At 45.8% G+C, this 72,089-nt stretch overlaps 3 long non-coding RNA genes across 5 annotated transcripts; 1 reads left to right on the top strand and 2 right to left on the bottom strand.

Moving 5' to 3' along the window:
- The first annotated feature begins 18,144 nt into the window (after positions 1 to 18,144).
- Positions 18,145 to 39,621, top strand: LOC122202259. 3 transcript variants are annotated; one of them, XR_006194552.1, is made up of 4 exons: positions 18,145 to 18,176; positions 36,154 to 36,246; positions 37,295 to 37,540; positions 38,062 to 38,146. It is a non-coding gene; the product is annotated as an uncharacterized LOC122202259 (long non-coding RNA). The 3 variants fall into 3 exon arrangements; XR_006194553.1 differs by lacking the exons at positions 18,145 to 18,176; positions 38,062 to 38,146 and adding an exon at positions 38,770 to 39,621 and having other exon boundaries at positions 35,323 to 36,246; XR_006194551.1 differs by lacking the exon at positions 18,145 to 18,176 and having other exon boundaries at positions 35,323 to 36,246.
- Positions 35,315 to 40,980, bottom strand: LOC122202260. Its single transcript, XR_006194554.1, has 5 exons — positions 40,839 to 40,980; positions 40,696 to 40,731; positions 40,334 to 40,499; positions 38,033 to 38,128; positions 35,315 to 35,400 (listed from the first exon to the last, which is right to left on the bottom strand). It is a non-coding gene; the product is annotated as an uncharacterized LOC122202260 (long non-coding RNA).
- A 261-nt stretch (positions 40,981 to 41,241) lies between these two features.
- LOC122202261 lies at positions 41,242 to 71,822 on the bottom strand. The gene is made up of 4 exons (XR_006194555.1): positions 71,283 to 71,822; positions 44,121 to 44,259; positions 41,816 to 41,872; positions 41,242 to 41,382 (listed from the first exon to the last, which is right to left on the bottom strand). It is a non-coding gene; the product is annotated as an uncharacterized LOC122202261 (long non-coding RNA).
- Positions 71,823 to 72,089: the final 267 nt, after the last annotated feature.

The following is a 72,089-nucleotide window of genomic DNA, read 5'->3' as shown; positions in this document are numbered from 1 at the left end:
GCCAAGTTGGAAGCGACTCCAGTATCATGATGTCATTCGAGGGCTGAAGTGATGGCCCATGAGACAGTGTGGGTCAAGTATAGGGTTAGTGTTTGCTTGAGGGTTAGGGTTATGGTTACCTTAAGGGTTAGGTTTAGGTCCCAGGAGGCTCCAGGCGCTGAACCCACCGCAGTGCATTTGTTTCTCTGAAGTCCTGAGTGGAGTGCAAAAGGGAGGGTGCCATTCAGGTATAGTCTTTGGGTTCCAAGACCAGACAACTGTATGTGGCACTGATCAGGGAGGCCTCAGCAACCCTTTCAGGCAGCTACATCCAGGCTTTGGAAAGGACATAGTGAGGTTCCAGGTTCTATGCCGAGTGATCCTGCACCGCTTTTGGACCCCAGACATGTTGTGTTGTCAGACTTTTGTATTGGGTCCCCATGGGGAGAGAGCCTTAGCTAGGGTTAGGGTTCGGTAAGGGACATTGCAAGGGCCAAAGCAACTCCAGTCTCATGATCTCCCTCAAGGGCTAAAATGAGGGCCCATGCGACGGTGCGGGTCAAGTGTAGGGTTAGGGTTTGAGATGGGGTTAGGTTTCGGTTGAGGGTTCTCGTTAGAGTTAGGGTTAGGGTTCGGTCCCAGGAGGCTCCAGGTACTGAACCCACAGCAGTGAGGTTGTCTCTCTGAAGGGCTGAGTGCAGTGCACAAGGGAGGATGCCGGTCAGGATTAGACTTTGGTTTCCAAGGCCAGACTAGTGTATGTGCCACTGGGTTGGTAAGCCTCAGGAATCCTCTCACGCAAATGCATCCACGCCTTTGAAAGGGCATGGTGATCTTCCAGGTTCTATGCCGAGTGATCCTTCACCCCTTCTGGACCTCAGGAGCGTGTGTGGTCAGACTTTGGTGATCGGTCCCTATGGGGAGAGAGTTTGCAAGGATTAGTGTTTGTTCCTGGGCCATTTCCAAGCCTGAAGCGACTCCAGTCTCGAGATCTACCTGAAGGGCTGAAGTGAGGGCTCATGGGATGGTGCGGGAAAATATAGGGTAAGGGCCGAGACAGGTTAGGGGTTAGGTGTAGGGTTCTGGTTAGTGTTAAGGTTAGGTCCCAGGAGGCTCCAGGCACTGAACCCACAGCAGTGTAGCTATGTCCCCGAAGGGCTGAGTTGATGGCACAAGGGAGGGTGCTGATCAGGATCAGTCTATGGATTCCAAAGCCAGACAACTGTATGCACCACTGATCGGGTAGGCCTCAGGAATCCTCTCGGGCAGCTGTAGCCAGGCCTTCAAAAGGAAATGGTGATGTTCCAGGTTCTATGCTGAGTGATCCTGCACTGCTTAAGGACCACAGGCCCGTGTGTTGTTAGACTTTGCTGTTGGGTCCACATTGGGAAACAGTCTTAGCTAGGGTTAGGGTTTGGTCCAGGGACATCGCCAGGGACGAAGTGACTCCAGTCTCGTGATCTACCTCTAGGGTAGAAGTGACGGCCCATCCGACGGTGCGGGGCAAGTGTAGGGTTAGGATTTGAGAAATGGTTATGGTTTGGTTGAGGGTTCTGGTTACTGTTAGGTTTAGAGTTAGGTTTAGGGTTAGGTCCAAGGAGGCTCCAGGCGCTGTACCCACAGCAGTGCAGTTATCTCCCATAAAGACTGAGTTGAGGGCACAAAGGAGGGTGCTGGTCAGGATTAGTCTTTGGTTTCCAAGGGTAGACAACTTTATGGGCCACTGGTCGGGTAGGCCTCAGGAATCCTCTCCGGCCCTGTAGCCGGGACTTGGAAACGACATGGTGATGTTCCAGGTTCTATACCAAGTGATCCTGCACCGCTTTTGGACCCCAAGTGTGTGGTGTTGTCAGACTTTGGTATTGGTTCCTCATGGGGTGACATCCTTAGCTAGGGTTAGTGTTTAGTCCAGGGATGTTGCCAGTACCGAAGCGACTCCAGTCTCATGATCTCCCTCAAGGGCTTAAGTGAAGGCCCATGGGACGGTGCTGGTGAAGTGTAGGGTTCAGGTTCGAGATAGGGTTAGGGTTCGGGTGAGGGTTTTGATTAGGGGTATTTTTAGGGTTAGGGTCAGGTCCCAGGAGGCTCCAGTTGCAGAACTCACAACAGTGCCATTGTCTCCCTGAAGAGCTGAGTTGAGTGCACAAGGGAGGGTGCCGGTTAGGATTAGTGTTTGGGTCAAAGGCCAGACAACTCTATGGCCACTGGTCAGGTAGAAGTCAGGAATCGTCTCGGGCAGCTGCAGCTGGGTCTTGGAAATGACATGGTGATGTCCCAGGTTCTATGCTGTGTGGTCCTGCACTGCTGTGGACCCCATGTGAGTGTTGTGTCAGACTTTGGTATTGGGTCCTCATGGGGAGAGAGCCTTAGGTAGGGTTAGTTTTCAGACCAGGGACGTTGCCAGGCTGAACCGACTCCAGTCTAGTTTTCACCCTAGAGGTCTGAAGTGAGTACCCATGCGACGGTGCAAGTCAAGTGTAGGGTTAGGGTTTGAGATAGGGTTAGGTTTTGGTTGGAGGTTCTTTTTAGGGTTAGGGTTAGGGTTAGTGTTAGTATCCAGGAGTCCCCAGGCGCTGAACCCACAGCAGTGCAGTTATCTCCTGTAGGGGTGAGTTGAGGGCACACTGGGTGGTGCTTGGCAGGATTAGACTCTGGGTTCCAAGTCCAGACAAATGTATGGGACCCTGGTCTGGTAGTCCTCAGGAATCCTCTCAGGCAGCTGCAGCTGGGCCTTGGAAATGACATGGTGGTGTTTCAGGTTCTATGTGGAGTGCTCCTGCACCGCATCTGGGCCCAAGGCACGTGGTGTTTTCAGACTTTGGTATTGGGTTCCCAGGGGAGAGAGCTTTAGTTAGTTTAGGGTTTGGTCCAGGGACATCACCAGGGCCGAAGCGACTCCAGTCTGGTTATCTTGCTCGAAAGCTGATGTCTGGGCCCATGCGATGGTGCTGGTCAAGTGTAGGGTTCGGGTTCGTGATATGGTTAGGGTTCCGTTGAGGTTTCGGATTAGGGGTATAGTTAAGGTTAAGGTTATGTCCTAGGAAGCTCCAGGCGCTGAACCCACAGTAGTGCAGTTGTCTCACATCCTTAAGGGCCACTGTTCGAGTAGGCCTCAGTAATCCTCTGGTCAGCTGCAGCCGGGACTTTGAAACGACATGGTGATGTTCCAGGTTCTGTGCCGAATGATCCTGCACCGCTTCTGGACTCCAGGGGCATGGTGTTGTCAGACTTTCTTTTTGTGTCCCCATGGGGTGAGAGCTTTAGTTAGTTTAAGGTTCGGTCCTGGGATGTCGGCAGGGATGAAGCCACTCTAATCTGGTGATCTCCCTCGAAAGCTGAAGTTATGGTCCTTGCAATGTTGTGGGTCAATTGTAGAGTTAGGTTTCTGTGGAGGGTTCTGATTATTGGTGGTTGTAGGGTTAGGGTTACATTCCAGGAGGCTCCAGGCACTGACCCACAGTAGTGCAGTTGTCTCCCCAAAGGGCTGAGTTGAGTGCACAAGGGAGCGTGTCGGTCAGGAATAGTCTTTGGGTTCCATGCCAGGCAACCTTATGGTCCACTGGTCGAGTAAGCCTCAAATATCCTCTAGTGCAACTGTAGCTGGGACTTGGAAACGATATGGTGATGTTCCAGTTTCTAAGCCTATTGATCCCCACCGCTCCTGTATCCCAGGCACCTGGTGTTGTGAGACTTTCATATTGGGTCCCCTTTTCGAGAGAGCCCTAGCTAAGGTTAGGGACATACAGGAACGTCCAGGGACGTCGCCAGTGCCAAAGCGCCTCCAGTCTCGTGATCTCCCACAACAGCTGAAGTGAGGGCCAATGCAACAGTGCGGGTCAAGTGTAGGGTTAATTTTTGAGATAGGGTTAGGGTTCGGTTGAGGGTTCTTGTTACTGTTAGGGTTAGGGTTAGGGTTAGGGTTAGGGTTAGGGGTTAGGGTTAGGGGTTAGGGGTTGGGGTTAGGGTTAGGGTTAGGGTTAGGGGTTAGGGTTAGGGGTTAGGGTTGGGGTTAGGGTTAGGGTTAGGTTTAGGGATAGGGTTAGGTTTAGGGTTAGGTCCCAGGAGGCTCCAGGCGCCGAACCCACAGCAGGGCAGTGGTCTCCCCGAAGGGCTGAGTTGAGGGCACAAGGGACCGTGCCGGTCAGGATCCGTCTTTGGCTGCCAAGGCCACACACGTGATTGGGCCCCTGGTCGAGGAGGCCTCCGGAATCCTCTCGGCAGCTGCAGCCGGGCCTGGGAAACGACATGGTGAGCTTCCAGGTTCCATGCCGAGTCAGCCTGCACCTCTTCCGGACCCCAGGCGCGTGGTGTTGTCAGACGTTGGCATTGGGTCCACTTGGGGAGAGAGCCTTAGCTAGGGTTAGGGTTCGGTCCAGGGACCTGGCCAGGGCCGAAGCGACTCCGGTCTCGTGATCTCCCTCGAGGGCTGAAGTGAGGGCCCATGCAGCAAGGCGGCTCAAGTGCAGGGTTAGGGGTCGAGGCCGGCTTAGGTTGCAGTGGAGGGTCCCCGTTCGGTGTAGGGTTAGGGTTAGGGTTAGGTCCCAGGAGGCTCCAGGCACCGAACCCACAGCAGGGCAGTGGTCTCCCCGAAGGGCTGAGTTGAGGGCACAAGGGACGATGCCGGTCAGGATCCGTCTTTGGCTGCCAAGGCCACAGACGTCGATCGGCCCCTGTTTGAGGAGGCCTCCGGAATCCTCTCGGTCAGCTGCAGATGAGCCTGGGAAACGACTTGGTGAACCTGCAGGTTCCATGCCAAGTCAGCCTGCACCGCTTCTGGACCCCAGGCGGGTGGTGTTGTCACACGTTGTCATTGGGTCCCCATGGGGAGGGAGCCTTAGTTAGGGTTAGGGTTTGGTCCAGGGACGTCGCCAGGGTTGCATCGACTCCAGACTCGTGATCTCCCTCGAGGGCTGAAGTGAGGGCCCATGCCAGAAGGCGGCTCCATTGCAGGGTTAGGGTTCGAGGCAGGCTTAGGTTGCGGTGGAGGGTCCCGGTTCGGTGTAGGGTTAGGGTTAGGGTTAGGTCCCAGGAGGCTCCAGGAGCCGAACCCACAGCAGGGCAGTGGTCTCCCCGAAGGGCTGAGTTGAGGGCATAAGGGACGGTGCCGGTCAGGATCCGTCTTTGGCTGCCAAGGCCACACACGTGATTGCGCCCCTGGTCCAGGAGGCCTACGGAAGCCCTCGGGCCACTGCAGCCGGGCCTGGGAAATGACATGGTGAGCTTCCAGGTCCTATGCCGTGTCAGCCTGCACCGCTTCTTGCCCCCAGCCTCCTGGTGTTCTCAGACGTTGGAATTGGGTCCCCATGGGGAGGGATCCTTAGCTAGGGTTAGGTTTGGTCCAGGGACATCAGCAGGGCCGATGCGACTCCGGTCTCGTGATCCCCCTCGAGGGCTGAAGTGAGGGCCCATGCCAGAAGGCGGCCTAATTGCAGGGTTAGGGTTCGAGGCAGGCTTAGGTTGCGGTGGAGGGTCCCGGTTCGGGGTACGGTTAGGGTTAGCGTTAAGTCCCAGGAGGCTCCAGGCGCCGAACCCACAGCAGGGCAGTGGTCTCCCCAAAGGGCTGAGTTGAGGTCACAAGGGAGGCTGCCGGTCAGGACCCGTCTTTGGCTGCCAAGGCCACACACGTGATGGGCCCCTGGTCAAGGAGGCATCCGTAATCTTCTCGGGCCGCTGCAGTCTGGCCTGGGAAACGACATGGTGAGCTTCCAGGTTCCATGCCGAGTCAGCCTGCACCGCTTCTGGACACCAGGCACCTGGTGTTCTCTGAAGTTGCAATTGGCTCCCCATGGGGAGGGAGACTTAGCTAGGGTTACGGTTTTTTCCAGGGACGTCGCCAGGGCCGTAGCGACTCCGGTCGTGATCTCCCTCGTGGGCTGAAGTGAGGGCCAATGCCACAAGGCGGCGCAATTGAAGGGTTAGGTTTCGAGGTAGGCTTACGTTTCGGGAGTGGGTCCCGGTTCGGGGACGGTTAGGGTTAGGGTTAGTTCTCAGGAGGCTTCAGTCCCGAAACCACAGCAGGGCAGTGGTCTGCCCGAAGGGCTGAGTTGAGTGCACAAGGGAGGCTGCCGGTCAGGATCCGTTTTGGCAGCCAAGGCCACATACGTGATTGGGCCCCTGGTCCAGGAGGCCTCTGGAATCCTCTCGGGCAGCTACAACAGGGCCTGGGAAACGACATGGTGAGTTTCCAGGTCCTATGCCGTTTCAGCCTGCACCGCTTCTGGACCCCAGGCGCCTGGTGTTATCAGAGGTTGGATTGGGTCCTCATGGGGAGGGAGCCTTCGCTAGGGTTAGGGTTTTGTCCAGTGACATCGCCAGGGCTGTAGCGACTCCGGTCTCGTGATCTCCCTCGAGGATTGAAGTGAGGGCCCATGCCAGAAGGCGCGTCAATTGCAGGGTTAGGGTGCGAGGCAGGCTTAGGTTGTGGTGGAGGGTCCCGGTTCGGGGTACGGTTAGGGTTAAGGTTAGGTCCCAGGAGGTTCCAGGCGCCGAACCCACAACAAGGCAGTGGTCTCCCCGAAGGGCTGAGTTGAGGGCACAAGGGAGGGTGCCGGTCAGGATCCGTCTTTGGCTTCCAAGGCCACACAGGTGATTGGGCCCTTGGTCCAGGAGGCATCCAGAATTTTCTCAGGCTGCTGCAGCCGGGCCTGGGAAACGACATGGTGAGCTTCCAGGTTCCATGCTGAGTCAGCCTGCACCGCTTCTGGACCCCAGGCACGTGTTGTTGTCAGACGTTGGAATTGGATCCCCATGCTGAGAGAGCTTTAGCTAGGGTTAGGTTTCGGTCCAGGGACGTCGCCAGGGCCGAAGAGACTCCAGTCTCGTGATCTCCCTTGAGGGCTGAAGTGAGGGCCCATGCCAGAAGGCGGCTCAATTGCATGGTTAGGGTAGGAGGCAGGCTTAAGTTGAGGTGGAGGGTCCCGTTCGGGGTACATTTAGGGTTAGGGTTAGGTCCCAGGAGGCTCCAGGTGCCGAACCCACAGCAGGGCAGTTGTCTCCCGAAGGGCTGAGTTGTGGGCACAAGTGAGGCTGCTGGTCATGATCCGTCTTTGGCTGCCAAGGCCATACACGTGATTGGGCCCCTGGTCCAGGAGGCCTCCGGAATCCTCTGGGGAAGCTGCATCCGGGCCTGGGAAACGACATCGTGAGCTTCCAGGTTCCATGCCGAGTCAGCCTGCACTGCTCCTGGGCCCCTGGCGCGTTTTTTTGTCACACATTGGAATTGGGTCCTCTTGGGGAGAAAGCCCTAGCTAGGGTTCGGGTTCGGTCCAGGGACGTCGCCAGGGCCGAATTGACTCAGGTGTCATGATCTCCCTCGAGGGCTTAAGTGAGGGACCATGCAGCAAGGCGGCTCAAGTGCAGGGTAGGATACGAGGCAAGTTTAGGTTTCGGTGGAGGGTCCTGGTTTGGGGAACGTTTAGGGTAAGGTCCCAGGAGGCTCCAGCCGCCGAACCCACAGCAGGCAGTGGTCTCCCCGAAGTGCTGAGTTGAGGGCACAAGGGAGGCTGCCGGTCGGGATCCGTCTTTGGCAGCCAAGGCCACACATGTGTTTGGTCCCCTGTTCCAGGAGGCCTCCGGAATCCTATCGGGCAGCTGCAGCCATTCTTGGGAAACGACATGGTGAGCTTCCAGGTTCCATGCCGAGTCAGCCTGCACTGCTTCTGGACCCCAGGCGCCTGGTGTTGTCAGACGTTGGAATTGGGTCCCCAAGTGAAGGGAGCCTTAGCTAGGGTTAGGGTTTGGTCCAGGGACGTCGCCAGGGCCGCATCGACTCCGGTCGTGATCTGCCTCATGGGCTGAAGTGAGGGCCAATGCCAGAAGTCGGCGCAATTGCAGGATTAGGGTTCGAGGCAGGCTTAGGTTTCGGGAGTGGGTCCCGGTGCGGGGTACGGTTAGCGTTAGGGTTAGTTCTCAGGAGGCTCTAGGCGCGAAAACCACAGCAAGGCAGTGGTCTGCCCAAAGGGCTGAGTTGAGGGCATGAGGGAGGCTTCCGGTCAGGATCCGTTTTGGCAGCCAAGGCCACATACGTGATTGGGCCCCTGGTCCAGGAGGCCTCCGGAATCCTCTTGGACAGCTGCACCCGGGCCTGGGAAACGACATGTTGAGCTTGCAGGTTCCATGCCAAGTCAGCCTGCACCGCTTCTGGACCCCAGGCGCCAGGTGTTCTCAGATATTGGAATTGGGTCCCCATGGGGAGGGAGCCTTAGGTAGGGTTAGGGTTTGGTCCAGGGATGTCGCCAGAGCTGAAGCGACTCCGGTATCGGATATCCCTAGAGGGCTGAAGTGAGGGCCCATGCCAGAAGGCAGCACAATTGTAGGGTTAGGGTTCGAGGCAGGCTTAGGTTGTGGTGGAGGGTCCTGGTTCGTGGTATGGTTAGGGTTAGGGTTAGGTCCCAGGAGGCTCCAGGCGCCGAACCCACAGCAGGGCAGTGTTCTCCCCAAAGGGCTGAGTTGAGGGCACAAGGGAGGCTGCAGGTCAGTATCTGTCTTTGGCTGCCAAGGCCACACAGGTGATTGGGCACCTGGTCCAGGAGGCCTCCGGAATCCTCTCGGGCAGCTGCAGCCGGGCCTGTGAAAGGACATGGTGAGCTTCCAGGATCCATGCGGAGTCAGTCTGCACCGCTTCTGGACCCCAGGCGCCTGGTGTTCTCAGACGTTAGAATTGGGTCCCCATGGGGTGGGAGCTTTAGTAAGGGTTAGGGTTTGGTCCAGGGACGTCGCCAGGGCCAAAGCGATTCCGGTCCCGTGATCTTCCCCGAGGGCTGAAGTGAAGGCCCATGCAGCAAGTAGGCTCAATTGCAGGGTTAGGGTTCGAGGCAGGCTTAGGTTGCAGTGGAGGCTCCCTGTTCGTGGTCGGGTTAGGGTTAGGGTTAGGTCCCAGGAGGCTCCAGGCGCCGAACCCACAGCAGGGCAGTGGTGTCCCCGAAGGGCTGAGTTGAGGGCACAAGGGACGGTGCCTGTCAGCATCCGTCTTTGCCTGCCAAGGCTATACACGTCGATTGGCCCGTGTTCGAGGAGTCCTCCTGAATCCCCTCGGGCAACTGCAACCGGTCTTGGGAAACGACATGGTGAGCTTCCAGATTCCATGCTGAGTCAGCCTGCACCACTTCTGCACCCCAGGCGCCTGGTGTTCTCAGACGTTAGAATTGGGTCCCCATGGGAGGGAGCCTTAGCTAGGGTTAGGGTTCGGTCCAGGGACGTCGCCAGGGCCGAAGCGACTCTGGTCTCGTGATCTCCCTTGAGTGCTGAAGTGAGGGCCCATGTGACATTTCGGCTCATGTGCAGGGTTAGGGTTCGATGTAGGCTTAGGTTTCGGTGGAGGGTCCTGGTTAGTTGTAGGGCTAGGGTTAGGTCCCACGAGTCTCCAGGCCCCAAACCCACAGCAGGGCAGTGGTCTCCCCACAGGGCTGAATTGAGGGCACAAGGGACGGTGACTGTCATGGTCCATCTTTCGCTGTCAAGCCCACACACGTGAACGGGCCCCTGGTCGAGGACGCCTCCGAATCCTCTTGGTCACCTGCAGACCAGAATGGGAAACGACATCTTGAGCTTCCATGTTCCATGCCAAGTCAGCCTACACCGCCTCTGGACCCCAGGCATGTGGTGATGTAAGACGATGGATTTGGTTCCCCATGGGGAGAGAGCCTTAGCTAGCGTTAGGGTTCGGTCCAGGGACGTCGCCAGGACCAAAGCGACTCCGGTCTCGTGATCTCCCTCGAGGGATGAAGTGAGGGCCCATGCGACAAGGCGCCTCAAGGGCAGGGTTAGGGTTCGAGGCAGGCTTAAGTTTCGGTCGAGGGGCCCGGTTCAGGGTAGGGTTAGGTATAGGGTTAGGTCACTGGAGGATCCAGGCACCAAATCCACAGCAGGGCAGTGGTCTCCCCGCAGTCCTGAGTTGAGCACACAAGGGACGGTGACGGTCAAGATCAGTCTTTCGCTGCCAAGGCCACACACGTCGATGGGCCCTTGGTCAAGGAGGCCTCGGAATCCTCTCGGGCAGCTACAGCCTGGCCTCGGAAACGACATGATGAGCTTCCAGGTTCCATGACGAGTGAGCCTGCACCGCTTCTGGACCCCAGGCCCATGGTGTTGACAGATGTTGCAATTGGGTCCCAAGGGGGAAAGAGCCTTAGCTACGGTTAGGCTTTTGTCGAGGGATGTCGCCAGAGCCGAAGCGACTCTGGTCTCATGATCTCCCTCGAGGGCTGAAGTGAGCGCCCATGCCACAAGGTGGCTCAAGTGCAGGGTTACGTTCGAGACAGGCTTAGGTTTAGGTGTAGGGTCCCGGTTAGGGGTATGGTTAGGGTTAGGGTAGGTCCTAGAAGGCTCCAGGTGCCGAACCCTACCAGGGCAGTGGTCTCCCCGAAGGGCTAAGTTGAGGGTACAAGGGACGGTGCTGGTCAGGATCCGTCTTTGGCTGCCAAGGCCACACACGTCAAGGGCCCCTGGTCAAGGACGCCTCCGAATCCTCTTGGTCAGCTGCAGACCGGCCTGGGAAACGACATCTTGAGCTTCTAAGTTCCATGACAAGTGAGCCTGCACCGCATCTGGACCCTAGGTGCGTGGTGTTGTTCAGATGGTGGATTTGGTTCCCCATGGGGAGAGAGCCTTAGCTAGGGTTAGCGTTCGGTCCAGGGACATCGCCAGGGCCGAAGCGACTCCGGTCGTGATCTCCCTCGAGGGCTGAAGTGAGGGCCCATGCGACAAGGCAGCTCACGTGCAGGGTTAGGGTTCAAGGCAGGCTTAGGTTGCGGTGGAGGGTCCCGGTTAGGGGTATGGTTAGGGTTATGGTTAGGTCCCAGAGGGCTCCAGGCGCCGAACCCATACCAGGGCAGTGGTCTCCCCGAAGGGCTGAGTTGAGGACACAAGGGACGCTGACGGTCAGGATAAGTCTTTGGCTGCCAACGCCACACACGTCAATGGGTCCCTGGTCAAGGACGCCTCTGAATCCTCTGAGGCATCTGTAGCCCGGCCTGGGAAACGACATGCTGAGAACAGGTTCAATGCCTTGTGAGCCTGTACCGCATCTGGACCCCAGGCACGTGGTGTTGTCGGATGGTGGAATTGGGTCCCAATTTGCAGAGTGCCTTAGCTAGGTTTAGGTTTCGGTCCAGGCACGTCACCAGGGCCAAAGCAACTCCAGTCTCATGATCTCCCTCGATGGCTGAAGTGAGGGCCCATGCTACAAGGAGGCTCAAGTGCATGTTTATGGTTTGAGGCACGCTTAGGTTTCGGTGGAACTTCCCGGATAGGGGTGGGATTAGGGTAAGGTCCTAGGAGGCTCCAGGCGCCGAACACACAGCAGGGCAGTGGTCTCCCCGAAGGGCTGAGTTGAGGGCACAAGAGACCTTGACGGTAAGGATCAGCCTTTGGCTGCCAAGACCACACACGTCAATGAGCCCCTCGTTGAGGAGGTCTCCAGAAGCCTCTCGGGCAGTTGCAGCCCCGCCTGGCAAACGACATTCTGAGCTCCAGGTTCCATACTGAGTAAGCCTGCACCGCTTCTGGTACCCAGGCGTGTGCTGTTGTCAGTCAGTGGAATTGGGGCCCTATTGGGAGAGAGCCTTAGCTAGTGTTAGGTTTTGGTACAAGGACGTCACCAGGGCCGACGCGACCCCAGTCTCGTGATGTCCCTCAAGGGCTTAAGTGACGGCCCATGCGACAAGGCGACTCAAGTGCAGGGTGAGGTTTCGAGGCAGGCTTAGGTTTTGGTGGAGTTTCCCGGTTAGGGGTAGGGTAGGGTTAAGTTAGGACCCAGGATTCTCCAGGCGCCTAATTCACAGCGGGGCAGTGGTCTCCCCAAAGGGATGAGTTGAGGGCACAAGGGACGGTGATGATCAGGATCAGTCTTTGGCTGCCAAGGCCACACATGTCGATGGGCCCCTGGTCGAGGACGCGTCCGAATCCTCTCAGTCAGCTGCAGACCGGCCTGGGAAACGACATGTTGAGCTACCATATTCTATGCCGTGTGAGCCTGCAATGCTTCTGGACCCCAGGCGCATGCTGTTGACAGACGCTAGAATTGGGTCCCAAGGGGGAAGGAGCCTTAGCTACGGTTACACTTTGTTCCAGGGATGTCGCCAGGGCCTAAGCGTCTCTGGTCTCATGATCTCCCTCCAGGGCTGAGGTGAGCGCACATGAGACAAGGATGCTCAAGTGCAAGGTTATGGTTCGAGGCAGGCTTATGTTTCTGTCTAGTTTCCCGATTAGGGGTAGGGTTAGGGTAAAGGTTAGGTCCCAAGATTCTCCAAGCGCCGAATCCACAGCAGGGCAGTGGTCTCCCCGAAGGTCTGAGTTGAAGGCACAAGGCACGGTCAGGATCAGTGTTGGCTGCCAAGGCCACACAAGTCGATGGGACCCTGGTCGAGGACACCTCCGAATCCTTTCGGTCAGCTGCAGACCGGCCTGGGAAACGACATGTTGAGCTTCCATTTCTATGCTTAGTGAGCCTGCACCGCTTCTGGACCCTCGGCGCATGCTGCTGTTAGACGGTGGAATTGAGTCCCCTTGGGGAGAGAGCCTTAGCTAGGGTTAGGGTTCCGTCCAGGGACTTCGCCAGGGTCGAAGCAACTCCAGTCTCCTGATCTCCCTGGAGGGCTGAAGTGAGGGCCCATGCGACAAGGTAGCTCAAGTGCAGGGTCAGGTTTCGAGGCAGGATTAGGTTTTGTTGGAGGGACACAGATAAGTGTATGGTAGGGTTAGGGTTAGGTCCCAGGTGGCTCCCGGTGCCGAACCCACAGCAGGGCAGTGGTCTCCCTGCAGGGCTGAGTTGAGGGCACAAGGGACAATAACGGTCAGGATCAGTCTTTGGTTACCAAGGCCACAAAGTCGATGGCCCCTGGTTGAGAAGGCCTCTGGAATCCTCTGGGGCAAATGCAGCCCGTACCGGGAAATGACATTTTGAGCTTCCAGGTTCCAAGCTGACTGAGCCTGCACCGCTTCTGGACTCCAGGCATTTGGTGTTGTCAGAGATTGGAATTGGGTCTCCATGGGGAGAGAACCTTAGCTAAGGTTAGGGTTTTGTCCAGGGAGGTCGCCAGGACCGAAGTGAGTCCGGTCTCGTGATCTCCCTCGAGGGCGGAACTGAGGGCCCATGCGACAAGTCGGCTCAAGTCCAGGATTAGGTTTCGAGGCAGCCTTAAGTTTCGTGGAGGGTCCCGGTTTGGGCTAGGATTAGGGTTAGGTTTAGGACCTAGGTGGCTCCAGGCGCCGAACCCACATCAGGGCTGTGGTCTCCCCGAAGGGCTGAGATGAGGGCACAAGGGACATTGACGGCCAGGATCATTCTTTGGATGCCAAGGCCACACACATCGATGTGTCACTGGTCGAGAGGGTCTCTGGAATCCTCTCTGGCAGATGCAAACCGGCCTGGGAAACATGTTGAGCTTCCAGGTTCCATGCTGAGTGAGCTTGCACCGCTTCTTGCCCTGGCACGTGCTGTTGTCAGACGGTGGAATTGGGTCCCCATGGGGAGAGAGCCTTAGCTAAGGTTAGGGATCGTTCCAGGGACGTCCCCAGGGCCGAAGCAACTCCGGTCCCGTGATCTCCCGTGAGGGCTGAAGTGAGGGCCCATGCGACAAGTTGGCTCAAGTGCAGGTTTAGGGTTCGAGGCAGGCTTAGGTTTCGGTGGAAAGTCCCGGTTAGGGGTACGGTTAGGGTTAGGGTTAGGTCCCAGGAGGCTCTAGTTGCCGAACCCACAGCAAGGAAGTGGTCACCCCGAGGGAGTGAGGTGAGGACACAAGGGACAGTGACGTTCAGTATCAGTCTTTGGCTGCCAAGGCCACACACATCGATGGGTCCCTGTTCGAGAAGGCCTCCGGAATCCTATTGGGTAGATGTAGCCCTGCCTGGGTTGAGCTTCTACGTTTCATACCAAATGAGCCTGCACGGCTTCTGGAACCCAGGCGCGTGGTGTTGTCAGATGTTGCAATTGGGTCCCCAGGGGGAGAGAGCCTTTGGTAGGGTTAGGGTTTGGTCCAGGGAGGTCTCCAGGGCCTAGGCGACTCCAGTCTGGTGATCTCCCTCGAGGACTGAAGTGAGGGCCCATGCGTCAAGGTGGCTGAAGTGCAGGGTTAGGTTCGAGGCAGTCCTAGGTTTCCGTGGAGGGTCACGTTTAAGGGTATGGTTAGGGATAGGGTTAGGTCCCAGGAGGCTCCAGGCGCCGAACCCACAGCAGGGCAGTGGTCTCCCCGAAGGGCTGAGTTGAGGGCACAAGGGACGGTGACGGTCAGGATCAGTCTTTGGCTGCCAAGGCCACACAGGTCTATGGGTTCCTGGTGTAGGAGGCCTCCTGAATATTTCAGGCAGATGCCACCCGGCCTGGGAAACGACATGGTGAGCTTCCAGGTTCCATGCCGAGTGAGTCTGCACCGCTTGTGTACCCCAGGCACGTAGTGTTGTCAGACATTGGTATTGGGTCCCCAGGTGAGAGATCTTTAACTAGGGTTAGGGTTTGGTCTAGGGACATCGTCAGGGCCAAAGTGACAACGCTCTTGTTATGTCTCTCGAGGGCTGAAGTGAGGGCCCATGCGACGGGGCATCTCTAGTTTAGGGTTCGGTTATGAGGCTGGCTTAGTTTTCGGTGGAGGGAACTGGTTCAAGGTAAGATTAGGGTTAGGGTTAGTTTTCAGGAGGCTCCAGGCGCCGAACCCATAGCAGGCCAGTAGTCTCCCCGAAGGGCTGAGTTGGGGGTACAAGGGAGAGTGCCGGTCAGGATCAGTCTTTGGCTGCCAAGGCCACACATGTCGATGGGCCCCTTGTCGGTGAGGCCTCAGGAATCCTCTCGGGCAGCTGTAGCTGGGCCTGGGAAATGACATGGACAGCTTCCAGGTTCCATGCCGATTGAGCCTCCACCGTTTCTGGACCCCAGGCAAGTGGTTTGTCAGATTTTGGTATTGGGTCCCCATGGGGAGAGTGCCTTAGCTAGGGGTAGGTTTCTTTCCAGGACGTCGCCAGGGTCTAAACGACTCCAGTCTCGTATTCTCCCTCGAGGCCTGAAGTGAGGGCCCATGCAACGGGGCGGCTCAAGTGTAGGGTTACAGTTCGAGGCTGGCTTAGGTTTCGGAGGAGGGTCCTGGTTTTGGGTAGGGTTAGGTTTAGGTCCCAGGAGACTCCAGGAGCTGAACCCACAGTAGGACAGTGGTCTCCCCGAAGGGCTGAGTTGTGGGCACAAGGGAGCGTGCCGGTCAGTATCAGTCTTTGGTTGCCAAGGCGAGACACGTCCATGGGCCCCTGGTCGTGGATGCCACAGGAATCCTCTGTGGCCCGTGCAGCCGGACCTGGGAAACGACAGAGTGAGCTTCCAAGTTCCATGCCGAATGAGCCTGAACCGCTTGTGGATCACAGGCATGTGGTGTTGTCAGACTTTGGTTTTGGGTCCCTAAGGGGAGAGAGCCTTAGCTAGTGTTTGGATTCGGTCCAGGGACGCTGCCAGGGCCAAAGCGACTCTGGTGTCGTGATCTCCCTCGAGGGCTGAAGTGAGGGCCCATTACATGGGGCTGCTCAAGTGTAGGGTATGGTTCTAGGTCCCTTTTATTTTCGTTGGAGGGTCCCCTTTTGGAGTGGGGTTAGGGTTAGCGTTAGGTCCCTGGTGTCTCCAGGCGCCAAACCCTCAGAAGCCAGTTGTCTCCACGGAGGTCTGAGTTTAGGGCAGAAGGTTGGGTGCCGGTCAGGATCACTCTTTGGCTTCCAAGGCCACAACCTCTCTGTGCGATGTTCTGGGAGGCCTCAGGAATCCTCTCGGGCTGTTGTAGCTGGGTTGGGAAATGACATGTTGAGGTTCCAGTTTCCATGCCGAGTTAGCCTGCACCGCTTCTGGACCCTGGTTGCATGGTGTTGTCAGACTGTAGTATTGGGTCCCCATGGTGAGAGAGCGTTAGGTAGGTTTAGGTTTCATTCCAGGGACGTCACCAGGACCGATGCGACCCGAGACTCATGATCTCCCTCGAGGTCTGAAGTGAGGGCCTATGTGACGGTGGGTCTCAAGTATAGGGTCAGGGTTCGAGGTCGGCTTAGACTTCGGTGGAACTTTCCGTTTAGGGGTTGCATTAGGCTTAGGGTTAGGTCCCAGGATTCTCCAGGCGTTGAACCCACAGTTGTGCAGTGGTCTCCCCGAAGGTCTGAGTAGAGGGTACAGGGAGGGTGCCAATCAAGACCAGTCTTTGGCTTCCAATTTCACACAAATATATGGCCCCCTGTAGGTTAAGCCTCAGGAATCCTCTCGGGCAGCTGCAGCCGGGCCTGGGAAATGATATGGTGAGGTTCCACGTTCCATTCCGAGTGACCCTTTACTGCTTCTGAACCCCAGCCACGTGATGTTGTCAGAGGTTTATGGTTCGGTCCAGGAAAGTCGCCAGGGTCGAAGCAACATCAGTGTTTTGAATTCCATGGAAGGCTGAAATGAGGGAACATGTTCCGACATGGATCTGTTGTAAAGTTAGTGTGATATATAGGGTTAGGTGTAGGGTGAGTATTCTGGTTAGGGTTACCATTAGGTTTAGGGTTAGCTCCCTGGAGGCTCCGGGTTGTTACCCCAGAGCAGAGCAGGTGTATCCCCAAAGGGCTGAGTGGAGTCACAAGGGTGTGTGCCGGTCAAGATTATTCTATGGGTTCCAAGGCTAGACATATGTATGTGCCACCCTTACTGTAGGCTTCAGGAATCCTCTCGTGCAGCTGCCGTCTCGCTTTGGAAATGACATGGTGATATTCCACGTTCCATGTCGAGTATTTCTTCATCAATTCTGGAACCCATGTGCATGCTGTTATTAGAAAATGTACAAATGTATATTTTCTGGTGGAATGATATCTCCCTTGATGTCTTTGCAGTGTTAAAGTGCCCTTCTATGTATGTATGAGTATCAATTCTTTACTGTAGGTTTTCAGTGTTTTGTGTATTGGATTCTCTCAGGTTGAGCACATGTATGTTTACAATTGTTGTATCTTTCGTTGGATTATACCTTTTATCATTATAATTTCCTTCTTTCCCTCTTCTTAGAGTTTTATTTTTAAATGTAAAAGGATGTCAACTTTTCATTGAGATATTCTTCACACATTTGTTGTATTAGTTTTAGGCATACATTGTAGTCATTCCATATGTCTATAAATTATGTTGTCCTTCAGCACAAGTGTAGCTATCCTGTGAAAGCATGCAACAGTATTATTACAGGATTAACTCTATTCAATTGGCTATCTCTTGTATCCCTAGGACTCATTCGTTCCATAGCTGGAAGCAGTTCTCTCTCTCTCAAAGGTGTCAATTCTTTATCTAACCTAAATACTCTGGTGGTAAACACAATTACTTGCTCAGCATGTGTAAATTGGCCGTCTATTTTTCTGTGGACATTGCTTAAAACATTACAAATGATGTCATTATGTTAATAAATTCTGTTTCATTCTTCACTCAAAGACAAGGAGAAGGAAAAGGTTTCTTTGTGTCCCAGGCCCTGTCACTAAGACCCTTCCCATTGTGGAGAACAGGCGAAGTTGCCCAGAGCACCTTCAGTCCCTCAGCTGAGCGACCAAGGCCTTCAACTTTGCAGGAATTCCCATGGTAGCCAGCAGAGAGAGCTCAAGCACCACAGACCCGGAGGGGCGGCCTCCTCTGCCTAGGCAGTGATGGCCAGCAGAGGGCGCACCATCAGCTTTTCTGACCCAGGGCACTTCAGAGCAGGAAGGGCTGCTGCTGCTCCCAGAGGACACAGGGCCTCTACCACTGTCTCAGGACAGAGAGCAGAGCTGTGTTTCCAGCGGGTTCTGCCGCCCGCCCCAGGGGAGACCTTGGGAGCTTTGCAGCAACTTGGCATCTCCTGAGTCGCCAGAGAGAAGCTGCCTTGTTGTACTGAGTGCTGAGGAGGGGGCGCTGCGTGGCTTCCCTGGGCATGATGGTTGCAAAACAGCATAGGCCATTGCATTTTCTGGGTTGTTCCCGTGTTTCACTCCTCAACTTCCTGGACATTATTTGAACAAGTCGTATTTTACTAAAGGACTTGTGGATTGCAGGGTTCCACGACATCACCTCATAGATACAGTCGATGGTTTGTTCCAGATTCAGGCTTGTTTCCGGGAAGAAACCCTGACAGAAATTCAGAAGAACGGGAGCTGCATTCCATTAGGACATGAATACATGAAATGCTCGTCTTGGGAACTCCTAGAAGAATGAGCTGGGACCCACTTTCCGAGTCCTGCTGGAACCAGTGACCGAGGTAAGGGCACAAACTGTCCCCCACAACATACATGCTTTTTTAAAAAATTTATGGTTATTTTTCCAACCTAATGAAGTGATTGAAAACTACAGAAAACCCCGTAGGTAGGTGTCTTAACCTTCTGATATCTATTACTTTAAATTGCACTTAGTAAACATACAGTGTAATATTAGTTTCAGGTGTACAATGTAGAGCAACACTTCCATGCGTCACCTGGTGCTCATCCCAGGTGCACTTCGTAATCCCCAGAAGCTGTTTCATCCATTCCCCCACCTCATTGTGGAACTCCTCAGTTTCTTTTCTAGTTAAGAGTGTTTGTCACTGTCTCCTCCCCCCCCCCCCCACTTTGTTTTGTTTTATTTCCATGTGTTAGTGAAATCATCTGGTATTTGTGTTTCTCTGACAGGCTTATTTCACCCAGCATAACATTCTCTCCATCCACCTCGTGGAAAATGACAAGATTTCATGTTTTTATGGCTAAATAATATTACATTCCATATACTACATCTCAGTTTATTCATCAGTTGATGGATGCTTGGTCAGTTTCCGTAATTTGGCTTTTGTAGAAAATGCTGCTGTAAACTCATGGTGCATGTATCCCTTTGAAGAATTATTTTTGTATTCTTTCTGTAAATACCTCGTAGTGAAATTGCTGGATCGTAACATAGTTCTATTTCCTTTTTTTTTTTTTTGATGAATCTCCATGTTGTTTTCCAGAGTGGCTGCACCAGTTTGCATTCCTTCCCACAATGCAAGAGGGTTCCTCTTTCCCCACATCCTTGCCAACACCTGCTGTCTCATCATTCATTGATTTTAGTCATTTTCACAGATGTGACGTGTTATCTCATTGTACTTTTGAATTGTATTTCCCTGAAGACGAGTAATGCTGAGCATCTTTTCATGTGTCTCTTGGCTATGTTTATGTCACCTTGGGAAAATGTCCATTCATGTCATCTGCCCATTTTTAATTGGATTTCTCATTTTTTGGGTGCTGTATAACTTTATATATTTTGGACAGTAAACCTTTATCAGATGTCGTTTACAAATATTATTCTGTAGGTGTTTTAGTTTTGTTGATTATTTCCTTTGTGACAGAAGCTTTTTATTTTTATGAAGTCCCATTATTTTTGCTTGTGTTTCCCTTACCTCAGGAGATATATCTACAAAGATGTTTGTACAGCCAATGTCAAATAAGATACTGCCTGTGTTAGGTATCCTCTGGGATTTTTATGGTTTCAGGTTTCACACATAGTTCTTTATTCATGTTGGATTTATTTTTGTGTATGTTGTAAGAAAGTGGTCCGTTTGTGTTTTTGTTTTGTTTTGCAGGTTGCTGTCTAGTTTTTCCAAAACCACATGTTGAGGAGACTTTTTTTAAGTTTATGTATGTATTTTTGAGAGAGAGAGAGAGAGAGAGAGAGAGAGAGAACATGCAGAAGAGGGTCAGAGAGAAATGGAGAGAGAGAATCCCACACATGCTCTGCACTGCCCTGAGATCATGGTTGGAGCTGAATCCACAGTCACACGCTGTGGAGACACACATGTGTCCCAAGAGTATCTTTTTTTACCCATTGGATATCCTTTCCTGCTTTGTTGAGAATTAATTGACCATATATGTATGAGTTCATGCCTGGGTTTCCATTCTATTGGTCTCTGCGTCTATGTTTTTGTTGTTGTTGTTGGTTGCCAGTACCATACTGTTCTGTTCAGTACAGCTTTGTAATATAACCTAAAGTCTAGAAGCGTGATGTCTCCAGCTTTAGTTTTGGTCTTCAATTTCTTTTGGCTGTTTGGGGTCTTTGTCACTCCATACATATTTTGGGACTATTTGTTCTAGTTCTGTGACAAATGTTTTGTTTGTGTGATAGGGATTTCATTACATGTGTAGATTGTTTTGTGGAGTGTAGACCTTTTAACAGTATTTTGTTCTTCCTATCCATGAACATGAAATGTATTTCCTTTTCTTTGCGTCCTCTTCCATTTCTTTCATCAGTGTTTCAAAGCCTTTAGAGTACAGATCTTTTACCTCTTTGGTTAGGTTTATTCCAGGTATCTTGGGGTATTTGGTGCACCTGTCAATGGGATTGACCCCTTACTTTCTCTTTCTGTTAATTCATTATTTGTCTACAGAAATGCGATAGATTTATGTACATTGATTTCTGTATATTTTGATTTGTTGAATTCATGTATCAATTCTAACAATTTTGAGGGGAATCTTTCATGTTTTCTATAGAGAGCATCATGTCATTTCCAAATAGTGAAAGTTCTATTTCTTCCTTGCCAGTTTGGATGCTTCTTATTTCTTTTTGTTGTCTGATTGCTGTGGCTATAACTTACAGTACTATGTGGAATAACAGTGGTGAGAGGGATCATCCCTGTCTTGTCCCTGACCTTGGAAGAAAAATTTCAATTTTTCCCCATTGAGGATGAGATGAGCTGTGGGTTTTTCATAGATGGCCTTTATTGTGTGCAGGTAGGTTGAGTACCAATATACTTGCTAGGGGGTTTTATCGTGAATGGACGTGACATTTTGTCAAATCATTTTCCTGCATGTCTTGAAAGCATCATATTGTTCTTATCCTTTCTTCTATTACTGTGGTGCATCATGTTGATTGATCTGTGAATGTGGAACCACCCTTGCAGTCCGGGAATATATCCCACTTGATTATGGTAAATGATTCTATTAATGTATTATTGACTTTAATTTGAAGGTATCTTGATGTGAATTTATGCATACATATTCATCGGGATATTGGTCTGTAGTTTTATTTAAAATTTTTAAAACATATTTAAAGTATTCATTTACTTAGAGACATAGGGTACATAAAAGTGAGGGAGGGGCAGAGAGACAGGGAGAGGGAGAATCCTGGCCATGCTCCACACTGTCAGCACAGGGTCCAACGTGGGACTCGAATCCATGCGCTGCAAGATAATGTCCTAATCCAAAATTAAGATTTGGACACCAAACCCACCGAGGCACACAGGAGCCCCGGCAGTTTTCATTTTTAGTGGAGGCTTTAACTGGTTTTGGTATCAAGGTAATGATGGCCTCATAAGATGAATTTGTAAGTTTTCCTTCTTTTTTTATTTTTTGTAATAATTCGAGAAGAATACATATTATCTCTTCCTTAAATGGATGGTAGAATTCATTAGTGAAGCCATCTGGCCCTGAACTCTTGTGTTGGGGGGAAATTTTTTATTACTGATTTGATTTCTGTTTTCAGATTTTATGTATCTTTCCGTTTCAGTTTTGGTAGTTTGTGTGTTTCTAGGAATTGTTCCATTTTTCTCAGAGTGTCCAATTTGTTGCATATAGATTTTCATAATATTATCTTCTAACTGTATTTTTGTGGTGTTGACTGTTATTTCTCCTGTGTTATTTGTGATTTTATTTACTTGAGTCCTTTCCTTCTTCTTTGTGAAAACTCTGCCTAAGAGGTTTTCATGTTGATTACTGTTTTCAAGGAACCAGCCCCTGGTTTCATTGATTTGCTCTAGTGTCTTTTTGGTTTCTATATTCCTTATTTCTGCCTTAATCTCTATTATTTCCTTCCTTCGGCTGTTCTTCTCATTCCTTTAGTTATAAGTTAGGATTGTTTGGGATTTTTCTTGCTCTTTATGGTAGGCTTGTACTGCTATATACTTCCATCATAGACTGCTTCTGCCGCATTCCAAATACTTTTACCAGTGTATTTTCATTTTCATTAGTTTCGGTGTATTTTCTCATTGATTTCCTGTTTGACCCATTCATTTGGTAGCATGTTATTTAACCTCCCTTTAATTGTGGCCTTTCCCCCTTAGTGTGTGTGCGTGTGTGTGTGTGTGTGCGTGCGCACACGTGGTTAACTTCAAGTTTCTTAGCTTTGTGGTCAGAAAAAATGCTTGGTTTGATCTCTGTCTTTGGGTACCTGTTGAGGCCTGATTTGTGACCTAGAATGTGATAAATTATGGAGAATGCCCCATGTGCACTTGAAAAGAATGTGTACTCTGTCATTTTAGTATGGAGTGTTCTGAATATATCTGCTAAACCCATCTGGTCCAGTGTGTCATTCAAAGCCATTGTTTCCTTGTTGGTTTTCTGTTTACAGGTTCTGTCCATCGATGTGAGTTATGTGTTAAAGTCCTCTAATATCGTTATATTATTATAAATGAGTTCTTTTATTGTTGTTGTTAAATGTTTTATATACTTGGTGGTTGCATGTTGGGGGCATCAAAATTTACAATCATTGGATCTTCTTGTTTGGTTGTCCCCTTTAGTATGAGATAGTGTTCGTCTTCATCTCTTGTTACAGCTTTATTTATTTTTTAAATTTAAGTCTTAGTTGACATACAGTGCATTCTCAGATTCGTGAGTAGAGTTCAGTGATTCATCCCTTACATACAACACCCAGTGCTCATCACAACAAGTGCTCTTCTTAATACAGGTCCCCCATCTAGCCCAGAGCTGACCCATCTCCCTCCATGAATCTTCACTTTTTTTTCCTCTATCATTAAGAGACACATGTGGTTTGTTACCACTCTTCTCTTTTCCTGCCCCCTTCCCATGTTTTCATCTGTTTTGTTTCTTCAATTACACATGAGTGAAATGATATATTTGTCTTTCTCTGATTGACATATTTCACTTAGCATAACACATTCTAGATCCATCCACATCGTTGCAAATGACAGGATTTCATTCTTTTTGAAGCCGAGACATATTTGATTGTATATACGTATGTATGTATGTATGTATAAATATATACACGTACACACACACACACGCGCGCGCGCGCGCGTATACATGAATACACAGACACACACATACACAGACCCCACAACTTCTTTATACCTTCATCACTTGTTGGATACTTGGGCTTTCTCCATAATTTAGCTACTGTTGATAAAGCTGCTATAAATATTGGATGCATGCAATTTTACTACTAGGTATTGACCTAAAGGGTACCAAACTACAGTCTCAATTTTAAAGTTTTTTGCCCGATATAAGTATTGGTACTGGGTTTCTTTTGATATTATTGGCATGATAAATGTTTTTTCATTCCCTCAATTTAAATCTGCAGGTGACTTAAGTCCAAATAAGGCTTTGTAGGCAGCACCTAGATAGACCTTGTTTTTTTTTTGTTTGTTTGTTTGTTTCTTTTCTTTTTCTTTTTTTTTTTTTTTGTGTCCATTCTGTCTCCCTATCCAATGTCTTTTGATTGGAGCATTTATCGATTTACATTAGAGTAACTATTGATAGGTATATATTTAGTGCCCTACTAGTTGTTTTACCATTGTATCTTGATGTTTTCTCTGATCCTTTCTTGTCTGTAACAATTTTGGTCTTTCATTTCCACTAAAAGAGCCCGATTTATATATTCTTTACTTTTGACTGGTAGTATATTTCTTTACTCATTTTTAATATTTTTTTCTTTTTTAAAATTTAAGCCCAAGTTAGTTACCTTATAGTGGAATAGTTTCAGGATTAGAATTTAGTGATCCGTCAATTACAAAATATATCCAGTACTCATCCTAAGTGCTGTCTCTAATGCCCATCACCCATTTAGCCCATACCCCTATTCAGTAACCCTCCAGGAACCCTGAGCTTCTTCCCTCTATTTAACAGTGTCTTATCGTTTGACTCCATCTCTGTTTGTATCTTATTTTTGCTTTCCTTTCACTACGTTCTTCACTGTTATGAATTCTCTCATCTGTGGAATTTAATATGATGTGTGTCTTTCTCTGACATATTTTGCTTATCATAATAAAGTCCAGTTCACTAAACGTTGTTGAAAATAGCAAGATTTCACTCCTTTTGATCACCGTGTAATATTCCATTGTATGAATATACATCTTCTTTATCCATTCATCTGTCAATGGTCATTTGGCCTCTTTGCATAATGTAGCTATTGTTGATAATGCTGCTATAAACATTAGAGTGCATGTGCCACTTGGAGTCAGCATTAATGTATCCTTTGTGTAAAAACCTAGTAGTGCAATTGCTGGGTCCTAGTGCAGTTCTATTTTTGGTTTTTGTAGCGAATCTCCATACTATTTTCCAGAGTGGCTACACCATTTTGCATTCCCACCAGCATTGCAAAAGCTTTCCCTTTGCATCCTTGCCAACATCTGTCGTTTCCTGAGATGTTAATTTTAGCTATTCTGATCGGCGTGAGGGGATATCTCATTGTGGTTTTGATGTGTATTTCACTTATGAGGAATGAGGTTGAGCATCTTTTCACGTGTGACCAATCTGGATGTCCTGTTAAAGTGTCTCTTCATGTCTTTTGCCCATTTCTTCTCTGGATTATTTGGTTTTTGGGTGTTGAGTGTGATAAGTTCTTGATAGATTTTGGATACTAACCTTTTATCTGATATGTCACCTGTAAATATCTTCTCCCATTCCATTAAGTTTCCTTTTAGTTTTCCTGATTGTGTCCTCTGCTGTGCAGAAGCTTTTTATCTTGAGGTCCCAATAGTTTATTTTGGTTTTATTGCCCTTGCTTCTGGAGAAATGACAAGCAAGAAGTTGTTGCGGTCAGGATCAAAGAGGTAGGTTGCCTGTTTTCTCCTCTAGGATTTTGATGGTTTCCTGTCTTACATTTAGATGTTTCATCCATTTTGAGGTGTGTGTGTGTGTGTGTGTGTGTGTGTGTGTGAGAGAGAGAGAGAGAGAGAGAGAGAGAGAGAGAGAGAGAGAGAAGTTTAAGAACATAGTCCAGGTTCATACTTGTCACTGTCCAGGTTTCCCAGTACCATTTGCTGAAGAGACTCTTCTTTTTCCTTTGGATATTCTTTCCTGCTTTGTGAAAGATTATTCAGCCATATGTTTGAGGCTCCATTTCTGGGTTCCATATTCTGGTCCTTTGATCTATGTGTCTGTTCTTGTGCCCGTACCATACTGTCTTGATGATTGCGGATTTCTAATGCACCATGAAGTCCAGAGTTGTAATGTCTCCATCTTTGTTTTTCTTTTTCAACATTACTTTGGCTCTTTGGGATCTTTTCTGGTTCCATACAATTTTAGGATTGTTGTCTCTAGCTCTGTGAAAAATGCTGGTGTTATTTTGATAGGAATTACATTGAATTTGTCGATTGCTTTGGATAGTATTGACATTTTAACAATATTTGTTCTTCTAATCCATGTACATGGGATTTTTTTTCATTTCTTTGTGTCTTCTTCAACTTCTTTTATAGACGCTGTATGGTTTGTTCTTTTAATTTTTTAATGTTTATTTATATTTGAGAGAGTGAGCGAGCAAGTGAGAGCGCATGAGCGGTGGGGGGGGGGGGAGGGCAGAGAGAGAGAGGGAGACACAGACTCTGAGGCAGGCTCCAGGCTCTGAGCTGTCAGCACAGAGCCCGTCAAGGGACTCAATCCCACAAATGCAGGATCATGCCCAGAACCGAAGACGGCACTTAACCAACTGAGCCACCCAGGAGACCCTCTATTGTTTTAACTGTACTGATCTTTTCCCTCTTTGGTTGGGTTTATCCCTGGGTATTTTATGGTTTTCAGTGCAGTTGTAAATGACATCAATTCCTTGATTTCTCTGTTGATTCATTACTGGTGTATAGAAATGCAATCAACTTCTGCATATTGATTGTATATTCTGATACTTTCCTGAATTCCTGTATCAATCCTAGAAGTTTTTTGGTGGAGTCGTTCAGATTTTCCACGGAGAGTATCGTGTCTGTGAGCAGGGAAATATTGATTCCTCCTAGCCAACTTGGACACCTTGTATTCTTTTTGATGTCTAATTGCTGAGGCTAAGACTTCCAACAGTATGGTGAATAACAGTGCTGAGAGTGGACATCCCCGTCGTGTTCCTGACCTTAGGGGGAAAGCTCAGTTTTTCACCATTGAAGATGATATTAGCTGTGGGACTTTCATATCTGGATATTCTCATGTTGAGGAATGATACTTCTATCCCTCCTTTCATGAGGTTTTTTTTTTTTTTTTTTTTCACCAAGAAAGGATGCTGCTGCATTTTGTCAAACGTTTATTCTGCATCTATTGAGAGGATCATGTGGTTGTTATCCTTTCTTTTATCAATGTGATGTATCACATCAGTTGATTTGCAGATATTGAATCTATTGTGCATTCCAGGAATAAAATCCACCTCATTGTCCTGAATAATCCTTTTTATGTATTGTTGGATCCGGTTTGCTACTTTTTGTTGAGAATTTTCGCATCCAGGTTCATCAGGGAAATTGGTCTGTAGTTTTCCTTTCCGGTGGGGTCTTTGTCCAGTTTGGACTCAAGGCCATGCCGGCCTCATAGAATGAGTTTGGAAATGTTCCTTCCATGTCTCTGGCCATGACCTTATCTTGTTCTTTCATTTGGGATGCATTCCTCTTGGCATTTTGGTTGAGTATTTGCCTTCTCTGTTACCAAAGCTCATTATGTTACCTGCCTCTGGGATGAATGGCTTTATGAAGAGGAGATCATCTAGTGTCCAGGGCCTGGCACATCACGGAGTGTCTGTGGTGTGTGTTGCATGCACTGTTTTGTGTTCTGGCTGCACTATCCTTCAAGCCAGTTGTATGAGCAATGTATGGTCCTTGGCCAGAATGTTGTGAGACTTATCTAGGTCTGCTCCAATCTGCTTGTTAAGTGAGACTTGAAATGATTGCCACTAGAAGTGAAGCCCTGCATAACGGTCTGGTCAAGAGAGGTGGTATGGTCATGGGCTTCCCCTGGTCTTCTGGGGAATGGGCCAGCTCCATTGGGACTGAAGCAAGATTGAATGACCTTGAAGGCCAGTCTCGCCAGAACACAGGAAGTTGGGGTTGTCGTAAGCAGCTTAGGCACCCAGTGTGGGGATTGCCTTGGTTCCAGCAGATGGCTCTGTGGTTTTTTTTTGCCTGGGGGGTGTGCAGAGCAGGGTAATGGCGCCACGCAGCTCCTCTGTCCTAGCTCTTTGTCCCCTCATTGTGAACACTGCTTCACAGGGATGCTCTCCACGATGAGTGTATAATCTCCCCCAGTGTGTGCACCAGGTGTTGTACAGATCACTGTTTCAATGCCATCTGCCTGCAAGTTGTTTGCGCTTTCTCTTCAGGAGTAGGCCAGTGCCCTCATGGCTGTATCCCAGCCAAGACTGCTAACCTTTGAAACTCCACATTCTCAGGGTGCCTGGATGGCTTGGTTAAGTGTCTGACTCTTGATCCTGGCTCAGATCATGACCTCTTGGTTGTGGGATTCTCTCTTTCCCTGTTGTCTTGCCCCTCTTTTGCATGTGCTCCCTGTCTCTAACTTGAATAAACTTAAAAAAAAAATAGTGGCATGGAATACCTTATTTAGGCAAGACTGCCTCTCTGAGGGGAATGGCAGGGATCTATCAGTTAAATTTCCAGCACTGACTAGGAAATTCTTTGCTGACTGGTTAAAGGTTACATTCCTGCAGGAATGAAATTAGGTTTAGTGACATGTGGCCTTAACGTAAGTAACTCCATGATGGGCCTGTGATTTTTCTTAACATTCCAAACCCAAATTTTTACACATACATTTTTTTCATTAAATGTATAGCCCTAAATAATATTTTAGGCATCTACTGCCGGCCCAAAGATCATATCCTGTGAAACTGTGACCATCTCCTAATCATAGGTAAAGATCGACTCTGTGGTTCTAAGATCTTTGTGGCTCTAAGTTACTTTGATCTATGTTACTAAGATCTTTGTGAGTATAGGTTACTGCTGACCTTTTGAAGTCTTTGACGCAGGGACCCCCAGCCAGGTTGCTGACCCATCACTTAGGCACAGAAGCACCCTTTCCAAGTCACCCCGCCCTAAAGCGTTGTCTTTCCCTCTTGTACTTCTGGGACTTACCCTTTGGCAAGTCACATATCCTCATGCAAACATGTCAGTGTGGACCAGAGAAAGCTGCTTGCCTGTGACTCCCCCTTCATGGTCACATCTTATCCTTCTGAAACCCTTTGAACTCCCTATCGTTCTTCCAGTCTTTGAATATCTCTTCGATTTGGAAATATTTGATTCTCTTGTATTCCTGCTAAAAATATACGTGAAAATATTAAAGCAAGGGTTTTTTACAATAAGTGAGCCAGTCACAATGCTTCATCTGGCCGCGTGTATGTTTTTATTTTTGACAATGTTCAGGCATGATGTGACGTACATCCTGTAAAATCTGAGTATCATTCATTATCTAGCATAACCACCTTTATGGAAAGCCATTCAATGACATGCTCGTTCAAGATCAGAAAAACATTTACATACCACATAATAGAGTGGTATATACATACGTTATTATCTTAAAATATGTAAAGTAGATGTTTCTATGAAGTGTTTATCATGCATTCAGTTTTCTGTACCATGAATGCTATTATTTAAATTAAACAATAGTAAGAACAAGAATAGGTACATGTACATCACTAGTAACTAATACTGGAACTGGTTATGTAATCTTATGTGTAGAAAAACCATGATTACTAATAATCTATTCTTTCATGATGGGTTTCTAGTTACCAAAAAAAATTGGGAGAATAATACTGAGTATCCACATACATCAGACTGTTTTCTCACTATTGATGTCATAATGGTTGGTACATGATCACAATCAATGTATCAAAGAGATATGGTAGTATGAAGTAAAGTTTATATTTGTATTCAGATTGCTTCGGTTTTAACCTCTCCTAGCCCAGACTCATCCCAGCTGGCACATTACAGTCATCCTGTCTCCTTAGGCTCCACTTGGCCATGACAATTTTTAGATTTTTCCATATTTTTCATAAGGTGCAAAGTTTTGAGGGTACGTTTGTAGAATGTATTTTGTAGAATGATCCTTGGTTGGGATATGTCTAACGTTTGTTCAAATGCTTAAGCCAGAGTTATTGTGTTTTGGAGCAGAAGATCCAGAGGCATAGTGCCATCCATAATTATCACTTCACATAAAGATTGTTTACTCTGAAGATTGGGGTCTTTTTTGGTTCCATACAAATTTTAGGACTGTTGTCGTTCTGTGAAAACTGCTGTCGGTAATTTGATGGAAATTGCACTAATTCTGTCAATTGCTTTGGGAAGTATAGACATTTTCACTATATTTGTACTTCTGATCCGTGAGTATGGAATGTCCTTCCATTTCTTTGTGTCATCTTGAATTTCTTTCATCACTGTTTTATACTTTTCTGAGTATAGGTCGCTCACCACTTTGGTTAGATTTATAGATATCTTATTTTTGTTGTATGACTGTAAATGGGACTGTTTTCTTAATGTCTCTTTCTACTGCTTCTGTATGGTCTACAAATGCAACAGATTTCTGTACAATGATTTTGCATCCTGTGACATTGCTGAATTCATTTATCAGTTCTAGCAGTTATTGGGTGGACTCTTTAGGTTTTTCTATATATAGTGTCATGTAATCTGCAAATAGTTTCATTTTGTTTGTCTGCTGGCTGTGGCTAGGACTTCCAGTAATTTGTTTACTAAAAGTGGTATGAGTAAACATCCTTGTCTTCTTCCTGACCTTACAGGAAAAGCTCTCAGATTTTCCCCATTAAGGTTGATTATAACTGCAGGGTTTTCATAGATAACCTTTATGATGTTAATGTATGTTTCCTGTAAACCTACTTTAGGGGGTTACATGCATGAACGGATGTTGTACTTTGTCAAATGTTCCTTTCTGCATGTATTGAAATGACTGTATGCTTCTTTTCTTTTAACGTTTACTAATTTTGAGAGAGAGCGTGAGCAGGGAGGGGCAGAGAGAGAGGGAGACATAGAATTCGAAGGAGGCTCTTGGATCTGAGCTTTCAGCACAGAGTCTGACGCAGGACTTGAACTCAGGAATCATGAAGTCATGACCTGAGCTGATTTCAGACTGTTAAAGGATCAGCCACCCAGATTTCCTGATCATCTGGTTCTTATCCTTTCTCCTGTTGATGTATTGTATCATATTGATTGATTTGCGAATATTGAACCACCTTTGTAGCTTGGGAATAAATCCCATTTAATTGTGGGATATATTTACAGTTGTTATATCTTCTTTTGGGATTGTACCATTTACTGTTATATACTGTCCTCCTCTGTCTCTTGTTATGTACTTTTTTGAGTGTATTTTTTCTGATACAAATATTGCCACCCCAGCTTTCTTTTGACATTCATTTGTGTGATGTTTCTCTATCCTATCATTCTTGAGGTGTAAAGTGGGTCACTTGTAGGCATCTGAATCTGTTTTGTTTTTTCATCCATTCTTAGACCCTACCTCTCTAGACTGGAGCATTCACTCCATTTCCCTTCAAAATTGATTGCTATGTATATATGTATTGCCATTTTATTGCCTGTTTTGTTGTGGTTTCTAATGATTTTCTCTGATCCTTTCTTGCCTTTGTTTCATGTATTGCTTATTTTCTTTAGTGATATATTTTGATTTCTTTATTCTTAGCATATTTATGACTGGTTTTAGGATATGGCTACTGTTAGGTGTTTATATAACCTCTTCTGCATTTAGCAGTTTGTATTAAGTTGATTGTCATTTACCTTTGAACCCATTACTTTCTCCTCCCTAGGTTTTTGGCAGATGTTATTATATTTCAAATCCATTTCTCTGAGTATTTTAACTGATTTTTTTCCAGAAATGTTCATTTTTTACTTGAACTTGTCTTCTACCTCTATACTGTCACTGTTGGTCTCTCATTTCCACTCAAAGAATCCCTCTTAATATTTCTTGCAGGACTGGTTTAGTGGTACAAACTCCTTTAGTTTTTCTTTGTGAAAGTCTGTGTCTCCTTCATCCTGAAAGATAGCCTTGCTGAATAGAGTATTCTTGGCTGCTGATTTTTCCATTCAGCACTTTGAATATGTGATGTCACTCTGGCTTGCCAAGTTTCTTTTCAGAAATATGTAGCTAGCCTCATGGGTCTTCCCTTCTAAGTTAAGGACTGTTTTGCTGCTTTTATGAGTTTTTCTTTACTCTCACCCTAATTTGTAAGTTTGCTTACAATAGGTTTGTGTGTTGGCCTGATTTTGATGGGAGTTCTCTAGTCTCCTGGATGTGGATGTTTGTTTTCCTCCCCCAATTAGGGAAGTTTTCAGCTATTGTTTCCTCAAATAAATTTTCTTCCCCATTTTCTCTTCCTTCTGGGACTCCTACAATATGAATACTATTATCTTTCCTGTAGTTACTGAGTTCCCTTAGTCTCGTCTCACGTTGCAGAATTCTGTTCTCTCTCTTTGGTTCAGTGTGATTAATTTCCATCACTTAGTCTTCAAGGTCACTAGTTTGTTCGGCTGCTTCTTCCATCCCTCTGTTCATTCCAGCAAGCATGTTTCTCCTTGATTGTGTCCTCAGTGTGTAACTATGTTATATCTTACCTCTGTCAGGGGTCTCACTCTTCTACTCATTCCACAACTCCAGTGAGTATCCTTATGATCATTGCTTTAAATTCTGTATCAGGTATGTTACTTATATGTCTTTGGCTTAGATCTCTGGCTGTGGCTTTGACTAGGTCTTTCACTGTGGATAAACATCTCTGTGTGTCCATTTTGTCTGTCTCTCTGGCTCTATTTCTCTGTGTTAGGAAAGTCAGCTGTGCCTTCTGATCTTGAAATTAATGCCGTTATGAAGAAGAGGTCCTGGAGTCCTCAGCAGTGCACATCTCCGTTTATAGAACCTGGACCTTCAGGAGGATATCGTATGGGTATTGCTCACTCCCTGCTGTTGTGTCTGGGTTACTTTTCCTTTCAGTGCGGAGGTCTGCACTGAATGCGTGCCTGTTGTGGGCTGTGCTTGCTGTCAGTGGTGTCAGTGGGACCCAGGCAGGCCAGCTGAGTCAAGAATCAAGAATCAGCATGAATACATGTGTCTCCTGTGGCCTAAGCATTGTGTGAAATGCCATGTTTACGTTGCCTCTCTACACAGGCAGGGACCTGGCTATCACTCATCCTCCTGGATCACCCAGTGCTGGGTCAGCTGACCTCCAAAGCCCAGGATCTAAACTCAAGGGAATTCAGCCCCCCTGGGTTTTAATGCCCAATGTTATGGAGATTAGTCTTCCCTGGTGTGAGGGCTCACTTTTTCTGCCCCTTCTGCAGGCAGCCAGACTCCACCTTTCTGATGCAGCTTCTATTTAGGTGTGGAGTTTGTTCTGCCAGTCTTTGGATCGTTCTCTGGTTCATGGACTTGGATGTGGATGTTATGCAGTTGAAAACATGGGACAGTGTGAGCTCAGGGTCTGCTTAGTCTGCTATTAATTTTTTAAGTGTCTTATTATTTTGGATTTTTGAGACATGGGCAGACAGACTCATCTCACCCATGCACTTCAGGATTTGAAAGGAACGTTCCCACATTTGCTTCTAGTATTTTGTGCTTTGAAACTCTCTTTAATGAGGTATAATTTACATATAACAAAGAGCCTCAAATTAAAGGGTATAATTTGATGAGAATTGATCTCATGGATACAGCACCATGAAGTCACATGCTTTCTCTCTAAACCTTAAATCATGATCCCTTTGTGTCTAGAGCTAATGTTGCTTTTGGAGTAAGGACTTTTTTTTTTTTTTTTTTTTTTTTTTTACATTTTCAGATATTGCCCAGGTGTCTGAAGGCCTGCACTAGGGTACCTACCTCCTTTTCTGATAGACTGTATTCCCGAAAGTATTGCAGTCATTCTACCTTTGGACTTTATCCTGTGTTGTATCTTTCAGTCTGTTCACTTAATTTTGTTGGAGTACTTTAATGCTGAGGGATGCATAATTGGATTGATTTTCACTAAATGGTACGAGCTGCATTTCCAATCATGACAGAAAGCACGTGCTTCCTGTGTTAGGTACTCAAGAGCAAGGCAGATACCCTGGGCACTTGAGCTGAGTATGTCATTCTGTCTTTTTGCCAGCCCTCTTCCCTTCCCTGGGAGACAAGCGTCTCATTTTGGTCACACAGAAATGTAGGTGAAGTCAGCAGAGAAGGGTCCCTTCTCTTCTCTTTCCTTTGTCTCTCAAACTCCCTGTTGCTGCCTTCTGCCTGTCCCTTTCCCTGACTCAATCCCCCAGGCCCACTGCTCCACTCCAGCCATGATCAGGGTGTCCTCCAGCTGCTGTCCTTCTGCTCTGGCCATCTCTCAGTGAGGAAACTGCAGGATGATTATGTAGTCCATGGGTCTGATCAAGAAATCTCTGCTCCTCAGAGTCCTCCTACACGTGGTGCTGTCTGTGGACACCTGGCATCCTGGGCATGGGTCTGACCCTCACTCCTCTACCACAGTCACTGCTGGTCCCTCATCCTTCTCCACCATTAGATCTCAGCCATTTCCTAAGGACAGATACCTATCTGACCCGAAGGCATCATGGACTCAGGGAATATTTCCAAAATAAATGAGCATAAGCACCTAGATATAGGAAGGTCCCATCACCCCAGAAAACTCCCTCCACCATTTCCGGTACTTTGTTACCTGTGTGTACAGGAACCCCACTGTGTGCACCAATGGGGAGTGAGAGTAGATGGTCCTAGAAGCAGACGCTGACACAGAGACATAACGATGAAAGGTGGATTAGGGGACAGTAGGAAGGACAAAGTGGAGGGGACAGGATGGGCATGGAAAGCATTCAGGTAGATCTGACACATTCTTAAAATGTATATACAAACATGATAGTCTGTCACCATGCACAGTCCTCTTCAAATTTCAAAAGAGTTGTCCTACAAGGCAAAGAGATTTTGGTTTATTTCCCTGTGATCTTATGTTTTCCTACATGCATTCTGTCTTCTGTAGTTTATCTGTGGCTGTGGCCTCAGATGAACACTGTAGTGTGTAGCTGCATCTGTGAGATTATGTGTAATAGAAAATGATTGTCTTCAGATCTAGGTCTCTGAATGTACACATTCTCATAATTAGCTTTTCTTTCACTGTGTGGCAGGGCCCGAATTCTAATAGAAAAACGAGGGACATTGTCTTATTTTTTAAAACCGTGATTCCCACTCCCTGGGCTGAGTTGTTAACAGTCCTAGTTTAATGAACTCCTGTGACCATCTTTTTTGGAGGATCATTGTGTGGAGATATCTTAACTGAAACTGTGAGAAGCGTGTTCCCAGAGATTTTGCAGATGCTTTATACACTGAATGTCTTCTTTTTCTCTTGTTCTTAGAAACAAATATTACCCCTGTTTTCACAGATAACACAGCTGAGGCTCTGTGTAGGTCCCACTGAGAACTGTTATTAGGGCTGAGACAGCAGGAACACAGGCAAAGCCTCAGGATATTATGAGAGAAGTTTGAGGAGATGCAAAGCTGTAGTCAGGGTGATGACAGGGGTCCAGCAGGGGTGGCATCTGGCCAGCCCTGAATTGTAGGATGACTCAGCTGATCTAGAACCTGTCTCCACTTTTAGTCTCACTGAGGGATATGAACTTGGGCATACAGCATTTTCATAAGAACAAGTTAAATTCCCCATATCTCCAGGGCTCTTTTCCCCCCACAAATATGTAGAACCTTCAGGAAAATCCAGGGAGACAAGAATCTTTTTAGGTGATTACCTGCATGCACTTTGGCAACACACTGACATTTTGGAGATGAACAGTGCATTGTGCACTGAGAGCGGTCCCACATAGCAGCTCCGTATGGACCTCACACTCCCTGCTCAGGCTGTGGCCAGGAATGACCTCCAGCTGCATCTCACTGACCCCCAACACCCTCCCCTCTGCACCTCCTCAAACTCTGCTTATTGTGCTCAACTTCCCTTCTATTCCTGTATGATTCAAGTCTCCCCCGGTTTTGCACTGGATCCTTCACTGGTGTTTCCATCATGGTGACCACAAGGTCTGCATCGTTTAATGAATGTCCCTCTTTCACACAGGACACCTGATGCTCCAAAAGTTAGAGAACCCAACACATTGTGTCTCCAACATACGCCCCAGTACTGCTGATACGTCTGCTTTTGTGTAAAAAATCCTCTTTCATTTGACAAGAGAAACGTATAGCTCACTGTATTACAGGGACATGACACTGCCCATTGTATGTATGTCCTGAGAAACTTGAGATATGCTACAGTGTCCTCAGGCAGTTTGTAGTTGGATTGCCAAGACTCACAACCATCTCTACATCATTGCCACAAAGTCAATCATGAAGAAGATGAATATACTTTACCAGCCACTCATCCAGTTCAGGTCATCTTAACAAATAGAGTAGGTGGAGGAGGGGGATGTGGCCTATAGCCCATGACTGGTGGTGAAGGGTGGTCCACAGGGTACAGCCTGCAAGGCAATCCTGGGAAAGGACCAGGACTCTTGCATACAAAATAGCCTGCGGAAAAGAAATGAGAGGTATGTTCATAGGACAGAACCGAGCACCAACACCAGCAAAAAGCGGAAACCCAAAGCAGCAGTGCTCATATCCTACTAGCTTCCCCACCACCAGGTTCCAAGAGGGCAGCATCAGTGCCAAAATCTCTACCCATACTTTGGGTTCCACTTACAGCTTTGGGGTGGGAAGAGGATGTGATTGGGGTAAACTAATGTCCCCACGTGTCTGGAAACGTAGAAACAGCAAGCGTCCTTTTCCTAAAAGATTTATAGGCTGAATACTAAATTAACAAAGTAGCATATTCCAGATAGGAAGTCAACTATGTCCAGGATCACACTCCACCCTTCATCCCCTCCACCACAGAGGCTGTTTATTGTGTATGTGAAGAACTACAGAATGAGAAGGAATGACAAAGCCAGTGTCCACACATGGAATCATAGCCCTCGTGGCTCAAAGTTCTGCCTCTAAGCCCCTGCCTGTGTCCAAACTACTGTCCCGACAATGGGATCTCCTCCTCTCTGGAAGTGCTATCCATGGGCACAGTGAGGGCCTGTAGAGGACCTGGGAAAGCATGCTCTTAGAGAAACAGGTAGCCTATACATGTTAGTTGGGTTCAGCTAATTTATTTGAATTCAGAGGTACTTCTCAGCTTAAGTGCAGTACACTTTGCAGGGTAATTGTGTCCTCTGGAAAAATGAGCTGAAATTCTAAAAGACAAAATTAACACAAATGCACTTTGATGTCTGGTGTAAGTTTCCATGTTTTAGCTGTACCTGTGACACAGGACACGAGAGAATGTGCTCATGTGAACACAAGTGAAGGACACCGTGGGGACTTGACACACAGGTAATTTTGGATTTTTTCTCTTCACAAATTAAGTTCCAGTGCATGTTTTCTATGGCAAATATGCCACCTCTTATAGTTCAGATATTTGTGCCCAGGGCACACCTGAAGGGACTCTGGACAGCATGTTTACCAAAATGCTGATGGGTATGAAATTTACTTTGTCTAAGACCATTGTAAATGACACATACAAAAATATAAGTTGGAGTGAAGGCAGTTTGCATTTTCAAATTGTAAGGATACCCACAGATTTTTCTGAGCACGTTAAAACCCTCAATAGAAGGAAACAGGAGAGGAAGAAACAGCAAGAGCAATGATTCCACATTGAGGAGATCCACAAAGAATGAGGCAAGGTAGGAGACTTCCAAGTGGAGTGTGGTGTCATCCTCCTTGATTTATTCCAGGAACACATTGGAAAAGCCCTATGGTTCTCACCCTTAAGCACGCTTAGCTTCTAAAGTTACCACAAAGAGATGCCAGCTGGAAAATAGGGAATCCCATAGACTCGGTGGTAAAGGTTTTGCATTTGGGAAAAAAAAAACAAAAACAGCAGACAGGCCATACTTCACACAAACCAGAGACAATGGCAGGAGAGTGTCCTGTACAGAAAGATGTGGCTGTCCGTAAAGACTTAGAACTGAAAATGGCCACAGTATTTACTTTGTGCTTCTTGGTAGTTTTGGCAGAGCCAGTGTCGATGTCACTCTTGGTTGTGACACCTACTTCTGGACCTGCAAAAAGCTCTAGAAGGGATGGAGGTTTATTCTGACTTGAGTAGACTGTTTGGAGGTCAAAAACAAAACAAAAAACCCTCCCCTCATACTTCCGTCAACTTAAACTCTTTGTCCCAGTGAGATCCCAAATTACATGCACAGGGTGTCCCACATGCCTCCGGTGATACCCAAAAAGAACTTGAAGAACCATCCCTTATAACTTGATGAAGACTCCTAAAAGCCCTGATTCAGATGTATTCATCACTCATAGAACAACTATGGATGGCTGTGAGCACAACTAGATGGACGTACGTTACATTGTGCCTCATGCCTCACAGATCCCAGCACGTGGACTGTGTACAGGGCATTTCTGCTGAAGCGCTATGTCTGCTTTTCTGCATACGGCCCCATTCCTTTTCCACAAGAGATGCCTGTACCAACCCATGGTGGGGGAAAGGACAAAGATGAGATCCTGAGCAACTTGAGGAATATGGTAATGGCAGCAGACACATTCCCCTTGCATCACAATGGTCTGTGGTACCGCCTCTGCACCTTGGCCCAAGACCTAACAGCAACAAAATAAGGTGAGTGTGTTTTAGAGTCAAATCCTAGTGCTTAGATCATCTTACCAAGTGTTGCAGGTGGAGGGGTTCCGGGTGGCCTCAGGGCCACTAAGGTTCAGGAGGTGGACGTGCCTAATAGTCCATGGGGCTTGGGGGCGGGGCATGTCTATGGTAGGGCATGCAGAATCATCCAGTTAACGGAGGAGGTCCCCAGGATCCAGACCTCCCTGCAGAACAGAAGTGACAGCTACATCCATATGCCAGACAAGAGAACAAATACCAAAAGCAGCTGTAACCCAGAGAAGAAGGTGTCAGCACCTGCCACCTCTCTACCACCAGGATCCAAGAGAGTAGCATCAGTACCTGAAAAGTCTGTCCCTGCCACTGGATACCACCTACAGCTTGGGGTAGTAGATGCAAGAGGTTAACCTATTGCCACCACACATCATTGCCCATGTCTGCGGAAGTAAAATGGCAAGGGTCCTGTCCTAGAGGGTTAACAGAAGTAATTACAGATTAATGAAGTAGCATTCTCCCGACAGGCAGCCATCGATGTCCAGGTTCACCCTGCATCCCTCCTCTACGGCGACTCCAGATGCTCTGCTTTTGCTATATTAAGAACACAAAAAAAATGGGAATAAACGACTCATATTCTGCTCATGGAATCACAGCCACTCCTGGCAAAACGTTCTGCAGCCGGACCCTCACTGTGCCTCCTCTGGTCCTCTCCCTGAGAAAGGAGTCTTCCCTCTTGAAGTGTTGTCAAAGGCCTCGGAGACCTCTGGGGAGTGGAGGATGCCTGGAACCTTGCAGGGGAATGAGAGTCTTCTGTGAAGAACGAGTTACTTGTGGTGAATGTCTACAAAGTTCAGATGTGTTCATCTTAATTCATAGGGAATTCTGACTTTAAGCATACTAAAGGACACAGAGTAGTTATGTGCAACAGAAAAAAAGAGGGAGAAATTCACATAACAGATTTCATGCAAGTGTTTTGGTATAAAACTGGTATGTGTCATGAGATTATATCAGCTCTAACAGTGACTGGGGACACAACCAGAAACTGCTCATAGAAACACAACTGAAGGACACAGTGTTCAAATTGTTTTTTACCTAAGGTATAGCTGGAGGATTCCAGACAAGTCATTTACCAACAAAGACAGAAAGGTGATGACATTGGCTTTCTCTATGACCACTCTAAATGGCACAGGGCACATAATAAAAAGTTGGAGTCATGATGTCGTTTCTAACAGGTTCATCTCCTAGCCAGAATCAAGAAAGGAAGACACAGCAGCCACACTGTTCCCACAGAGGTGAGGTCTGGAAGGGATCACCCAGGCCGGGAGACCTCTGTTTGGAGTGTGCAGTCATCCTCCTCTCATTATTTCCTGAAACTCATGGAAAAACCTTAAGGTACTCAGTCTCTAAGCGCTTTTGGCTTCTAAACTTACCACAGAAAGCTGACAGACTAAAAATTGAGAAGCCTGTGGGCTCCTGGGTTATGAGTGTGCATTTGGAAAAGAAAGAACAAACAGACATATCACACAACACGCAAAAGGAGACAAGGCCGGGGGAGCATGCTGTACATAAAGATGAGGGTTTCCCAAAAGAGTTACAACTGAGAATGGCCCCGGCATTTACCTTGTCCTTGTATGCATTCTTGGTACAGTCAGAGCCGCTGTAACCCACAAAGGTTTCAGCAGTTTCTCGATCTACTAAAGACCCTAGAAGGGACAGAGGTTTATTCTGCTTTTAGAGGACTGTGCGGAATGAAAACAATCCCTCAACTCATTCCTCAAATATCTTAAACTTTTCCCTATGGTCAGGTGCCCAAGGATAAGGGGGAGAACCATCCCCTCACCTTGATAAAGACCTCATGGTGCCCTAGTTCATGTTGTTTCATAATTAATCACATAACTGTGGACAGGCCAGGCAAACTAGCAATTTAGAATTCACCAGTAAAACAGTTTTCTCAGTATACATCATGGGAAATCACGATTCCATTACAGATCAAGAATTAATCTGAGGATGCTTGGATTCAGCATCCAACTCTTAATTTTGGCTCAGGTCACGATCTCACAGCTTGTGAATTCAAGCCCAGCATTGGGTTCCTCACTGACAGTGTGGCGCCTGCTTGGCATTCTGTCTGTGCGTCTCTCAAAATAAATAAAATTAACAAAAAAGAATAACATTGAGAATACTGGTTTGGTGTATATCCTCAATGAGTCCTCAAGAAGGGTGCATTTCTTCAGGCTTCAGGCAAATTGTTCAATCTCCCAGCTTATCTACAAGCTGCCTTCCACATGAGAGCAGTTAGTATATAAGGAAAGACTAATTTGACACTATCGAGAAAAGGAAAACTGTCAGAAGTTAGCAGTGAAGCTGCAGAGTTGCACTGATACCATCAGAGGACTAAGCTAAGCTTTATGGAACTTGAAATGAGGGATGTAGGGCTACAGTTCCCAAAACAAACAAAAAGAAAGACTGTTAAAACTAGTGAATAAATGACCTTCTCCTCAAATAAACTAAAGTCTTCGTATTGTGTCCGGGTGGGAAGAAGGTTTCCAGGCTCTTCAGACACCGGGATGTTAGAGGAGGTGGGAGGGTCACCGTCAGAGGAGGGGCATGAGCTCCACCAGTCACAGGGACAAGTGCCTCACTGTCTGCGGCAGCAGAGGAGAACACCCTTCTGTCACCCCTTCAGACCACCTGCCGTCCTTACTGCTTGTGATTCTTTCCAGACCACACGATGATCACACACAGGAACAGGCTGCACAGCAGAAATTAGACTGCGGCACATCACAACGTGCTCCTTACCTCTCCGTGGAGGGTTCTTGCAGTGATTGGTTTCTGCCTCATGTATCCCTCAGGCAGCCTCTTTGCTTCCATCCCGTCCAGTCTTGGATACAGAAAAATAATGGACTTCTATAAGAGTTGCAACACCGCGTCGTCTACTAGACAACAAACAGTGCAGGCGTCATCCCTGGAAACACCCATAAAAACGCAAGTCAAATGACCACACCTGTATTTCAAGTAAGCGACCTCCCTGCCCTGCTCCGCCATCTCCCTGTCCCAGATCTGAGTCTTGATCTGGGGGAGAAAAAACACATCCACCTTCAGTCGGAAGGTGGTGCCACACTGTGCACCAAAGAAAGAGGAGGAAACAAGAAAACACTTACCTAGTTGTCCTGAGCATTCTTCTCATGAACTGCAAGCTGAAAAAGCCAACAATGAAAAGCCTGTGGTCAGGGATTCCAAGGGCCACTACACTCACCCGCGTGAGGCGCTTAGGGTTCAGTATGTCAGGCAGAACTCAGGTTACCTGGTATCTAAAGGGGAGCTCTGCCTGCTGCAGCTGTTCCCGTGTTTGTTCAATTTGTTGCCTGTGAGTTACAATTGCTCTTGTCAGATAAGGCCCGATATTGGGTATGATTTTAAATAAGCTGCCCACGTTCCCAACAACCTCATATTTGTCCCAGGATACAATTTATTCTTACACATGAAACACTTTGCACATGATTATCAATGACCAGTAGGATCAAAGCTATTGTTACATCTTTTCCTTACTCATTATTCCATGCCTGTAGGGTTCAGAGTTCATAGAATTCCTTCCCATTTTCAATCTTTCTCTAACTCATCATGTGACAAGTGTCTTTTATCATAAAGATCTATTCTTCTATAACTTATATCCTCACCATGTTTTCCAGGGTTGCAAATGATGAGGGCCATGAAATGGCACTACCACGTTGATGGGTATGATTCATTGTATGACACACTGCTTTCCTACATATGATGACAATTGACACCACCTCCGAGGAATGTTAGCATGGACAAAGTTTCCACACAGTCTGGCCACTACTTGAGATCTGCAAATGTTTAGAAACTTAATTGTTTTATTCTTTCTAAACTTACCTTTTTTATCTGTTAATACTCTATGCATATGTTGACTTTAAACACTGCACAAAGATTAAAAACCAAAAAATGAACAGCGGTTTCATGAGCTGCTGGTAATTACTAGCTGAACTCACTTGTACTTGTTTATTTCTTCTGTAGCTATTTTCTTTTTTTTCCTAATGTTTATTTTTGAGACAGAGAGAGAGTGAGCACATGCATGAGTGGGGGAGGGACAGAGAGAGATGTAACAGAATCTGAAACAGGCTCCAGGCTCTGATCTGTCAGCACAGAGCCTGACACGGGGCTCAAACTCCCGGACTGTGAAATTATGACCTGAGCTGAAGTTGGACACTTAAACGACTGAGCCACCCAGGCGCCCCTTAAGTAGCTATTTTCAAATTTTACCTGCAGCTGCCAGCTGATTCTTCTTTGCCACCAGTTCACAGTGTCATTTTCAGCTTCCTATGATGGGAAAGATACATACACAGTCAGGAACAAGGTCCAGAGGTTCTCCCTTTTTACCTCCCAGCACTCTTGAAGTCCTATGCAAATATCCCTTCCCCCACTTCTCCCATAAATGCACAGACTGACAACCCAATCAGAGAAGTGAAGTGAACACCCCATTTAAGTTCAAGAAAATTCAACTTCTGTCTGCTGCCACGTCTCTACTATTGGAACTGTCTTTCTAGTTCTCATTTCCTCTCCTTTATCATAAAGTCATCAAATAACATTGTACTTTGTGCCTTCCCAGAGTTGGTCTTTTGTTTGAGATGGTGAAGACTCATTTCATCAGTGAGTGGAAAACCATATCTGACCAACTGTACCCATTAGGATGAAGCAGGGGATCATCACTAGTCTTACACCTCCATGGGGAGCCCTGATTCTCAGTCCAAAAGTTGTACCATGACACAGGCAATCACCTGAAAGACGACCTTCCAGAATATGGTTTCACTAACATTGCAGCTCACTCCCAGACATCGCTAGAGTTCAGGACTGCAACCCCTGCCTCCACCTTCAAAAGGCCAATCTTAGAACAACATCATCTCCTGACGTACAACATGATATGAACTGTCACACAGTCTGGGATTACTTCCAGGAAAGAGATTTCAGGTGGAAAACTCTCAACTTCATGGAGCCAAATCTACTTTAACAAGACTCATTCCATTGATAATGAAGGCAGCAAAAGGCAATGCTTGGCAAGGCTGGGTTGCTGTGTTACCCTCAGACTATTTTCTTTGTGGTGTTGATTGAGATGGTTTCAACTTGACACTTGATGTACTCAAGAATCACATGAAAAATTGAAAATCTCTTAGAAAATGACACAAAAGCACTAGACAGAGAAAGGCACATGCATTTCCTTCTGGCCTCTCAGGCAGTCCTTCGGCAAATGCTCGCTGGAGTGGTTGTAATGTAGTGGCTCTGTTGTAAGGGGTTGAAGATAGAGAGGTGGTCAGGGTGCTGTACCCACTCACAGAAAGTGCTTACGAGTTAACAAAAACAAGATGCCAGTGAGACAGAGCAAGCCCTAACCCCAGCCCCAGCTGTGGGAAGGACAAATATAAGGTGAGTCTCCAGGGAAGAGAAGACTTCATTTTCCAACACGAGTGAGGGACTCTAAAGTCCCGCATCTCCTCCTGAGAACAAAAGGAAATACTGTACAAAGGAGGAAACATGTTACTGAATGCACCAAGTGTCTGACAACCCCACAAAGACACACAAGACCAAGATGGAGAAGAAGGAAGCCCAGGACAAAGCCAGCCTGGCAGTTGGACCCAAACTCCCTAGGACTCATCATTGAGGTGGGGGGCATACATTTGAATGGCAAAGAAGCTGAACAACTTTATGGGCACAGACTTAGAAGTAAACAAGTGTAGTTCAGGGGCGGCCAGCAAAGATGAGCCCTAGTGAAGCTGAGGGCTTTGGCCAAGACTCAGAAGAGTTACACTTAAAAAATCAGGGGACAGGAAACAACTTGACTTTCTTAGGGATTGGGCCTGCAGTGAGCAATCTCACTGGCAGAATGGATGCAGGGATCCAGTACTGCTGGTACCCCTACCCACTTTCCAGAAAGCAACTTCCATTGTTTCTGCAGCAAGATAATTCATTTTTTTTCCCCACACATTTTTGACCCATGTCTGGTCCTGAAGAAAAATGACCTAATTGCTGGGTGACAAAACAGTGTGATGCGATTGAAACCTGTAGGACAGTGTAGGTGGATCCAGAGTGGATCCAGGTATTAAAGTTATTAATGATGGTACCTTCCCTCTTCCACCCCCAAAACATGACACAATGTGTGGCAAGCACTTAGGACAGAAAGGAAAATGCAGGTTACATTACAGAAAGCAAGGTAGGAAGGGAAGGTCCAATACTACTGAATGCATTGGGCAAAAATACTCTGGACCCAGTTCCAAAAGAAATACAATTATCTCTACTGGCTGCCATGTTCTCCCATACAATCCGGTCCTTGTGACAGTTGTCACGTGAACATCTTACTTTTTTAAATTTTTTTTAACGTTTATTCATTTTTTGATAGAGACAGAGTGCGAGTTGGGTAGGGCCAGAGGAAGATATAGAATCCAAAGCAAGCTCCAGGCTCTGAACTGTCAACACAGAGCCCGACATGGGGCTTGAACTCATGGACCGTGAGATCATGACCTGAGCCGAATTTGGACGTTCAACCGACTGAGCCACCCAAGCGCCCCCATGTTACTTTTTTGTAGGCACTTTTCTTTGTTCATAGAATTCTTCCAGGTTATGTGCTTTCTCCTTCAGCTGTTTGACTTTTGCTTCCTTTGTGGCTTTCACAGACCTCAATGCATCACACTTGTCTTCCAGGGCGTTTTTATTTTCTGGAAGAAAAAAAAAAAAGGTGTTTTCTTGATAAACGTGCACATGACCTGAGTCTTGATTTTGGTGAGACAGAAAAAAGGCAAGAACCACGAAGGCATGAAAGTATTCTTTCCCTTACCAATGCAAAGTCATTGCCATCATATGGGGATTTCTCCCCAACAGAAAATATAACTTCTAGTTGACAGTTATTGGACCTGAAGGCTCTTAGCTCTACATCCTTGAATTCAACATTTGCATCTTGTGGTTAAGACAGATATGAGGAAAGACTTTCACGGAAAACTGATCACACAACAATTTGTACCTCACACAGCAAGATCATGCATTGCAATCAACAAACACCTTGAGGCATGAATATAACTAGAGGACAAAGATGATGGAAAATAGTTCATGTCTAACAACTCATGGCTTTCTTAGTGGTATACGTATGTATGTATGTATGTATGTATGTATGCATGTTTATCCCCCATTCACGTTGAAAATTTACTATTCAGCATTCAGAGAGAAAGAGACTATTGAGCACCTGGGTGGCTCAGTCAGTTGAGCATCAGATTCTTGATTTTGGGTCAGGTCATGATTGTAGGATCATGTGACCCAGACCTGTGTTGGGCTCCACACTGAGTGTGAATCCTGCTTAAGATTCTCTCTCTTTCCCTCTGCCCCTCTCCCCCACTTGCATGCCCCCTCACTAAAATTAAAAAAAAATCATAAAGCATAATTTAAACATATTTTTTAAAGGGAAAGGATTATACACTTTGGCTATCACCCTTTCTCTCTCAACTATATTTGGGTATTTTCTACATATCTTGGAGGGCAAAGTTGAATGATGTGATAATTACCTAGTTGTGAAAATAAAAGATAACTCCTAGTCCTTGAAATAGCAAATCTCATCTTGGAGGTCCTAGTAAAATTCCAACTCATTGGTCAGAAAGAGTTTTGGCTCCCAGAGGCCCATTGTCTACTGTGGTAAATGGTAGGCAAATATGCTGTGCTCACTTCACCCAATGAACAAAAACCCTCCAAAGCCAAATTACGGTAAAACTCAGCAGCCAACTCTTAACCACTTCCTGATTCTTCACATTTCTTTCTCTCTCTCTGAGTTTGCAAGGTAGCAAGTGCACTTTGAACGGTGTCATTTAAAATTTCATTAAAGTGGGTGCCTGGGAGGCTCATTCAGTTAAGCATCTGACTTCAGCTCAGGTCGTCATCTCATGGTTTGTGAGTTTGAGCCCTGTGTCGGACTCTGTGCTGACAGCTCAGAGCCTGAGGCCTGCTTCGGATTCTTTGTCTCCCTCTCTCTCTGCCCCTCCCCCGCTCATGCTGTGTGTCTCTCTCTCTAAAATAAGTAAACATAAATAATTTTATGTTTACTTGTACTCAACAAGTACAAAAAAATAGAGATCATACCGTGCACAGTTTCAGACCCCAATGCTATGAAACTCGAAATCAACCACCAGAAAAAATTTGGAAAGATAACAAATACTTGTAGAATAAAGAACATCCTACTGAACAATGAATAGTGGAATGCAAGCTGCTGCAGCCACTCTGGAAAACAGTACGGAGGCTCCTCAAAAACCTAAAAAGAGAACTATCCTACGACACAGCAATTGCAATACTAGGCATTTATCTAAGGGACAGAGGTGTGCTGTTTTGAAGGGACACATGCACCCCCATGATTATAGCACCACTATCAACAATAGCCAAAGTATGGAAAAAGCCCAAATGTCCATCGATGGATGAATGGATACAGACGTACATACACACACACACACGGTATGTATATGTGTGTGTGTGCGTGTGTGTGTGTATACACATACATACATACACACACCCTGGAATATTACTTAGCCATCAAAAAGAATAAAATCTTGCCATTTGAAACTACATGGATGGAGAGCCTCCTGGGACCTAACACTAACCGTAAACATAACCCTAATGATAACCCTCACCCTACACTTAACCCTATCTAGCACATGAAAAGTAAACCGGATCCACAGCCGCACATGTGCCCTCATTTCAGACCTCCATGGAATTAACAACATTGGTGTCGCTTCAGCCTTAGCAACTTCCCTGTACCGAACACTTACCCTAGCTAAGTGTCTATCCCCATGGAGACCCAATTCCAAAGTCTGACAACAGCACGCACACGGGTTCCAGAATCGGTGCAACAATACCCGGAATTGAACATGGAACATCACCACCATTTCTTTTGCAAGGTGTGATTGCAGCTGCACGACAGGATTCCTGAGGCCTATTCCAAGGGTGGCCCAAACATCTCTCTGGTCTTGGATCTTATGAACTGATACTGACCGGCACGCTCCCTTATGTACTCCACTCAGCCCTTCGGGGAGACAACTGCACTGTTGTGGGTTCAGTGCCTGGAGCCTCCTGGGACCTAAAACTAACCCTACCCATAACCCTAAACATAACCCTCAACTTACACCTAACCCTATCTCTAATTGGACCCTATACTTGACCCCCACCTTCTCTAGGGCCCTCAACACAGCCCTCGAGGGAGATCATTAGACTGGAGTCGCTTCAGCCCTGTCGACTTCCTTGGACTGAACCCTAACCCTAGCTAAGGCTTTCTCCCCTTGGGGACCCAATTCTAAAATCTGACAACAGCACCCACAAGGATTCGAGAATCGGTGCAAAAATACTCAGCATGGAACATGGAACATAACCATGTCATTTCAAAAGCACGACTGCAGTTGCACAAGAGGATTCCTGAGGCCTACTCGAAGGGTGGCCCATACATATGCCCGGCCTTGGAACCCAAAGACTAATCCTGACAGGCACCCTCCCTTGTGTCCTACACTCAGCCCTTCGGGGATACAATTGTTCTGCTGTGCGTTCAGTGCCTGGAGCTTGCTGGGTTAGGACATAACCCTAACCCTAATCATAACCCTAATCATAAACTTCAACCTACACCTAACCCTATCTCTAACCCAAACACTACACTTGACCTGCACACTCGCATGGACACTCAATTCAGCCCTCCAGCGAGATCACGAGACTGGAGTCTCTTCGGCCATGGCCACACCGCTGGAACGAACTCTAACCCTAGCTCTGGCTCTGTATGCATTGGGACCCAATTCCAATGTCTGACAACAGCTCTCACACTGGTTCAAGAATTGGTCCAGAAATAGTTGGCATGGAACTTGGAACATCACCATGTCACTTCCAAAGTGCAACTGCAGCTGCACGGGAGGAATCCTGAGGCCTACCCAAAGGGTGGCCCATACATTTGTTTGGTCTTGGAACCCAAATACGAATACTGATGGGCACCCTCCCTTGTGTACTACACTCAGCTCTTCAGGTTGACACCTGCTCTGTTTGGGGTCAGTGTCTGGAGTCTCGTGGGACCTAAACGTAAACCTAACAGTACCCCTAACCATAAATATCACCCTACACCGAACCCTATCTATCTCATTAAGTCTACACCAGACCCACAGCTGTGCATGTGCCCTGGCTTCAGAGCTCCATGGAATTCACAACACTGGAGTTGCTTTGGCCCTGGTGACATTCCTGGACCAAACCCTAAACCTATATAAGTGTCTCTCCCATGGGGAAACAAGTCCAAAATCTGACAATAGCACACACAAGGGTTCGTAAACAGGTGTAGAAATACTTGGCATGGAATATATATCATCACCATGTTATTTCCAAACCATAACCCTAACTGTACCCCTAACAATTACCCTCACCCTACACCTACCCCTATATCTAACCCTACCCTACATTGAACCACACCCTCGCATGTGCCCTCAATTCAGCCCTCGAGGGAGATCACGAAAATGGAGTTGCTTCAGGACTGGCAACTTACCTGGACCAAACCCTAACGCTAGCTAAGGCTCGGGGACCCAATTCCAAAGTCTGACAACAGTACACAAATGGGCTCGAGAATCAATGCAGAAATACTTGGCATGGAACGTGGAACATCACCATGTCATTTCCAAAGCGCGACTGCAGCTGCACGAGAAGCTTCCTGAGTCCTACAGGAAGGGTGACACATACATTTCTCTGGCTTTGGAAGACAAAGGCTAATCCTGACCGGCACCCTCCCTTGTGTACTCCACTCAGCCCCTCGGGTTAACACCAGCTCTGCTATGGGATCAGTGTCTGGTGTCTTCTGGGACCTAAAACTAACCCTAATCCTAAACATAATCCTTACCCTACACCTAACCCTATCAACCTCAATAAGCTACACCAGACCCATAGCCACGCACGTACCCTCACTTCAGCCCCCCATGGAATTCACAAAACTGCTATGGCTTCTGCCATGGTGACGCCCCTGGACCGAAACCTAACCCTAACTGAGGCTCTGTCCCCATGGGGACCCAATTCCAAAGTCTGACAAGAGCACGCACATAGGTTCGAGTATCAGTGCAGAAATACTTGACATGGAACGTGGAACATCACTATGTCATTTTCAAGGCGGAACTTCAGCTGAACGAGAGGATTCCTGAGGCCTATATGAAGCTTGCCCAATATTTGTTTGGCATTGGAAACCAAAGACTAATCCTGACTGACACCTTCCTTTGTGTACTCCACTCAGCCCATCGGGGAGACAACTTCTCTGCGGTGGGGTCAGTGCCTAGAGACTCCTGGGACCTAACCCTAGCCCTAACGTAACCCTAACCATAACCTTCACCCTACACCTAACCCTAACATTAACCCAAATCCTACACTTGACCCGAACTATCGCATGGGCCCTCAATTCAGTCCTCAAGGAAGATCACGAAACTGGAGTCGATTCACTCCTGCTGACTTCCCTGGACCTAACACAAACCATAGGTAAGGCTCTCTCCCCGTCAGAACCCAATTCCAAGTCTGACAACAGTATGCACACGGTTTCGAGAATCTGTACACAAATACTCGACATGGAATGTGGAACATCACTATCTCATTTCAAGCGCGACTGCAGCTGCACAAGACGAATCCTGAGGCCTACCTGAAGGGTGACCCTTACATTTGTCTGGCCTTGGAACCCAAAGACTAGTCCTGACTGACACCCTCCCTTGGGGACACCACTCACCCCTTCGTGGAGACAACACCACTGTTGTGGGTTCAGTGCCTAGAGCCTCCTGAGACCTAACCCTAACCCTAATCATAACCCTAAACACAACCTTCACCCTACACCTAACCCTATCTAGCACACTAACTCTAAACCAGATTCACAGCCGCGTATGTGCCCTCACTTCAGCCCTCCATGGAATTCAAAACACTGGTGTCGCTTCGGACTTGGCGACTTCCCTGTACTGAACCCTGACCCTAGCTAAGTGTCTATCCCCATGGGGACTCATTTACAAAGTCTGACATCAGCACATACATGGGATCGAGAATCGGTGCATAAATACTAGGCATGAAACGTGGAACATCACCATGTCATATGCAAAGCACGACAGCAGCTGCACGAGAAGAATCCTGAGGCCTAACCGAAGGGTGGGCCATATGTTTGTCTGGCTTTGGAACCCAAAGATTAATGCTAACGAAAACCCTCCCTTCTGTACTGCACTCAGGCCTTCAGGAAGACAACTGCTTTGCTGTAGAGTCACTGCCTTCACTCACCTGGGACCTAAACCTAACGGTGAACCGAAACATAACCCTCACCCTAAACCTAACTGTATCTAGCACACTAACTCTGCAGCAGACTCACAGCCACACATCAGCCCTCCATTGAATTCACAAAAGTGGTGTTGTTTCAGCCTGGCGACAACCCTGGATGGAACCATACCCTAGCTAAGGCTCTAACCCATGGGCACCCAAAACCAAAGTCTGACAACACCACACGCCTGGGGTCCAGAAGCAGTGCAGGATCATTCCGGATAGAACCTGGAACCTCAGCATGTTGTTTCTCAGGCCCAGCTGCAGCTTTCCGAAAGGATTGCTGAGGCCTACACGACCAATGGTCCATACAGTTGTCTGGAATTGGAACGGAAATACTAAAAATGACCAGCATCCTCCCATGTGCCCTCAACCCAGCCCTTTGGGGAGACAACTGCACTGCTGTGGACTGAGTGCCAGGAGCTTCCTGGGACCTAACACTATTCCTAACCAGAACCCTCAACCGAAACCTAATGCTACACTTGACCCGCACCGTCACATGGGCCCTCACTTCAGCCCTCGAGGGAAATCACGTGACTTGAGTCGCTTTGCATCTGGGGACATCCCTGGACCGAACCCTAACCCTAGCTAGGGCTCTCTCCCCATGGGGACCCACCAACGTCTCGCAACAGCATGTGCTTGGGGGCCAGAAGCGATGTAGGATCATTCGGCATAGAAACTGGAACATCACCAAGTCATTTCCAAGGCCTGAGTACAGGTGCACAAGAGAATTCCTGAGTCCTAACTGATGAGTGGTCCATAGAATTGTATGGTCTGGGACCCAAAGACTAATCCTGAGCGGCACCCTCCCTTGTGCCCTCAACTCAGCCTTTCAGGGAGACAACTGCTCTGCTGTGGGTTCAGTGTAGGGAGAATCCTGGGACCTAACCCTAACCCTAACCAGAACCCTCAACAGAAACCTAACGGTATCTCGAACCCAAACCCATGACTCACACCGTTGCATGGACCCTCAATTCAGCCATTGAGGGAGATCACGAGACTGGAGTCGCTTCGGCCCTGGTGTTGTCTCTGGACCGAACCTTAACACTAGTTAAGGCTCTCTCCCCATAAGGACCCAATACCAAAGTGACAACACCACGCGCCTATGGTCCAGAAGCGGTGCAGGATCACTCAGCATAGAATCTGGAACATCACCATGTCATTTCCAAGGCCCGGTGGCAGCTGTCCAAGAGTATTCCTGAGGCCTACCTGAACACTGGCCCACAGTGTTGTCTGGCCTTGCAATCCAAAGACTCATCCTGAGGGCACCCTCCCTTGTGCACTCAATTCAGCCCTTCGGGGAGTCAATTGCACTGCTGTGGCTTCAGCGCCTGGAGCCTGTTGGGACCTAATGCTAACCAGAACTCTCAAGCAAAACCTAACCCTAACTCGAACACTAACCCTACATTGAGCACACCGTCACATGGGCTCTCACTTCAGCCCTCGAGGGAGATCACAAGACTGGAGTGGCTTTGGCCCTGGCGACGTCCCTAGACCAAAACCTATCACAAGCTAAGATTCTTTCCCAGTGGGGACCTCATACCAAAGTCTGACAATACCAAGCGCCTGGGGTGCAGAAATGGTGCAGGATCACTCAACATATACTCTGGATCATCACCATGTCGTTTCCAAAACCCGGCTGCAGCTATCTGAGAGGAATCCTGATGGCTACCCAACAAGTGGCCCATAGAGATATCTGGAATAGGAACCCAAAGACTAATCCTGACCAGCACCCTCCCTTGAGCCCTCCACTCAGCCCATTGGGTAGACAACCACACTGCTGTAGGTTCAGTGCCTGGAGCCTCTTGGGACCTAACCATAACCCTAACCCCAACCAGAACCACCAACCAAAACCTAACCTAGTCTCGAACCCTAACCGTACACTTGACCCGTACCATCACCTAGGCCCTCACTTCAGCCCTCGAGGAAGATCACGAGACGGGAGTTGCTTCAGCTCTGGTGACGTCCCTGGACCAAACCCTTAACCCTAGCTAAGGCTCTCTTCCCATGGGGACCGAATACCAAAATCTGACAACACCACGCGCCTGGGGTCCAGAAGCGGTGCAGGATCACTCCACATAGAACCTGGAACATCACCATGTCATTTCCAAGGCTGGGATTCAGGTGCTCAAAAGTATTCCTGAGGCCTAACCGACCAGTGGCCCATAGAATTGTCTGGCTTTGGAACCCAAAGACAAATCCTGACCGGCACCCTCCCTTGTGCCCTCAACTCAGCCCTTCAGGGAGACAAGTGCACTGCTATGTGTTTAGCGCCTTGAACCTCCTGGGAACAAACCCCGAACCCTACTTCTAACCCTAATCAGAAACCTCAACTGAAACCGAACCTAACTCGAACCCAAACCCTACAATTGCTCCGCATCGTCATATTGGCCCTCACTTCAGACCTCGAGGGAGAGGACAAGACTGGTTTCACTTGGAGCTGGAAACGTCACTGGACCGAACCCTAACCCTAGATAAGGCTCTCTCGCTATTAGACCCAATAACAACGTATGACAACACCACATGCCTGGGGAACACAAGCGGTGCAGCATCACTCCGCATAGGACACATAATATACTATGTCCTTTTGAAGGACCGGTTGGAGCTCCAGAGAGATTTCCAGAGGCCTACCTGACTGGTGGCCCATACAGTTGTCTAGCCTTGGAACTCAAAGACTAATCCTAATCGGCACCCTCCATTGTTCCTTCAAATTAGACTTTCAGGGAAACAACTGCACTGCTCTGGTTTCAGCGACTAGATCTCCTGGAACATAACCCTAAACCTATGCCTAAACCTAACAGAACCCTCAACCGAATCCTAACACTATCTCAACCCTAACCCTACAGTTGAGAAGCAACGTCGCATGGGTCCGCAATTCAGCCCTAGAGGGAGATCACGAAACTAGAGTCGCTTACGCCCTGGCGGCGTCCGTGTAACAAACCATAACCCTAGTTAAGGCTCTCTACCCATGCAGACCCAATAACAAAGTCTGACAACAACACGCCCTAGGTACAGGAGTGGTGCAGGATCACTTGGCTTAGAACCTGGAACATCACCATGTCGTTTCCAAAAGCTGGCTGCAGCTGCCCGAGAATATTCCTGAGGCCTGCTAGAACATTCTCCCATACAGTGTCTGGATTGGAACCAAAAGACTAATCCTGACAGGAAACTGACCTTGGAACCTCTACTCAGACCTTTGGGGAGACAACTGCAATGCTGTGGGATCAGTCCCTGCAATGTGCTAGGACCTAATCCTAACTACTATTCCTAACCCTAACCCAAACACAAACCCTAACCTGAATCATAGCCCTAAATCCTATCCCTAACACAAACCATGGCACTGACCTACCCTAACCCGAACCGCAACAATGATACTAACCCTAAACCCTACACCAAAACGCTGAACCCTAAACCCCAAATCCTAATCCAAATCCTAACTGTAACCATAAACTTAAACCCTAGACCTGAACACTAAACTCTAACCCTAATCCGTAAACCATAAATCCTAAACACTAACCCTAAACCAAACACTGACCCTGACCATAACCCTAAAACCTAACCACTAACACGTAACCACGAAAACCTAAAACCTACCCCAAAACCTAAAACCTAAACTCTAAACAATAAAACCTAAATCCTAACCCCTATCCCCTGACCCTGACACTACCCTGACCGTGACCCTAACCCTGAAGCTAATGCTGATACTAACACTAACACCTAAGCCCTACCCTAACCATCACCCCAACCCTAGCCCATAAACCCTAAACCTAACCTTCACCGTAATCCTAACCCTTTAAATCTAACCATCTAATCTAACCCTAACCCTAAACCTAACCCTAACCCCGAACCGCTAACCCTAACCCCTAACCCTAACCCCATGGAAAGTCTTTCATCACCAGTCATGGGCTATGAACCAACCCCCCCCATCCCCCGCCTCCTCTATTTGGGTAGATAAACTGAAGTGGTTAGGGATTTCTAAAGCATATTCATCTACTTCGTGAAACACTTTGTGGGAAAAATGTAGAGATGGTTGTTAGGGCTTGGCAATTCAACTGCAAAACTGCCTGAGGACTTTGTAACATATCTCAAGTTTCTCAGGACATATGTTCAATGGACTGTATCATTTCCCCGTAATGAGGTCAGCTTTAGGTTTCTCCTGTCAAAAAGAAAGAGGATTTTTACACAAAGACAGATGTATCGGGCGTACTGGTGCATATTTTACAGACACAATGTTTTGAGTTCTGTGAAGGATGAGATGCACCCCTAAGTGTAGGTGCCTTAGGTGTCCTGTGTGAAATGGGGCACGTGCATTATATGACACAGACCTTGTGGTCACCATAATGGAAGCACCAGTGAAGGAATGGGGGAAACTTGAATCACACAGGAATAGAAATTTGAGAAATTAGAGGACAGTAAGCAGAGTTTGAGGAAGTGCAGAGGGGAGGGTCCTGGGGTCAGTGAGATGCAGTTGCAGGCCATTCCTGACCACAGCCTGAGCAGGGAGCATGAGTTCCACACGGAGCTGCTATGTGGGATCACTCTCAGTGCACAATGCAAGCTTCCTCTCCAAAATGTCATATTTGTCAACGTGCACCCAGGTGATCATCTAAAAAGGTTGTTGTCTCCCTGCGTTGTCTGAAGGTTCTGGATATTTATGGGTGAAAAAAATGCCCTGGATATATAGGAAATTTAACTTGGTCTTAAGGAAATGCTTGTCTGCCTAAGTTCATATCCTTCAGTGAGACTAAAAGTGAAGACAGGATCTAGATCAGCTGAGTGCCTGCATTGGCCTTTAGCCTGGGTAGACCTACAATTCAGGGATGCCCAGATGCCACCCCTGCTGGACCCCTGACATAACCTGACAACGGCATTGCATCTATCTCCTTAAACTTCTATCACAATATCCCGAGGGTTTCCCTGTGTTCCTGCTATCTCAGCCAGAACACCAATTCTCAGTGGGACCTACACAGAGCCTGAGATGGGTTATCTGTGAAAGAGGGGTAATATTTGTTTCTAAGGACATAATGAAAAGAAGACATTGAATACAGAATGCATCTGCAAAATGTCTGGGAAATATCCACTCACCCTTCTCACAGTTTCAATTAAGATATCTCCACACAAATGATCATCAAAAAAAGATGGTCACAGAAGTTCATTAAACCAGATGGTTAACGCCTCTGCCCAGGGATTGGGGATTGCCACTTTAAAGAAGACAACGGCACACTTATTCTATTAAGATTCAGGCCCTACCAGACAAAGAAAGAAAAAGATAATTACGAGAATGTGTATATCAGAGTTCTACATCTGAGATCTGAAGACAATCATATTCCATTACATATAGACTCGCAGATGCATCCACACACTAAAGTGTTCATCTGAGGCCACAGATTAAGTACCGAAGAGGGAATGCACGTAGCAAAACATAAGACCATAGGGAAATAACCCCAAATCTCGTAAATCTCACTGTCCTATACGACAACTATTTTGAAATTTGAAGAGGACTGTGTGAGGTGACAGAGTATGGTGATTATATATCTTAAAAATGTGTCAGATCTGCCCGCATGCTTTCTCTGCTCACCCTGCGCTCTCCACTTTGTTTTTCTTAGTATCCCTTAATAGTACTTTCACTGTTCTGTCTCTGTTTCAGTGTTTGCTTCTAGGAGGACCTACTCTCACCCCCCATCGAATGCACACAGTGCGGTTCCTATACACACAGGTAACAAACTAGCAGAAATTGCAGTGATGGAGGATAGTAGCAAGATTGCCCTTTTTGCAGAGGAGCCCAAGAGAGTTTTCTGGGTTGATGGTAACTTCCTATATCTAGATGCATGGGGTGCTTGTGTTCATTTATTTCAGAAATATTCACTGACTCCTGTCTTGGGGTCAGATAGACAGGTACATGACCCTAGCATATGGCTGATTTGTAATGGTGGGTAAGGATCAGTGACCAGCGGTGACTGTGGGAGATGAGTGAGGAGGCCACACATGGAGTCAGATCCTCCCTCAGGATGCCATGTCTCCACGGACAGCAACCTTGTGCAGGAGGGCTCTGAGGATCACATATTTCTTGATCAGTCCTGTGAAATGCATAATCCTACTCCAGATTTCTCACTGAGGGATGGACAGGGCAGAGGCCAGCAGCTGGAGGACACCCTGATCATGGCTGGAGTGGAACAGTGGGCCTGGGAGATTGAGTCAGAGAAAGGGAAAGGCAGAAGATAGTGGCAAGGATTTTGAGATATAAAGGGAAGAGGAGAGAAGGCAATGTTTTCTACTGACTTCACCCACATTTCTGTGTGAACAAAAGGAGATTCTTGTCTCGCAGGGAAGGGAAGAGGGCCGGCAAAAAGACAGGGTGACATTCTCAGCTCAAGTGCTCAGGATATCTGCCTTGCTCTTGAATACATATCACAGGAAGCCTGTGCCTTCTGTCATAAGTGGAACTGCAGCTCATACCATTTAGTGAAAATTAAAGCGATGATGAAGACCTCATCATTAAGGTATTGCAACGAGAGTATGTGAACATACAGAGAAATACAATAGAAGCAAAAGTCCAAAGGTAAACCGACTGCAAAACTTATGGGAACATAGACTATCGGAAAAAGAGATACCCCAATGCCAGCTTTCAGACACCTGGGCAATATGTGAAAACATGGGGGGAAAAAGTAGTCCTTACTTCAAAAGCAACATAGGCATTAGACAAAAAGGGATCATGATGGAAGGTTTAGGGAGAAACCATATGATTTCATGGTGCTGTACCCATGGTCCTGTACCCTCAATCTCATCAAAGTATACCCTTTAACTTGAGGTTATATGTAATTGTACCTCATTAAAGAGAGTTTCAAAACATAAAATAATAGAAGCAAATGTGGGAAAGTTCCTTTCCAATCCTGAAGTGCATGTGTGATATGAGTCTGTCTTCCCATGTCTCAAAAATCCAAAATAATAAGACATTAAAAAAATTAATAATAGCAAAGTAAGAGGACCTTGAGCTCACCCTGTCCCATGTTTTCAACTGCATAACTTCCACATCCAAGTCCATGAACCAAAGAGCGATCCAAAGACTGGCAGAACAAACTCCACACCGAAGTAGAGAGAAGCTGCATCAGAAAGGTTAGGAATGTCAGAAAGGTGGAGGCCATCTGCCTGCAGAAGGGGCAGAAAAAGTGCGCCCCACACCAGGGAGGTCATAGGGGGAAGACTAATCTCCATAACAATGGGCATTAAAACTTAGAGGGGCTGAATGCCTTTGTGTTCAGATCCAGGAGCTTTGGAGGTCAGCTGACCCAGCACTGGGAGATCCAGGAGGATGAGTGATAGCCAGATCCCTGCGTGTGTAGAGAGGCAATGTAAACATGGCATTTTGCACAATGCCGAGGGAACAGGAGACAGATGTATTCATGCTGATTCTGGAGTGGGTTGGAGGACTTCTCCAACAATGAGGGAGCTCACAGGCACCACTCCTCTCCCCCAGCCTCCCAGAATAAGCATAGAAGCACTCACAAGAGGGTGAGGCTGCACAGACACTTGCTAACTAACCCATTAGCAGTGCGCCAGTCCCAAGGGTTCACTAGGGGACTCACCAAACCAAGCCTGCTGGTCTCAGGGCAAACATTTTTCAAACCACAAGGGCACCCTGTCTGACAAGCTGCATGCATAGCTGCCACAACATGCTGTGCACATCTGCACCTCACCCAGCTGTAGATATCCAGGCACCCTCATCTGTCTCACTAAGCCACATGTCCCCAGGCACAGACATGCTCTGTGCATATCCTCAAGCCCCTAGCTTCCACCGCTGGGCCACACCCCCCAGCCACCAAAGGACATCGGGAAATCTGGCATAGGACTTGTAGCCCTGTGAAATTTTGCTAACACTCCTGCCCTGTGCCCAAGTTATCCAGCGGGCGTACCACCCCACAGCTGGCCTGCCTGGGTCCCACTAACACCACTGAGACGAAGCACAGCCCACAACAGCACGCAATCAGTGCAGACACCTGCACTAAAAGGAAAAGTAACCCAGACACAACAGCAGGCTGTGAACAGTACCCATACGATAGCCTCCTGAAGGTCCAGGTCCTATAAATACAGATGTGCACTGCTGAGTTCTCCAGGACCTCTTCTTCATAACGTTATTAGTTTCAAGAGCAGAAGGTACAGCTGACTTTCTTAACACAGACAAATAGAGACAGAGAGACAGACAAAATGGACACACAGAGATGTTTTTCCACAGTGAAAGACCTAGTCAAAGTCACAGCCAGAGATATAAGCCAAAGAGATGTAGGTAACATACCTGATACAGATTTGAAAGCAATGATCATAAGGATACTCATTAGAGTTGTGAAATGAGTAGAAGAGTGAGACTGACTAGAGATAAGAAATAGTACAGTAGACATTGAGGACACAATAAAGGAGAGACACGCTTGCTGGAACTAACAGAGGGACAGAAGAAGCAGGGGAGCAAACCAGTGACCTCGAAGACTGAGTGATGGAAATTAATCACACTGAACCAAAGAGAGAGAACAGAATTCTGCAATGTGAGATGAGACTAAGGGAACTCAGTGACTACAGCAAAGATAACAATATTGATATTGTAGGAGTCTCAGAAGAAAGAGAAAATGGGGCAGAAAATTTATTTGTGGAAACAATAGCTGAAAAATGTCCTAATTGGGGGAGGAAACAAACATCCACATCCGGGAGGCTAGAGAATTCACATCGAAATGAACAAAATCAGGCCAACATGCAGACATATTGTAAGCAAACTTGCAAATTACAGTGACAATAAAGAAAAACTCTTAAATGCAGCAACACAAAGAGACCTTCACTTAGAAGGGAAGACCCATAAGGCTAGCTACCAGATTTCTGAACAGATACTTGGCAGGCGAGAAGCAAGTGACATCACATATTCAAAGTGCTGAATGGAAAAATCAGCAGCCAAGAATACTCTATCCAGCAAGTCTATCATTCAGAATGGAAGGAGACACAGACTTTCCCAAAGAAAAACTAAAGGTGTTTGTACCACTAAACCAGTCCTGCAAGAAATATGAAGAGGGACTCTTTGAGTGGAAAGGAGAGACCAAAAGTGACACTATAGACGTAAAAGACACAAATCAAGTAAAACATGAATATTTTTGTAAAAAATAGTTAAGGAACTCAGAGATATGGATTTGAAATATAATAACATTTACCAAAAACCTAGGGAGGAGAAAATAATGGGTTCCAAGGTAAATGACCATCACCTTAATACAAACTGCTAAACGCAGAAGAGGTTATATAAATAATCCAGCAGTAACCATATATCAGAAACCAGTCACAAATATGCTAAGAATAAAGATAAATAAATTAAAATACTTCACTAAAGAAAATAAGCAAAACATGAAAGACAGACAAGAAAGGATCGGAGAAAATCATTAGAAACCACAAGAAAACAGGTAATATAATGGCAATACATACATACATACATACATACATACATACATACATACATAGCAATCATTTCTTTGAAGGTAAATGGAATGAACGCTCCAATCTAGAGACATAGGGTGTAAGAACGGATGAAAAAAAAAAAAAAAAACTAGAGTAGCAATACTTGTATCAGAAAAAATACACTTAAAACAAAGTACATAACAAGAGACAGAGGAGGACGTTATATAACAGTAAAGGGTACAGTCCAAAAGGAGATATAAGAAATGTAAATATATCCCACAATTAAGTGGGATCTATTCCCAAGCTGCAAGGGTGGTTCAGTATTTGCAAATCAATCAATGTGATACAATATATCAACAGGAGAAAGGACAAGAACCATATGATCGGGGCACCGATCCTTTAGCAGTCTGACATCAGCTCAGGTCATGACCCCATGATTCGCGAGTTCAAGTCCCACATCGGACTCTGTGCTGAAAGCTCAGAGCCAAGAGCCTCCATCGAACTCTGTGTCTCCCACTCTCTTTCTGCCCCTTCCTTGCTCACACTCTGTGTCTCTCAAAATTAATAAATGTTAAAAGAAATGAATCATACGATCATTTCAATACATGAAGAAAAAACATTTGACATACTACAACATCCATTCATGATTATAACCCCCTAAAGTAGGTTTACAGGGAACATACATCAATGCAATAAATGTTTTCTATGAAAACCCTGAAGCTATAATCAACCTTAATGGAGAAAATCTGAGAGCTTTTCCTATAAGGTCAGGGAAAACACAAGGATGTTTACTCTTACCACTTTTAATAACCATAGCACTGGAAGTCCAAGCTACAGCCAGCAGATAAATCAAACAAAACAAAACGAAACAAAACAACATAAAGTAAATTAAAGTAAAAGAAAAGAAAAGAAGAAAAGAGAAAAGAAAAGGAAAGAAAAGAAAAGAAAAGAAAAGAAAAGAAAAAAGAAAAACTAATCCAAATCTGGAAGAAGTGAATCTTTCACACTTTGCAGATTACATGACACTATATATAGAAAACCCTAAAGAGTCCACACAATAACTGCTAGAAGTGATGAATGAATACAGCAATGTCACCGGATACAAAAATCATTGTACAGAAATCTGTTGCATTTCTAGACAATAACGAAGCAGTAGAGAGAAATTAAGAAAACAGTCCCGTTTACAGTTGTACACCAAATAATAAGGTATCTATGAATAAATCTATCCAAGGTGGTGAGCGACCTATACTCTGAAAATTATAAAACAATGATGAAAGAAATACAAGATGACACCAAAAAATGGAAGGATATTCTATACTCATGGATCGGAAGTACAAATTTCATGGAAATGTCTATACTTCCCAAAGCAACAGACACAATTAATGCAATTGCCATCAAAATAGCAACAACATTTTTCATAGAACTAGAACGGTCCTAAAATTTGTACAGAACCACAAAAGACCCAAATCTTCAGAGTAAACAACCTTTATGTGAAGTGATAATTATGGATGGAACTATGCCTCTGGATCTTCTGCTCCAAAACACAGTAGTCAGCCTAAGCATTTGAACAAACGTTAGACATATCCCAACCAAGGATCATTCTACAAAATACATTCTACAAACGTACCCTCAAAACTTTGCAGATTAGGAAAAATATGGAAAAATCTAAAAATCGCCATGGCCAATTGAAGCTGAAGGAGACAGGATGACTGTAATGTGCCAGCTGGGATGAGTCTGGGATAGAAGAGGTTAAAACCGAAGCAATCTGAATACAAATATAAAGTAATTAATACTACCATATCTCTTTGGGATATTGATTGTGATCATGTATCAACTTAGAGGACATCAATAGTCAGAAAACACTCTGATGTATGTGGAGACTCAATAATATCTTCCCAATTTTTCTAGTAACTAGAAACCCACCATGATTGAAAAGATTATTAGTAATCATGGTTTTATTTTTTCAACACCTAATATTATATGACTAGTTCTAGTATTAGTTACTAGTGATGGCCATGTACCTATTCTTGTTGTTCTTACTATTGTGTAATTTAAATAATAGCATTCATGGTACAGAAAACTGAATGCATGATATACACTTCATAGAAACATCCACTTTACATATTTTAAGATAATAACGTATGTATACACCACTGTATTATGTGGTATGTAAATTAAGCGTTTTTCGGATCTTGAATGAACATGTCATTAAATGGCTTTCCATAGAGGCGGTTATCCTAGATAATGAATGATACTCAGATTTTACAGGATGTACTTCACATCATGCCTGAAGAGTGTCCAAAAAAGAAAACATACGTACACACGGCCAGATGGATCATTGTGACTAGCTCACTTATTGTAAAGAATCCTTGCTTTAATATTTTCACGCATATTTTTAGCAGGAATACAAGAGAATGAAATATTTCCAAATCGAAGAGATGTTCAAAGGCTGGAAGAATGATATGGTGTTCAAGGGGTTTCAGAAGGAAAATATGTGACCATGAAGTGGCAGTCACAGGCAAGCAGGTTTCTCTCGTCCACTTTGACAGGTTTTCATGAGGGGATGTCCATCACAGCATGTGATCTGCAAAAGGGTAAGACCCAGAAGTACCAGAGTGAAAGACACGCTTTAGGAAGAGGTGACTTGGAAAGGGTCCTTCTGTGGCTAAGTGATGGCTCAGAAACCTGGCTGGGTGTCCCTGGGTCAAAGATTTCAGGAGGCCAGCAGTAACCTAGACTCACAAAGATCTTAGTAACATACATCAATGTAATTTAGAGTCACAAAAACCTTATAGCCACAGAGTTGATCTTCATCTATGATTAGGAGATGGTCACAGTTTTACAGGATATGATCATTGGGCCAGCAGTAGATGACTAAAATATTATTTAGGGCTATGATTTTAATAAAAAAATTGATGTGCAAAAATATGGGTTTGGAATGTAAAGAAAACTCACAGGACCATCATGGAGTTACTTATGTTAAGGCCTCATGTCACTAACACTAAATTCATTCCTGTAGGAATGTAACCTTTAACCAGTCAGCAATGAAATTCCTGGTCATTGCTGGAAATTTAACTGATAGACCCCTGCCATTTCTTCAGGGAGGAAATCTCACCTAAATAAGGTATTCCATGTCACTAAATTTGTTTTAAGTTTATTTATTTTGAGAGAGAGAGAGAGAGAGAGAGAGCGAGCGAGCACATGCAAGGGAGGGGCAGGAATAGAGGGAGAGAGAGAAGCCCATGACCACGAGGTCATGATCTGAGCCAGGATCAAGACTCGGACACTTAACCAAGCGATCGAGACCCCGAAAATGTGGAGTTTCAAAGGTTAGCAGGCTTGACTGGGATACAGCCCTGAGGGCACTGGCCTAATCCTTGAGAGAAGGCAGCAAACTACTTACAGGCAGATGGTATGGAAACAGTGACCTGTACATCGCCTGGTGCACACAGTGGGGCGATTATACACTCATCATGGATAGCACCCCTGAGAGGCAGTGTTCACAACAAGGGGACAAAGGAGCTAGGACAGAGGAGGTGTGTGGGACCATTTTCCTCCTCTTCTCCACAGCATAAACACAGAGCCATCTGCTGGAAACAATGTCATCCCACACTGGCTGCCTAAGATGCTTACACCAACCCCACATTCCTGTGCTCTGGTGAGACTGGCCTTCTAGGTCAATCAGGCTTGCCTCAGTCCCAATGGAGGTGTCCCCTTCCCCAGGAGACCAGCGGAAGCCCAGGACCACACCACCTCTCTTGACCAGACAGTTCTGCAGAGCTTCACTTCGAGTGGCAGTCATTTCAAGTCTCATTTAAGAAGCAGATCGGAGCTGGCCTAGACAAAACTCAGCACATTCTGGCCAAGGACCATACATTGTCCATACAACTGGCCTGAAGGACAGTGCAGCCAGAACACAAAACAGTGTACGCAACACACACCACAGACACTCCCTGATGTGTCAGGCCCTGGACACTAGATGACCTCCATTTTATAAAGCCATTCATCTCACAGGAAGATAACATAATGAGCTTTTGTAACACAGAGAAGGCAAATACTCAGCCAAAATGCCAAGACAAGAGGAATGCATCCCAAATGAATGAACAAGATAAGGTCATGGCCAGAGAAATGGAAGGAACACTTCCAAACTCATTCTATGAGGCCAGCTTGGCCTTGAGTCCAAACTGGACAAAGACCCCACCAGAAAGGAAAACTACAGACCAATTTCCCTGATGAACCTGGATGCAAAAATTCTCAACAAAAAGTAACGAACCGGATCCAACAATACATACAAATAATTATTCACCACAATGAATTGGATTTATTCCTGGGATGCACCACGAATTCAATATCTGCAAATCAACTGATGTGATACAGCACATTGATAAAAGAAAGGATAAAAACATATGATCCTCTCAATAGATGCAGAAAGAGCATTTGACACAATGCAGCATCCTTTCTTGATGGAAAAAAAAGCACTCATGAAAGGAAGGATAGAAAGATCTTGTCTGAATATCAGTATGTCCAGATACAAAAGTTCCACAACTAATATCATCTTCAATGAGGAAAAACTGAGAGCTTTCCCCCTAAGGTCAGGAACACGACTGGGATGTCCACTCTCACCACTGTTATTCCACAAACTGTTGGAAGTCCTAACCTCAGCAAGCAGACAACAAAAAGAAATACAAGGCGTCCAAATTGGCAAGGAGGGTCAAACTTTCCCTCTTCGCAGACATGATACTTTCCAAGGAAATCCAAAAGACTCCATGGAAAAACTTTTAGGACTGATACTGGAATTCAGGAAAGTCTCAGGATATAAAATCAATATACAGAAGTTGACTGCATTTCTATACACCAATAATGAGTCAGCAGAAAGAAATCAAGGATTGATGTTCTTTACAACTGCACTGAAAACCATCAAATACCCAGGGGTAAACATAACCAAAGAGGTAAAAGATCAGTACACTTAAAACAATAGAGGGGCGGGCGCCTGGGTGGCTCAGTCGGTTAAGTGCCGACTTCGGTTCAGGACATGATCCCACATTTGTGGGTCTGAGTCCCGTGATGGGCACTGTGCTGACAGCTTGGAGCCTGGAGCCTGCTTCAGAGTCTGTGTCTCCATCTCTCTCTCTTTCTGCCCCTCCCTGCTCATGTGCTCTCTCTTTCTCTCAAAAATGAACAAAGATAAAAAAAAATAAAGGAACAAACCATACAACATCTATGAAAGAAATGGAAGAAACACAAAGAAACGGAAAAACATTCCATGCTCATGGATGAGAAGAACAAATATTATTAAAATGTCAATACTCCCCAAAGCAATCGACACATTCAATGCAATCCCTATCAAAATAACACCAGCATTCCTCACAGAACTAGAACAAACAACCCTAAAATTTGTAGGGAGCCAGAAAAGACCCCAAATCGCCAAAGACATGTTGAAAAAGAAAACAAAGCTGGAGACATTAAAATCTGGACTTTATGGTGTATTAGAAAACCGCAATCATCAAGACAGTATGGTACGGGCACAAAAACGGACACAGACATCAATGGAATGGAATGGGGAACCCATAAATGGATCCTCAAACATATGGCCGAGTAATCTTTGATAACACTGGAAAGAATATCCAGTGGAAAAACAAAAGTCTCTTCAGCAAATGGTACCGGGAAAACTGGACAGTGAGAAGATTGGACCTGGACTATGTTCTTAACCACACACACACACACACACACACACACACACACACACACACACACCTCAAAATGGATGAAAGATATAAATGTAAGAAAGGGACCATCAAAATCCTAGAGGAGAAAACAGGCAATCTACCTCCTTGATCCTGGCCACAACAACTTCTTGCTTGTCATGTCTCCAAAGCAAGGGCAATAAAAACAAAACGAACTATTGGGACCGCAAGATAAAAAGCTTCTGCACAGCAGAGGACACAATCAGCAAAACTGAAAGGCCACTGAATGAAATGGGAGAAGATATTTGCAGGTGACATATCAGATAAAGGGTTAGTATCCAAAATCTATAAAAAATTATCACACTCAACACCCAAAAACCAAATAATCCAATGAAGAAATGGGCAAAAGACATGAAGAGACACTTTAACAAAGATGACATCCAGATTGGTCACACATGAAAAGATGCTCAATCTCACTTGTCATCAATGAAATACAAATCGAAACCACAATGAGATATCCCCTCACACCTATCAGAATGGCTAAAATTAACATCTCCGAAAAAGACAGATGTTGGCAAGGATGCATAGAAAGGGAACGCTTTTGAAATGCTGGTGGGCATGCAAAGTGGTGTAGCCACTCTGGAAATAGTATGGAGATTTGTCAGGAAAACTAAAAATAGAACTACACTAGGCCCCCGCAATTGCACTACTACGTATTTATCCAAAGGATACACTAACGCTGAGTCGAAGTGGCACATGCACTGCAATGTTTATAGCAACATTATCAACAATAGCTAAATTATGCAAAGAGCCCAAATGACCATTGACAGATGAATGGATAAAGAAGATGTGGTATATTCATACAATGGAATATTACTTGGTGGTAAAAAATAATGAAATCTTGCTATTTGAAACAACATGGATGGAACCAGACTTGATTATACTAAGCAAAATATGTCAGAGAAAGACACACATCATATGATTTCTCTCATCTGTGGAATTTAATACAACTCATGAACGTAGTGAAAGGAAAGCAAAATAAGATACAAACAGAGAGGGAGTCAAACGATAAGAGACTCTGAAATACAGAGAAGAAACTCAGGGTTCCAGGAGGGTTACTGAATAGGGGTATGGGCTAAATGGGTGATGGGCATTACGGGCGCACTTGGGATGAGTATTGGGTATATTTTGTACTTGATGGATCACTAAATTCTACTGCTGAAACTGTATTCCAATATAAAGTAACTAACTTGAGCTTAAATTAAAAAAAAAATATTAAAAAGAAGTAAAGAAATGTACTACCAGTCAAAAGAAAAGAATATTTAAATCGGGCTCTTTGAGTGGAAATATAGGACTAAAAGTGTTACAGACAAGAAAGGATCAGAGAAAACATCAAGAAACAATGGCAAAACAACTAGTAGAATGGCACTAAATATACACCTATTAATAATCACTCTAAATGTACATGGACTAAATGCTCCAATCATAAGACATTGGATAGGGCTTCAGAATGGACAAAACAAACAAACAAACGAACAAAAACAACACCTATCTAGATGCTGCCTACAAAGCTTTATTTGGACTTAAGTCACCTTCAGATTTAAAGTAAGGGAATGAAGAAACATTTATTATGCCAATAATGTCAAAAGAAAGCCAGTAGCAATACTTATATCAGGCAAAATAACCTTTAAAACCCAGACTCTATTTTGATACACTTTGGGTAAATACCTAATAGTGACATTTCATGAACCCAGTATTTATAGCAGCATTATCAAGAGTAGCCAAACTATAGAGAAAGCCCAAGTATCCATCAACTGATGAAGGTATAAAGAAGTTGTGGTGTGTGTGCGTATGTATGTATACGCATATATAAATATGTGTACGTTCATATATACAAACATATGTATATACAAAGAAATATAACTCAACTTCAAGAAGAATGAAATCTTGCCATTTGCAATGATGTGGATGGAGCTAGAATGTATTATGCTAAGTGAGATATGTCAATCAGAGAAAGACAAATATATGATTTCACTCATGTGGAATTGAAGAAACAAAACAGATGAAAACATGGGAAGGGGGCAGGAAACGAGAAGAGTGGTAACAAACCACATGAGTCTCTTAATGTTAGAGAAAAAAACCGAAGGTTGATAGAGGGAAATGGGTCAGCGCTGGGCTAGATGTGGGATGAGTATTACAGAGAGCACTTGTTGGGATGAGCACTGGGTATTGTATGTAAGGGATGAATCACCAAATTCTACTCCCGAATCCGAGAATGCACTATATGTCAACTATGACTTAAATTAAAATAAATAAATAAATGAATAAGTAAGTAAATAAGTAAATAAATAAATAAAGCTATAACAAGAGATGAAGACGGACGCTATCTCATACTAAAGGGAAAAATGAAACAAGAAGATCCAATGATTGTAAAATTTGATGCACCCAACATGTGATCACCAAGTATATAAAATATTTAACAACAACCATAAAGGATCTCATTTTTTATAATATAACGATAGTAGAGGACTTTAACACATCGCTCACATCAATGGACAGTAGCTGTAAACAGAAAATCAACAAGGAAACAATGGCTTTGAATGACACACTGGACCAGATGGGTTTAACAGATATATTGAGAACACTCCATACTAAAATGGCAGAGTACATATTCTTTTCAAGCGCACATGGGACATTCTCCAGAGTTGATCATATTCTAGGTCACATATCAGAAGAAGAACAGCAGAAGGTAAGGAAGTAATAGAGATTCAGACAGAAATAAGGGATATTCAAACCAAAAAGACACTAGACAACAATCAATGAAACCAGGGGCTGGTTCTTTGAAAACAGTAATCAACATGAAAACCTTCTAGGCAGACTTTTCAGTAAGAAGAGAGAAAGGACTCAAATAAATAAAATCACAAATAAGAAAGGAGAAATAACAGTCCACACCACAAAAACACAGTTAGAAGTTAATATTATGAACAACTATATGCAACAAATTGGACACTCTGAGAAAAATGGACAAATTCCTACAAACACACAAACTACCAAAACTGAAACAGGAAGATACATATATTCTGAAAAGAGAAAGAAATCAAATCAGTAATAAAAAAATCTCCCCCCAACACAAAAGTTCTGGGCCAGATGGTTTAACTGATGAATTCTACCATCCATTTAAGAAAGAGGTAATATGTATTCTCCTCGAATTATTACGAAGAATAAAAAAGAAGGAAAACTTATAAATTCATCTTATGAGGCCATCATTACCCTGATACCAAAACCAGATAAAGCCTCCACTAAAACCGAAAACTGGCGGGGCGCCTGTGTGGCTCGGGCTGTTTACTCTCCAACTCTTAATTTCGGATTAGGACATTATCTTGCAGTGCGTGGGTTCGAGTCCCATGTTGGACCCTGCCATGACAGTGTGGGGCATGGCCAGGATTCTCTCTCTCCCTATCTCTGAGCCCCTCCCTCACTTTTATGTACTCAAAGGAAAGAAATAAACATTTAAAATGTTTAAATTTTTTTTAAATAAAACTGCAGCCCAATAGCCTGATGACTATGTATGCAGAAATTCTTATTAAAATACCTTCAAATTAAAGTCAACAATACATTAATAGAATCATTTACCATAATCAAGTGGGATATATTCCTGGGCTGCAAGGGTGGTTCCACATTCACAGATCAATCAACATGATGCACCACAGTAATAGAAGAAAGGATAAGAACAATACGATGCTTTCAACAGATGCAGGAAAACTATTTGACAGAATGTCACATCCATTCATGATAAAACCCCTCAGCAAAGTACATTGAGAGTCAACCTACCTGCACATAATAAAGGTCATCTAGGAAAAACCCACAGCTCATCTCATCCTCAATGGGGAAAAATTGAAAATTTTTCCTCCAAGGTCAGGGACAAAACAGGGATGACCCCTCTCACCACTGTTATTCCACATAGTACGGGAAACCCTAACCACAGCACTCAGACAACAAAAAGAAATAAGAGGCATCCAAATCGGCAAGGAAGAAGTAGCACTTTCGCTATTTGGAACTGACATGATGTGTTCTATAAAAAACATGAAAGATTCCCTTAAAAAATGCTAGAATTGATATATGAATTCCACAAGTCACAATATACAGAAATCAAGCTACATAGATGTATTGCATTTCTAACACAAATCATGAATTAACACAGAGAGAAAGTAAGGGAATCAATCCCATTGACAGGCTCACAAATACCACAAGAAACCAGGAATAAACCTAACCAAAGAGTTGAAAGACCTGTACTCTAAAGTCTATGAAACACTGATGAAAGAAATGGAAGAGGACACAAAGAAATGGAATACATTTCATGTTCATGGATGGGAAGCACAAAATACTGTTTAAAATGTCTACACTCCTCAAAACAATCTACACATATAATGAAATCCCTATCACACTAACAAAAACATTTGTGACAGAACAAGAACAAATAATCTCAAAATTTGTATGGAATAACAAAAGTCCCCAAACAGCCAAAACAAACTTGAAGAAGAAAAGCAAAGTTGGAGACATCACAATTCCAGACTTTAGGTTATATTACAAAGCTGTACTGATCAAAACAGTATGGTACTGGCAAAACAACAACAACAACAACAACAACAACAACAACAAACACAGAGGCATAGATCAATAGAATAGAAACGCAGAGAAATGAACTCACACCTATATGGTCAATTAATTCTCAACAAAGCAGGAAAGAACATCCAATGGAAAAAAAGATAGTCTTGGGACACAGGGGTGGCTCAGTCAACAAAGCGTGTGATTGTGAATTCAGCTCAGGTTATGATCTCAGGGCAGTGCAGAGCATGCGTGGGATTCTCTGTCTCCATTTCTCTCTGCCCCTCTTCTGCATGCTCTCTCTCTCTCTCTCTCAAAAATAAGTAAATAAACTTAAAAAAAGGCTCCTCAACATATGGTTTTGGAAAAACTGGACAGCATCCTGCAAAACAAAACAAAAACAACAATGGACCACTTTCTTACAACATACACAAAAATAAATCCAACATGGATAAAGACCTATATGTGAAACCTGAAACCATAAAAATCCCAGAGGATAACACGGGTAGTATCTTATTTGACATTGCCTGTACAAACGTCTTTGTAGATATATCTCTAGAGGTAAGGGAAACACAAGCAAAAATAATGAGACTTCATAAAAATTAAAACCTTCCATCACCTAGGAAATAATCAACAAAACTAAAACACCTACAGAATGATATTTGCAAACGACATCAGATAAAGGGTTAGTGCCCAAAATATATACAGTTATACAGCACCCAAAAAATGAAAAATCTGATTAAAAATGGGCAGAAGACAAAAATGGACATTTCCTGAAGGAAGACATATACCTGGCCAAGAGACACATGAAAAAATACTCAACAATACTGATCTTCAGGGAAATACAATTCAAAAGTACAATGAGATAACACATCACATCTGTCACAATGACGAAAATCAATGAAGGATGAAACAGCAGGTGTTGCCAAGGATGTGGGGAAAGAATAACCCTCTTGCACTGTGGGTAAGAATGCAAACTGGTGCAGCCAGTCTGGAAAACATTATGGAGATTTCTCAAAAAAAAAAAAAAACTGGAAATGGAAGTACCTTACGATCCAGCAATTTCACTACAAGGTATTTCCACAAAGAATACAAAATCTTCAAAGGGATACATGCACCATGATGTTTACAGCAGCATTTTCTACAACAGCCAAATTACAGAAACTATCCAAGCATCCATCAACTGATGAATAAATTGAGATGTGGTATATGGAATGTAATATTATTAGGCCGTAAAAACATGAAATCTTGCCATTTGCCATGAGCTGGATGGAGAGAATGTTATCCTGGGTGAAATAAGCCTTTCAGACAAAGACAAATACCAGATGATTTCACTAACACATGGAAATAAAACAAAACAAAGCGGGGGGGGGGCGGGGAGAAGACAGTGACAAACAGACTCTTAACTAGGAAACAAACTGAGGGCTTCCAGAGCAAGGTGGGGAATGGGTGAAACAGCTGCTGGGGATTAAGTGCACCTGGGATGAGCACCGGATGACGTGTGGAAGGGTTGCTCTATATTTTACACCTGAAACTAATACTACACTGTATCTTTACTCACTGCAATTTAAATTCAAGATAACGTACGTTAATGACAGGTACCTACCAGGTTTTCTGTAGTTTGCAATCACTTAATTAGGTTGGAAAAATAACCATGAAACTTTTTAAAAGGCATGTATGATATGGGGGACAGTTTGTGCCCTTACCTCGGTCACTGGTTCTAGCAGGACTCGGAAAGTGGGTCCCAGCTCAATCTTCTAGGGGTTCCCAAGACGAGCATTTCATGTATTCATGTCCTAACGGAATGCAGCTCCCGTTCTTCTGAATTTCTGTCAGGGTTTCTTCCCGGAAACAAGCCTGAATCTGGAACAACAAACCATCGACTGCATCAATGAGGTGATGTCGTGGGCCTCCGCAATCCACGAGACCTTTAGTAAAATATGTCTTGTTCAAATACTGTCCGGGAAGGGGAGGAATGAAACACGGGAACAGCCCAGAAAACGCAAGGGCCTGTGCAGCTCAGCAACCAGTTTGCCCAGGGAAGCCACCCAGCGCCCACTCCTCAGCACTCAGTACAATAAGACAAATTCTCTCTGGCGACTCAGGAGATGCCAAGTTGCTACAAAGCTCCCAAGATCTCCCCTGGGGCGGGCGGCACAACCTGCTGGAAATGCAGCTCTGCTCTCTGTACTGAGGCAGCGGCAGAGGCCCTGAGTCCTCTGGGAGCAATCAAAGCCCTTCCTGCTCTCAGGTGCCCTGGGTCAGAAAAGCCGATGGTGCGCCCTCTGCTGGCCATCACTGCCTGGGCAGAGGAACCCGCCTCTCCGGGTCTATGGTGCTCGAGCTCTCTCTGTTGGCCATCGTGGGCATTTTTGCAATGTGGAAGGCCCTGGTCGCTCAGCTGAGACACTGAAGGTGCCTGGGCAACTAAACCTGTTCTCCACATTGGGAAAGGTTTTAATGACAGGGCCTGGGACACAAAGAAATCTTTTCCTTCTCCTTTCTTGTGAGTG

Source organism: Panthera leo, chromosome D2, assembly GCF_018350215.1.
Source record: "Panthera leo isolate Ple1 chromosome D2, P.leo_Ple1_pat1.1, whole genome shotgun sequence".
NCBI lineage: Eukaryota > Metazoa > Chordata > Mammalia > Carnivora > Felidae > Panthera > Panthera leo.
The sequence above is the reverse complement of the archived record's forward strand: the minus strand, read 5'-3'. Positions and strand labels throughout refer to the sequence as shown.